The following is a 72,089-nucleotide window of genomic DNA, read 5'->3' on the forward strand; positions in this document are numbered from 1 at the left end:
ATATATATGAATTTTATGTTGGAATGGGTCAACATAAGGAAATTCTATATATGGGTCCATTATTTGCGTTCTAAAATTTGATTATGATTACGACATCCCTTTTCATAATCTGAATTATGAGAACTTGGCAAATAGAAATAGAAATATTATAGCAAAAGACTGGTCCAGTATCATGTCTTTATGTGAGACATCATGAATCGTGTCCCATATGCTTCAGATATAGGATCGATTGCATGTGCTATAATATTCATCTGTTCTAAATTTTTCCAAATGCCCAGAGCATTAAGAGGGAAAAAGTACTAGAACTAGATATGACTAATTTGATTAAGCAATTGTCGAGGACAATCCAAGGTTTACCAAAGATTGGTTGCTCAGGGACAGTTTGAAGTATAATGTTAATTTTGGAAGGACCATATTGACATATTCTGAAAATTGGCAACTCTTGTTCAGGAGTGATAGTCAAAATGGGAATATGGAAATGTTCCCATAGAGGAAGTTATTCATTAAATTTGTGTAAGATTAGGAAACTTAATGCAATGTTCAAAGCAATGTGCTTTGAAATGAGACTTCATTTCCATGGAGTTGATCACCATTGGAATACTCTGTAATGTCTATTGACAAGTCTTTGTGACTTTGTGCATAATCATTACAAGAGGATCAATGCATATAAGTTTAGAATCTAACAGATTTAGGTAAATGGCAGGATTTTGGAATTCTTGCATTCGCAGTAAGGATTTGGGATTGTGAAATAAGTATCATTGGAATTATGTTCAATCGATCTATTTCACAAAGTAAAAGATCATATATAAACTTAGTATGCATACTTGGTGTATGGCATCATTAATGTTTGGAAAAACATAGTGTGCATACTTGGTGTATGGCATGACTAGTGTTTAGAAAACATAAACATGCTTGGAGCATGGGACAACTATTGTTTTAAATTCAAGTATAAAGTTGATAGTTTGAAACAGTATGCAATGAATAATGTGTAATCAATATGGTGATAAATAAAAAGTGTTCTATTTATATTCATAAGTTCTGAGACCATATTGGATTCGGTTATTCTTGTGTTTCACTTTGCATGTTTTGACTTCCAGAACAACTAGGTCATTCTTTCCGAATGACTAAGTTATTCAAACCATCCATAGTCGGTCATATGTTGGAAGTAGATATGAATCAAGACTGTCATGAAGTTGGATTGTAGATGTCCAAGGTATGGGACATAGCAAGAGTTGCTGCAACATTCATGAGTGCTCATAAGTTCTGAGAATTGGATTCAACCCATGCTCACTGGTATCACTTCATTGAATTTATCTCGAGTGATCGTGAGACGGTAATATCATATAAGTCTTCAAACCTAAAGATATGACTTGTTGCCTATGAGTTGATTATGCATTGATTGTACGAAAACACATTGGTAACTCGATGTTATAAAATGTGCCTTTGTGTATGATTCAGCAAGTAGTAGAACAAGCATATGAGTCGAAGTTTATCTGTTCCTTCTTGGATTAGAAGCGATATTTGGGCCCCTCGATGATTTTGTGTTGACCCATGTACCGGGCCCGGTCAGAATTAAGTTGATGTGTTCAATTAAGTTCTATGTCAAACAAATCGGAAATCGGGAAACAAACTGTTGGACAATAAGTAAGACATTGTTCCATGTATTTGTCCGGCTGATATCTAGAACAGAGGATTATATGATCACTTATCTTAAATGGCGTATCATCATCATCTCAATTCCGCAAGACCTTGAAAGAGCTACGATTGCTGATCGGTTCCTGAAGTCATTCTTGCAGTTATAGTTATTAGACTTATCCAAGTGGGAGACTGTTGGATTAGGTGTCTAAGTTCATAACTATTTCTGGAATGTACTTGACCCGATTAGCATGGTCCATTTGGGTTGCATGGCATTGCAACATTTGGATAGACTAAATGAGAGAAAGGACACTTAAGGATTATTAATATATTATAAGTTCTAATATATTAATAATATTATTTAATTTGTTTTGATCAAAGAATTAATTTGGAATTAATTAAGTGATCAAAATGAGACTAATTAAATATATGGGGTTGATTGTGTAAATCATATATTCTTGTATAGTGGGCTAATGATCCATGGTTTGTATGGATTGGGTTAAAAATCATAAGGTGCTCCATGGATGCTCCATGGAGGTTACAAACCCATGGATCATGGAATATGGAAAGCCATGACAATTAGGGTTTACATGGTGTAACCCTACTTGTTCTACAATTATATAAAGAACCCTATGCAAGTAAAATCGGCACTATGACTACTACTACTTGTACAAGATAGAGGGCAATCCGATTTTGAGGTTTAGTGAACTTCTCTCAAGGTTATTCCAAGTGTTGTAGTGTTGTGTGAGACATTTGAGGCATCATACTTGAGGTTCTAGGCTCACAAGGTTCTCAAGGAATCCAAACTACAAAAGGTATGTTCTTCTTCTAGCATTTATGTTTAAAAGTTCCCCATGCTATGCTAGATAAGGTTAAGAACCTTGGAAAATCAATTTTGCATGTATCATAGTAAAACATAGATCCAAGGTTTCGAGGGTTGCATGTACACCTTAGGAGTGTTAGAATGCTCAAAACCCTACAGTTTCTACCCTTTATCTTGTTGGTTATATATGTTTTATGCTTATATGTTATACCTATGATTAGGTACGTTCTTAGTGAACTCCTTACCTGCTTTGGTATTATTTGACTCGAGTGCGAGTCGGTCGTTTGTCTATCAGTCATTTAGTAGGGAGTTCGGTTTGCCAGTAGGAGAGCTAGAGTGTCTGTTGCGAGTCTCTATCGCCAACGAACACGGGATTTCCGCTTCTTCGGTCTATCGGGATTGCGTGTTGGAAATATTTGGGGTATTTTCCCGATAGACTTGATTACGATTCCCATGGGGGAGGTATGTGTGATTGTGGGTATGGACTGGCTTAGTCGCTTCGGTGCCATGATCGACTGCGAGGGTCAGCGAGTGATAGTTCGAACCCCAAGTGGGGGAGAACTGGTTATCTTCGGCAAGGGCACCAAATTGGGATCAGGGTTTTGCTCAGCTTCCGGGGCTCGGCAGTACATTCAGCACGGGTGTGCGGGTTATTTAGTGTATGTGGTGGATACGCTGGTCGGGGATCAGACCACGGTTTCAGAGGTTCCAGTAGTCAGGGAGTTCGCTGAAGTATTTTCAGAGGAGTTACCCGGAGTGCCGCCGGAGAGGCAGGTCGAGTTCGGGATCGACCTTGTGCCAGGTGCGGCCTCTATCGCCAAGGCGTTGTACCGATTGACACCACCAGAGATGCAGGAGCTGTCATCACAGCTGCAGGAACTGCTGGGCAAGCAGTTCATTCGTCCGACCAGTTCTCCGTGGGGAGCGCCGATTCTCTTCGTCAGGAAGAAGGATGGTTCACACCGGATGTGCATTGACTACCGAGAGTTGAACAAGTTGATGGTGAAGAACCGTTATCCACTCCCGAGGATTGATGATCTTTTTTATCAGTTGCAGGGAGCATCTTGGTTCTCCAAGATAGACCTGAGGTCTGGGTACCATCAGGTCAGGATTAGGGAGGAGGACGTGGAGAAGACCGCGTTCAGGACTCGTTATGGACATTACGAGTTCGTGGTGATGTCGTTTGGGCTCACCAACGTGCCAACATTATTTATGGACCTGATGAATCGGTTCTGCAGACCGATGCTCGATCGCTTGGTCATCGTGTTTATAGATGATATCTTGGTGTACTTCAAGACCAGAGAGGAGCACGAGGAGCATCTTCGGGAGCTATTGGGAGTCTTGAGGCGAGAACGGCTTTATGCCAAGTTCTCGAAGTGCGAGTTTTGGTTACGAGAGGTTCAGTTCCTAGGACATCTCGTTAACCAGGAGGGGATTTTGGTCGATCTGGCTAAAATCAAGGCGGTTATAAAGTGGGAGGTTCTGAAATCTCCCTCAGATATCAGGAGCTTCTTGGGATTAGCTGGGTACTACCATAGATTCATAAATGATTTCTCCAAGATTGCAGTACCCCTCACTCACATGACGAGGAAAGGTGTGGATTTCCGATGGGGTCCCGAGCAGCAGATGACGTTTGAGACCCTCAGACAACGACTTTGCGAGGCTCCAGTCTTGACTCTCCCGGAGGGAGTTGAGGATTTTGTAGTATTCTGTGATGTATCCATCGCGGGACTGGAAGCAGTCCTCATACAGAGAGGATGGGTGATAGCCTACGCGTCGCGGCAGTTGAAGCCACACGAGACGAGATAACCTACTCATGATCTGGAGTTGGGAGCGGTGGTATTCACTCTCAAGATTTGGAGACATTACCTCTATGGGGTCCGTTGTACCATATACATGGACCATAAGAGTCTGAGGCACATCATGGATTAGTCGAACCTGAACATGAGACAGCGTAGGTGGCTTGATGTGGTCAAGGATTATGACTGCGAGATCCTTTACCATCCTGGTAAAGCGAATGTGGTTGCGGACGCTCTAAGCCACAAGTCAGCTGGATCTTCTACTCCAGCGACGTGTATGAGGATATCAGTGGATTCTCCACTTGTGATCTTGATCAGGGAAGCTCAGGCTGAGGGTATGCGACATGATAATTGGAAGCTTGAGAGGATTAGGGGTGAGAACACCCGGTTTGTGCAGGATAGCCGGGGATTGTTGACCCGTTGCGGTCGGTTCTGGATTCTGATGTCTGGTGGGGTCAAACAGATTGTTCTGGAGGAGGCTCACAAGTCTCGCTTCTCTATTCACCCGGGGCCACTAAGATATACCGAGATTTGCGATTGAGTTACTGGTGGCCGTGCATAAAGCGAGAAATCTCTTGGTACGTCGAGAGGTGCTTGACCTGCAGGATGGTCAAGACCGAGCACCAGAGGCCGCATAGCAAGCTGTAGCCTCTAGATATTCCAATGTGGAAATGGGAGCAGATCACGATGGACTTCATCACCAAATTGTCGAGAACGGCAAAGGGTTTCGACGCTATATGGGTCATCGTGGATCGATTGACCAAGAGTGCCCACTTTCTTCCCATTCGGGAGAGATCGTCGGCCGAGAAGCTGGCTGATGTATATATCCGCGAGATTGTCACTCGCCATGGGGTCCCGGTCTCTATCGTCTCAGACCATGATGTTCGGTTTACCTCCCGTTTCTGGCAGAAGTTCCACGAGGAGCTGGGCACACGGCTGCATTTCAGCATAACCTATCATCCGCCGACATACGGCCAGAGTGAGCGGACCATACATACTCCCAAGGATATGATGAGAGCCTGCATTATTGACTTCGGTGGGAGTTGGGACTCCTACCTACCCCTTACAGAGTTCTCCTATAACAACAACTTTCATTCCAGTATTGGTGCTCCACCTTATGAGTTGTTGTATGGATAGAGATGCCGCACCCCATTCTGTTGGGGCGAGGTTGGTCACAGGGTGATGGGTCAAACCGGGGTAGTCCTGCAGACTACCGAGATGATTCAGCAGATCAGACAGCAGTTGTAGACCGCACAGAGTCAGAAGAAGAGTTACGCCGACCGACGCCGATCTGAGTTGGAGTTTCAGGTCGGTGACATGGTACTCCTGAAGCTCTCGCCCTGGAAGGGTGTGATTCGCTTCAGGAAGAGGGGGAAATTGGGTCCCCGATACATCGGACCATTCAGGATCATTTCCAGGGTTGACAAGGTAGCGTATAGACTAGATCTCCCAGAGGAGCTTAGTCAGATTCATAGCACTTTCCATGTTTCACAGTTGCGGAAGTGCATTCTGGATGAGGAGGAAGTGGTGTCGTTAGATGATATTCAGGTTGATGAGCGCCGAAAGTACGTGGAGAGACCAGTGGCTATTCTGGAGAGGAAGGTGAAGGTTCTACGAAACAAGGAAGTACCTTTGCTAAAGGTACAATGGGAGCATCAGAGGGGATCCGAGTGGACTTGGGAGCCGGAGGCAGAGATGTGGGAGCATTATCCGGAGTTGTTCACCACAACAGACTTCGAGGACGAAGTCTAGTTCAAGTGGGGGAGAATTGTAACATCCCGATTCCTAGGTATAATTTTTGAAAGCTTTATATTCATTTACTAAGGGAACTCAACGAGTTGGAGGCCCCAACTCATCGTGTCGAACCTAGTTGGCCTGCATGGTTTATTACTCCTACTCGACGAGTCGGAGGACCCCGACTCGACGAGTAGAGGCTGTGCATGGAAACCCTAATTTTTAGGGTTTGCGCCCTATTTAAAGGACCTTAAGTCCTTTCCTCTAGCCCATTACCACCTTTTGACGACCATAAGAAACATTAATCAGCCTAAACCTTGTTCTTGAGTGGTTGTGAGATTTAAAGAGTGCTTTTGGTGCATTTTGTGAAGAAGGCTTGAAGTCTAAGGAGCTTGGAGCAAAGAGAAGCTTGTGGATCTGACTCTACTTCATCTTGGCATCATCTGGAAGGTAACAAGTTGTTACCTTGGCTTCTCTTTAGCTAGATCTATTCATGCATAGGTTTAGGGCCATTTTTAGCATATTTGTGAGTCATTTCGGGTATTGGGCATGATCTGAAGTTTTAACTTTAGATCTGGACTCCTCTTGGTCCCTATAGGCATAAAGTTATCAGATTTAGCAAGCATTGGCCCTTCTCTTTGGGTTAAACCTTTCCCTTAGCTTGGTTTTGGCATTTAGGACCATGCATGTACGTAAAGTTTGCAACTTTACGTGGAAACCATGCCCTAGGAGGTTAGATCTGCAATATGGAGCTTTGGGGTAGCTTAAAAACGTCTGGATGAGAAATGGACTGAAGGGACTCGACGAGTTGCATGGCCGAATAGACGAGTCAGATGAAGATTGCCTGTATTGGTTCTACATGAACTCGGCGAGTCAGTAAGAAGACTCGATGAGTTAGTTAGGGTTTCCCGACATTTGGACCCCGCATGGACTCGGTGAGTTGTCTGAAAACTCGGCGAGTCAATTAGGGTTTCATGATTTCCTGAGTTTTTAAGGAACTCAACGAGTTGCTAGATGCACTCGACGAGTTGGGTCAACATGGACTGTTGACTTTGACCGTTGACTCTAACTTTGACCAAGGGTTGACAAGTTGGACTATTGAGGGTATTTTGGTAATTTGGGATTCTGATGGACTTGGTCCTATGATGGTTATAGGTGGTTGAGTTCGTGGCTATGATTCGGGAGTTTGATCTTATCACTACAGTTCGAAATCGTGAGGTGAGTTCTTCTCACTATATCAACAAGGTCTACGGCACCAAGGCCGACCCTTTATGATTTGTAACCTGGTTGTAGGATGGTTGCTATATTAGTGATCTATTTGATCCATATCCTAGTTATAGGATGGTTGTTACGTTAGTGATCTGTTAGATCGGTATCCTGGTTATAGGATAATGCTATGTTAGTGACCGGTTAGGTCTGTGTCATGGTTATAGGATGTTGCTATGATTAGTGATCTGTTAGATCGGTTTGACTGTTATATATGCTAGCGTATGATATTTATGTGCACGTGATTGTTTGATTGGGGGTTGGGTTGAGGCAGGTCTTGCTTTGTGTTGAAGGCCAACATACCCAGGGCGGACCGGATAGACTGCACACACGGGAGGGTATACTAGTCAGGCCGAAGGCCCGACGAGCGGTCAGGATAGGCTGAAGGCCCTGAGAGGCGGTCCAGACGTGCCAAAGGCTTGGAGAGCGGTCCATACAGACTGATGGCTCTGTGAGGCGGTCCAGTCAGGCTGATGGCTCATTATGCATGCTGTTTGTTTATATGATATGGTTATATCTGTATGGCGTTGGTATTTTGGGGGAACTCACTAATCTTCGTGCTTACAGTTGTTGATTATGTTTCAGGTACTTCTGATGATCGCGGCAAGGCGAAGGCGTGATCGTGCACCTCCTTATATTTTCATGATTTGATTATGGGGATACTCTGATGTTTAAACTATTTTGAAAACAAAATGTAATAACTTAATGGTTTTAAATGTTTTAAAAAGTTTTAAATTGGCTTAAACTTTATGGGTGTTACATTATGGTCATTGTTAACGATTTTACTCGACGTCCAGAGTACTCTTTCCAGCTCAAGGCATCTGCCACTACGTTCGCCTTGCCCGGATGGTAATGAATATCGCATTCATAATTGCTTAACAACTAAAACCATCTTCGTTGCCTCATGTTAAGCTCTTTCTCGTTGAGGATATGTTGCATGCTCTTATGATCAGTAAATACTATACACTTGGTACCGTACAGATAAGGTCTCCAAATCTTCAGTGCAAATACTACGGCCCCATGTTCAAGATCATGGGTGGTGTAGTTGACTTAATGGGTTTTGAGTTGCCTAGAAGCATAGGCGATGACCTTTCCTCTTTTCATGAGCATGCATCCCAACCCTTGGTTCGAAACGTCACAATAGACAACGAAGTCCTCGGTGCCTTCTGGGAGGGACAGGCTCGGTGCACTACATAAGGCTTGCTTCAACGTCTGAAAGGCGTTCTCTTGTTTGTCTTCCCAGTCGAAACTCACCCCTTTTTGGGTTAGCGTCGAGAGAGGTTTAGCTATTTTACATAAATTCTTTATGAATCTCCGGTAGTAGCCAGCAAGACCCAAGAACTGGCGTATCTCTGTTGGCATCCTTGGTGTTTCCCAGTTTTTATATTGCCTTTATTTTGGATGGGTCCACATGTATCCCTTCCTTACTGACCACGTGCCCTAGGAAATCTACCTTCCGCAACCAGAACTCGCACTTAGAAAATTTTTCATACAATTTCTCCTTTCGTAATAATTCTAGTATCGCTCTCAAGTGCTAACCATCCTCCTCTTCATTTTGAGATTATATCAATATATCATCGATGAATACAATCACGAACTTGTCCAGATATGGTCTACATATGTGGTTCATAAGGTCCATGAACACCGCTGGAGCATTGGTTAGTCCGAATGGCATTACTACAAACTCGTAATGACCATATTGAGTTTTGAACTCCGTCTTTGGAATATCTTATTTCTAAACTCTAAGTTGGTGGCGCCCCGATCTCAAATCGATCTTTAAGAAGTAGCTGGATCCTTGTAATTGATTGAACATGTCGTCAATTCTGGGGAGTGGGTACCAGTTTTTCATGGTTAGCTTGTTTAGTTCCCGGTAGTCAATACACGTTCTAAAGGATCCATATTTCTTCTTTACAAATAGAACTGGTGCTCCTTAAAGCGAGAAGCTCGGTATGATAAACCCTTTATCTAATAACTAGTGTAGTTGACTAGACAACTCTTTCATCTCTGTCGGGGCTAGTCTGTATGGATAATTTGCTACGGGGGCTGCTCCTAGGATTATATCGATTCTGAACTCGACTTGCTGAACCGACGGTAATCCCAGGAGTTTTTTGGAAATACATCGGGAAAGTCACGAACTTCTGGTATATCCATCATTTCCTTCACCTCTTTCTTCTTGTCTACAACGTGGGCTAGAAATGCATAATACTTCATGTGTAAATACTTTTGCGCTTTCATACACGAGACGTATCGAAGGCCCTTACCTGGTTTGTCACCGTACACAACGAGGGTTTTGTTGTTTGGCAGGTTGAGTCGGGCGGCTTTCTCATGACACATGATGTCGGCGTGATGAAGGTCTAACCAATCGACACTGACTATTACATCGAACCTCCCAATAGTCATAAGCATGAGGTTGATTTGGAATATGTGGTCGTCTTGTGTTAGGGTCCAGTTTAGGTAAATTTATTTGGTATTTTCGGTTCCCCCATTATCCATTTCTACTATATAGATTTCTGTAAGTGGTTGGGGGTTCTGTTTTAGTATTTGTTTGAATTTTTGACTAACGAAGCTTCTTTCGGCACCACTATCAAAAAGTATGCAGGCATAAGAGTTATTGAAAAGGAATGTACCAGTTACGACGGTAGGCTCCTGTATTTCTTCCCTTGTTCCCATGGCCAAGACTCTGCCTTGTTCACCTCTACTTGAACTCTTTGCCTTTGGACAATCCCTATTGTAATGTCCAGTTTCTCCACATCCATAACAGGCGCGGGTCATCCCTGAGTTGGATGCCTCATTGTTACCTTGGGTTGGGGTCTTACAGAATTTGGCAGTGTGCCCCTTTTGTTTACAGTTGAAACAATACATTTCCCTACATGCACTAACGTGATGATAAGGGCACTTTTCGCATTTTGGAAGATGTCTGGCGTATTGCTTTGGTGGGTTGGTGGCTACAGGGGTGGTAGTGGTGAGGACTGCCACCGTTCCCTGCTTCTTCTGGGGGCCTTGTTGGGGTATTTCTTTCTTCTTATTCCAGAATTTCCTCTTATTGTCCCTCTCCTTTGGAGGGTCGGCTTTCGGAACCATGGTCCCTTTTCGGATGCCCTGTTCGGTAAGTTGATGATCAATGCGCTTCACACTGTCGAAGGTGGTTGTTCGAGAAGAAATAACCATCCCTTGAATATGTGGGACTAGGCCTCAGATGTACCTCTTTATCTTCTTGTACTCTGGAGTAACCATTCCTAGGCACAAGACCACCAGGTCATTGAAGCGATTAGTGTAAGCTGCTATCTCAGAACCTTTCATGGTGAGATTCCATAATTCTTGTTCTAGGCCTTGCATCTCGCTTCTCGGGCAGTATTCTTCCGTCATCATGACCTTTAACTCCACCCAGCTCATGGCATTTGCAGTAGTAAGGCCCATAGTCTTTACATGGCCCTTCCACCATAACAGGGCGGAATCCATGAAGGTGCTTGTAGAAAACTTCACCTTGCAGTCGTTTACGCAGGAGCTTATCTAGAATACGGATTCAGTCTTTTCAATCCAGCACGTTAGTTCGATTACCCCTTCATCGCCATAGAAACTTTTGGGTTTGCAGTTAGAAAAGTCTTTGTAGGAGCCAATTCGGGGATTTCCCCAGTTGTCGTTATGGGAACTATTATTAACATGTCCTGATCCCTCATGTCTATCGGCATGGCAGTTGGCTACTGCGGTTGCTACCCTTTGTGCAATCATTTCTTCGATTGCAGCTTCGTCCATGGATATCGGTGTTGGGGTTGGTGTTGGTCCCGTACAAATTCTTGAGATTTTTCTGAGTGGCATGACCTCAATAGGCTAACCTATCTATCAGATGCCAAAATAGCGTACAAGATGTCCAGCCATCTCGCTCATCTCATGAGTAGCTTCTTCTACCCTTTGCTCCATGTTCGCTACTCTAGTCTCAGCTTCTAGGGATTGTTCCTCCAAGGTGGCCACCCTCTCCTCTAAGGAGTGTATGTGGGTCGTAGTGTCCATCTCCTCACCCATGAGTGTAGCTAGGTCGCCCCATCATGGAGGCGCATCCTGAAAAGAGGGAGGTGGAAGGGGTTCATCTATGCCCCTGATGGGATAAGGCTTGTCAATGATCCCCCTGATGTCTATCTCCTCGTCTGAATCCTCCTCAGGGTTTTCTCGTGAATCTCCTCTGGTTCTTCCTCAATCCAGCCAATAGCTGCCATATCAGTGTAGTAGGGGTCTCCATGGTGGAATCCAGCCATGTCCAAGAACGAAAGGGCGTATAAGTGTGTGCACTATGTGATTCCTAATGTAGTAACCAACACTACTAATCTGTTAGTGCAGACTCTTAACGAGATTATTAAGTGTTGTTAGGTAGATTACTTGAGTTTTTATATTGTTGTCCACTATGCGCACACTTAGTTACGTGTCGGTCAACCCTTAGTCAGGCGTAGCTGATCAGGCTACGTCTGCCCATGATTCGACAACAGGTTATACTAAGTCTATTCATAGTGTCCAACCTAAACTTCGATGTTCTTGGTTTGTTTTATTGCGACACTGCCTTTGGTTGTATATATATACTTTTATATAATATTATTATTATATTCTAAAGTATAATTGTAAGTTAGAATTCATTTTTTTTGTCAGAGGTATTAGTCCCTGTATGTATAGTTGTGTTTCTCACACGGAAGAATATACCTAGTTTGCTATAGACAATTCTCTGATAGCAATCTGTCACACCCCCAAATCGGATGCCGGAAACGTTCGAGGGTGGAACGAGAATCACAGTATCACAATAATTGTATACATTGAAACACAAGTACATAAACAACCATCATATCATGTGATTATATCAGTTACATGACCCAAGTGTTACTTAGTATCAAAATACATTACAAGATTTGCATGTTATCAAATAAAGTAGTTCCCGTAATGATATTTGGCGTCTTGTCTTCAAAAGTAGTTCCACTGATTCGGGCTTAATTGTTTATTGAGATTACATGTCGTTTTAAAGTCAACATAAAGTTGGTGAGTTCATAAGAGTTTAGTTGTAGAAAAATTCGATATTTTTCCATAGATGAAAATCGTATCTCCGTCTTGTAAAAAATTTTGTATTTGTATGCCTTCAACGGAAAAGAAGAGTGTGAAGTATATATCCAAAAGCATTTATAAAATAAAAGTTCCCATAACTTCTAAACTTATAAAAAGTGTGACTTGTGATGTGATTTTTATTATTCAAAAATCAAGTGTATGAGTAAATAACCATACTTATAAATGTAGTGTATAAGTAAATAACCATACTTATAAATGTGTTTTGCACTAGAATTTCACTATTCGATGTTATATTGAGCCCTTATAATCGAGCTATCGACTGTAATGCTGCCCGCCACGACGCTTCTCGGACCTCGTGAAATGTTAAGACAATTGTCACCATTGACCCGTCGGTCGTGATTGTAGCTAGCAACCATAGGTGGGGGTTGTCAATCCCATAGAGATCTATAAACAATTCTCCGGCTCATTTAAGATTTAACGATTTTAAGGCCGAGACTTAGCGTAATGGTTGAAGAAATGTCGCACATAACCCGTCGAAAGTATGTTATTCTAGGTTGTAAATGAAATCGAAGCTTTCCCACGTTAAAAGTGTTGTTCTACATGTATGTTGGTTACCCAATGTGTAATAGTATTACCCAATGGATAATGGTATTATCCAAGGGGTAATGGTTTTATCCAATGTGTAAACACAAAGTTTTAATGTTTAAAAACTAGAATTTTGGTAAAAATGTTAGTTTGTATTTATCCAATGTGTAATAATATTATCCAATGGATAAAGGTATTATCTACCATACAATAGATCTAATATTAGAAACTTGTGCATATGAAAGAATGAGGCTTGTGTGCTTTCTCTGAAAATATGAATATATGTATATATTTTCATAAATGTAACATAAACATGCATGTAATAGTATTACTCAAAGGTTAAAAGTTTTATCCAACATATATTAGATCTAGGACCTTTCTGTAAAGTCATTGTCCAAAATATATTTTGTTTGCATGGCATGTAACCTCCCCCGAAAGTGTAAAATGAGTGAAAACTAGTAGAAAATGGGGGTATGAACACACCTTTTATGCTTTCCCTAGAAGATGGTATGAAGATGAGGTAAAAATCGAGTGACACCTTCTTGAAACGTCAAGATCTTGCCTAGGGTTTTTGTTTTAATAGTGAAAATGAGACAACCAAAAGATGATGGTAGATGGTAGTAGAATCTCGAAAATGTGAAGGGAACTTACCCAAAAATACTTGCAAAACACTTGCCAAAATGTCTTGAATCCACTAGAGTGTTCTTGGATGGATTAAAGAGAGTGTGAATGATTTTTGGAGGTGATGTAAGGGAGGGAGGAGGGCCTTTTGGACGGAATTTATAAGGGAGAGGGAGAGAGATGGATTGGTTGCATGGGGAAGTAGGAACATGCTTTCTTTTGATTATAAAAATGTAGGGTTAAGGCCTTTGGATTATAATATATAAAGTAAGATTTCTTTTGATTATAATATAAAGTAAGATTTCTTTTGATTATAATACAAAAAGATGATATGATTATTTTGGGATAAGATGGATATGTTGGAAGAAGAGAGACATAATTGTCTCATATAGTTTTTATATAAAAAAACTAGCCATTTTTATAAAAGTTTGATATTTTTATAAAAGTGTGGTGGGATTTGAGAAATTTGTAAGGTTTAATAACTAATAAAAATATTGTTATTTAATATTATTAACAATAATATTAAAACCTTATGATCAAATTGTTTTTCTCAAATTCGTTGTATAAAATGTGAGCGTTAAATGTGATAACTCCCGTTTTCTTGATGTATGATCTTTTCTGAGTATCAAGCTAAATACTAGATCATATGATGTTTGAAACATGTTTAGGGCTTTGTGAACACGTAAACCTCGTGTCATGAATATTACCCAATATCTGGCAATATTTGTGCGTTTTATCGAATTGTTACTTTACCGTAGTTTATTGTTCGCAATTAAAGCGTTTATTCGATAATTTATTCAAAATAGTGCATGTAGTATTATAATATTCAACAATACATTAGGAATGTTATGAAAATTACATTTCATCTTTTTGACCTAATTTACGTACAAATGACTTTTGTTGACCAAAATTGACGGATGTCACATCATCCATTTTCAACGAGATCCGGACCTTCAAAATCACAAGCATGTGTGTGTGCAGGTGTGTGTATGTGTTTCCAATCTGATAAACCCAAATTTGTTACTTGTTCATCATCTTCCTAATCCTGATACAACCTAAAACCGCCCTTTCCACCGTAAATACTTATAAAAATAGGATTTTTGATATAATTTATAGTTTTCTCTTAGTTAAAATTTTAAACTAAATACTTATAAAAATAAATTATACTCTACACCGTAAACATAAAATATTTATAATTGTTGATCTTTTCAACTAAATGACACACTTTATATGTTTGTCACAAAAATTATATCAGAAAGTTTAATTTCTATTAGTATGATTGTTCGTAGCGTGTTTATGATTTGTACTAAGCTTGTATTTGTATATGGTATATTCGATCCTAAATATCCTTGTAATCTCCCTATCTAATAAAAGAAGAGTTTTAATCTTCTTTTGACATGTGTCATCCTATTAGGCCTCCTAATTAATGCATATTTTATTCTTCTTTTGTCATGTGTCATCCTATTAGACCATCCGTTATTATACCCACCACATACCACATATGTGGTGGGTGCCACATCAGCACCACATTCTCCTACCACTAGCATGTGATACCTACCACTAACACACCACTCCACCTCGTTTTTTTTATTTAAATTTAATTCAAAAATACATTAAAATCATTTTTTTAGTACTAGTTTTCCATTAAATTAAAAGACCAAATTACATTAAATAAAAACTACATTAATTGAAAAAAAAACTAACAATAAAAATAAAAATTACATTACTTAAAATAATAAAAAAAACATTAAAAAAAACTAAAAAATTCCAACCATAAATAAAATAAACTACCCCAAACGCCTATGTCGGGCTCGAACCGACTCTTTCATCACTTGGAAAAGTTCCAAGTCTTCGCTCTCGAGGTCGTCCGCTTTCATTTTCAAGATTTCCATATCGGTTTTTGTTTGGATCCTTGCTTGTGCCTCTTGAAATGATGTTTGTGCTTTGATCAATTTTTGCTCCATCCGAGTCATCACCTCGGCCTTCGTTTCTTGAAGTTGCACAAAAACTTCCGAAAACTTTTGTAAGGCTGACTATCTCCTACAATTGGATCTTCGGAAGCCGCCGCCCATGCCTCTGCTAACTTTTCTTCTTCTTCTTTTGTCCATGGGACCCTTTCTTGGGCGGTAGTGGGTCGGGCCGGTTTTTTCCCTTTTTTCTTTTTTGGTTGAGGTGGTGGTGAAGGTTGCGTTTCCGCAACAAAATCTGGCGAAAGTGGTGGTTGTGTAATTGGAGGTTGTTGTTGTTGTGACGATTGTTGTCGGAGTTGTTGTAGTTGTTGCAATTGTTGAAATTGTTGGTATTGTTGTGAAATTTGTTGTTGTTGGAAAGACGGAAAATGTTGATATTGTTGTTGGAAAAGTGGTGTTTGTTGGATAGGGGAACCGGTTTGAAGTGGATTGATAAAACCGCCTTGAGGTCACTCCATAGTCGGGAATTGACGAGATGTTGTATCTAACGCAAAAGCGTTATCGGGTTTGCGATTTCTGTAGTTTGGATGGGTATTTTGGTTGGGATCCATGGTTTTTGGTTGTGAAGATGTAGTATGTAGATTGTGTATAGAGATAGAAAAGAATGGTGTAAAAAATAAGGAGTAAAAGTGTTGTATTTATATAGGTAAATAAATTGATTATTATTATTTTTTTTAACAAACTAGCCGTTCAACGGCTAGTGTAACGTTCAAATCGAGTGCTTCAATCTAATTGGTCGTGCGATTTCATTGTCCCGAACACGAGCGAGAACGAACACGAGCCACCATGAAACAACGGGGTAGTGTGCACGCCTGTTGTTCGTGGCCAGCTCGACCACGAACGTCCTCGTGCTCGGTATACCACTTGGCCTTAGGCCTCCTAATTAATGTATGTCACTTGTCAACCTATTAATTCTCAATTTTAAATTTCTCACTTTAATTACATTAAATTAATAACATTAGAATAAAAATTAAAATAAAATTAATACAAATTATAAGGTGATATAATTTCACATATTTATTTAAATTAACGATTATAATTTTATATAATTAAAAAATATCTCTTAATTAATAATTTATTTAAAATAATTGATTAATAATTTTGATTCTCACTATTAAAGTTTAATTAATTTTATAATCGTGGTTTCCACGGGTTATAAACTAGTATTATATATATACCTAATTGATAAGAAGAGGTTAATTATGTGAAATATTCTGATTAACATGCTATTATAGTAAAAGTAAGATCCTTAAAAATCTTCCTTCCTACTTAAGCCTCTGACTTCTCTCTCGTCGGTGTAACCTTCTTATTCTGTGATCCTTTTTCTTCTCCTACAATACGTCTACCGAAAATCCTACGGAATTACGAACATAAAATCACACATTCCAATCATACTTGATCTTAATCGTTTGATGTATGCTGAGAGCTTTTTGAAACTTATTTAAGTGGTTTTGGAGTCTCTAATCATTTTGCTAAACTGAATGACAAAGTTCCAAAAAACCTCTGACAAAGCATAATGGAATCACATTGATCCCATTATGAAGATGTGGATCTATGACACTATGTTGCAGTTTCTCCTCCTAATGATTTTAAAGAAAAATATTACTGCCCTACAAGTATGGAAAAACTTTGAAACCTTGCTTAGAGACAACATAATTTTGCAATATCGTCATTGGCGACTAAACAATTACCAAATATTGCACGAAAATAAGGACTATCACTAATTTACTCAATAATATAGATGCTATCGTACCCAAAAAAAAATTTAGCCTCTCTTCAAAGTTTGATTACACAACCGTCTTATCAGTCACCGATCAACCCTTCCCACGTTTCCAGAGACAAAATCCATGTTGCTCTTCGAAGAGCTAAGATTGAACCGGTCAAAATTGGAATCTCCATGTAGCGCATTCGGACAACCCATTTTCTCATATTATGCTAGTCGTTGAACATTCACATTAAATTTATTAACAATGTAGTAAAAAACAACATAAGATTATAAATTAAGTCACTTACAAACAATAATTGATATTTTAAATAATCATAATTGTCGAAATGGAAAAATATCAAATAAGTAATTTATAAATTGATAAATCATAACACTTAAAATAAATTGGTATGTATAGCAAAAAAATATTGTATACGAATCACTTCTTTTAAAGTAATCGTATTTAGTTTTATTCAGATGCAAGCGGCAAATAAGGACAATTGAATAACATGATTATAACAAATGTTTATATTATAATATTATTTAAAGTAAATTAACGTAATAACTATTATTTTGTAGTTAATATCAATAATTATTACTTTTTATATTTATAATTATTTTTAAGTAAATAATTTTATGTAGTACGCCGACTTAAGTTGTATCATAAAGATGATAATAATAGACATCCAAATTAAAAATTAAAAGACGTCGCTTATGAAGATCAAAAGGGGACGATGCTTCAAAGATGCATTAAGCATCTAGTGCTAAAGGGTTGCAAGTTACTCTCAAAGGTAGCAACCTCTCAGCTACTTTTATTATACAAATAACACGACATTCATTTATTCCCAAGCACACTTCACTTTTTGACTTTTTTTTTCCTATATTCTTTTTCATTTTGTCTTTAAAAAGTTTAGATCATATGTCATCTATTGCCCACATTCCAATTTTCAAAAGATATTTTCAAATTGTTGAAGTTTATTATATTAACTATGTTATAACCCGTGGAAACCACGGTTGATTTGTTTAAAATTATTATATAGATAAAAATATTGAATGTCAAAAAAAAAATCCAACGTATTGCCGATTGTAAGTCATCCTGAATTAATATGATAAATAAAATAAACATAATACTTTAATTTATATCCTTAGGAAGTATTCATATTATATTTTCTTTATGATGTAGAATTTTGTCGAGTGTGTTTTTCACATAAGTACAATACCCATAAAGAACATGTTTAAGGACGATTAGACTTATCCACATGTGTTCAACAAACTATTTATAAACAATAAGAAATATAACAAATTAATCTTTTTTTAAAAATCAAACATATCTTTCATCATAATGTAGTTGATTAATCAATGAGAAACCACACAAACAAATCAAAACAAATGAACATACGATTAATGTAACCCTAAAATTCCATCAAATTCAAGTGTGAGTGTGAGCTTATTTTCTTTAGCTTGACATCATGTCATGATTTAATGTCTAAATTGCTTAGTTTGCAAAATAACAAACATCAACATCCGGATCGTCATGCAAATCCACCAAACACGGCTGAATGGTACTCTCCAAAACCTATAAAACAAACATATCAAAAATTAGAAAAATGGTCCCTATCACTTTTTGTTGCAATCTAACAATTCAAAGTATTAGGTTTTTTTTTTTTAAGTATGACTATTTTTCCCTTGAAGTATAAGACCAAATCCGGGTAAAAAGAAACTTACACAGTGGTCAACAATGAGAACTAGGAATTGCAAACACCTAAGGTACATTGACTTTGATATTAGGCATTCTAAAAAAACACAATAAATGAAAAATAACTAAGAATGACAAAAAAAAGTATATTTAAAGAAATGAATTGACCTACCTGTCTTTAGAGGTCGTATAAACAATATGGAACAAATTAGAAGAAGTGATTTTTGAGCCCATAATAAGGGCAAATTTGGAAATTGTATGAATAACAGTCACATGGTACAAATAATGTGGGTTGTTAACCATATCCAACACGTGCCAAAACATGATACAAATAATGTGGGTTGTTAACCATATCCAACACGTGCCAAAACATTTTTAGCAGCAACATCTTAAATAGAGTAAAATTGTTTTAAAAAAATAAAAAGAAATAATGGTAAGGGAAATAATATATTCCATCAATTCATGATTCATGAATGAATATAAACAAATGCTTTTCAGATATCTCTATTCTTAATAAAATATATAAAATAGTTATTGTTCCTAAACATGGGCTATGTGAGGTAAGAGAGGATCTAACATTTTGAGAAAAATCCAATGATAATTCCTACATTATATCAAGGAAATGAACTAAGAGTCAATATTGAATGTTAAAAAAGGAAATAATGAAATTAGTATTCATGTCTAACAACTTACACCTTAGGAACTATCTTTAGTGAAGTTTTCGATTAGGTTGCATAAATTAAAATAAAGCTGGAACAAAAAAGGAAAATAAAGCAAACATTGATTAATTATAAAACCAAATTACTATTAAAAGTTCACCTGAGAAAAATTGAAATTGATAATGACAGGAAGATTATATGCAACACAGTCATGTTGCTCTAGCAACTTCCCAAGAGCAGCACAACCCTCAACAGCTAGCAAACATACAAAATCTTAAGATGCAAAACTTACCTGGTTCCCTTATTCAAAATTCAACTCAAATAACATCATTAGTAACTGGACCTATCAACCAGTATCAATATCAACAGTTGAAAGCTAACAACTAAACTATTAAAATCAGCCCATTCGTAAATAGCTTTGTAAAATAGAATCTTCCTTCCCAACATAATAGAATATTGAGTTTGAAAGATTCTGAAAAATAAGCCTGTAAAGTTTTTATTATTAGTTTAGACATGGGTAGTTGAAGAACTTGAAAGATTTGCCACTATTTTTTTTAAGAGTTTCTTGTTATTTAATATGGAGTATAGATGCAGATTTAGGCCTTTGTTTTGAAAAATCTACCTAGTGTTTTGGGATGAAAATTAGGAACCTCATACAACCTAGGTCTAAGAACATACTTATTAAGTAAATATAATGAAACATCACTCAAGAGCAACGTTAAAAGGCAAAAAAAATCAGCCACAAATGAGAAAGGAGAAGAACAGATACAAAAACTTCACACAGACATTTACACAAACATTTTGTATGCATTTGAAATAGTTTACCTTTTTACGTCAAAGAACATCCAAATATAAAATCCACGCAACAATTCGTTGATCATAAAGCCACAACGACTCATCAACATCCAATACTTCAAATTTTAAGATGAAATAGTAGATATTCAGTTAAGAACCATAAGAAAGATTTGATCATTAAATACGATCAAACTTATAATGAAGAAACCAATTCTAGTAAACAAAAAGAAATAGAAAAAGAAAGTGTGACACAAGACCAATCCAAAAACGATGCGTATAGTAACCATTCGCTTGTTTTTAAGAAAAATTCAAATGATGAGACAGGAACATAACACATTACTTTCTTGACTATAAATTATTCATACAGAAAGACAGAGAAATATAGATATGTAAATTAATGATAACTAAATAAACGATATAAATGAGTTGCAATCGAAATGAAGTACAAACCTTTTATTATTATCATCGATTGTTTTTAGTTTTTCCTGTTCCATGGAAGTCATCAGAGCTCAGAGAGAATGTCGTCAAAGATTGTTTGAAATATAATACTCTGTGGAAGTAAAACCGATTATAGGAACTGATATATGCATATGCATTTATTTTGAACCTGATTTTCAGGGATTTAAGGTATATTTGAATCGGATACAGGATCAACTTCGGCTCCTGATTTTAAGGGATACAGGATCTTCAATCTCCAATATCTTCAATCTTCAATCTCCAATATCTTCAATCTTCAATATGGAATATGGAAATTTTCAATTTTAAAATTGTTTTGGATATGGATTGACGAATTGAAGGAATGTGTATATGGGCGGTAAAGTTTTTTGTTTATTGCTTCTTGTATTGCCACGTGGGAGATTTGTAGTCTAAGAGTTGGACAAGTGGATTCTAGGAGATGTTTTTATTAGGATTAGAGATATAACGTATAGACATGATAATAAGTAGTTTGATTATGCCTCAAAAAGATAGAATGATTAGCCGTAGAAAAAGTTCCTAACTAAAACTATTAGTTGATATGGGATTTGAGAAATTTGGTTATCGGGATTGGTAGGAACAACACAACATGAACCATATTTTAATCAACGAATGACACTTCTTTTGATATCATGCATTTCACAAACTCCGATTGTCCTATTTCACGGTCTATGCTTGGTATCTTAGTCTTCTCGTTGAAAGAGAATATGAGTATTGGCTATTGAATTTAAATAGGATGCTTTAGGAAATGAAAATCACGAATTCAGAATCAATAATTTACGAAGTCGGTGGTCATTTTATTATAGTTTTTAAATATGAGGTTAATGAGAATAACAAGTAATAGAAATAATGAACTCATAATAAAAACTAGTAAGTTTCTAGCTATCATTGTTAAAAAATACATGAAATGATTGTATGTTTTATATATGGCCTTAATTTAAAATAAAAAACAATATTATAATATTTGGAAGGGGGAATTTTGTTTGATATTTGGAAGTGGGAATTTTGTTTGATTAGGGGATGAGACGCTGCACTTGACACCCATTAACATCCACCAAATAAAAGCAAACAGATATATTTATTTAATAGATATTTATTTTAACTTTTAAGACATATTAAAGTGGTGAGTAAACTATAAATTAGACCCCGTGGTTAACAATTTTATATGGAGCGAGTCATTGAACTTTAAAAATTGCATAGAACGTCATCATTAGCAGATTTCATTGTGGATTTAGTCATTTTAAAACTTGAAATGTTTATTTTACATTTTTAATTTACTTTTCCTATTATTTTTAATTCTTAAATAAAAATAAACACCCACCCCACCGCATCCTACCCTACACCATCCCTCATTTCTTTTTATCCATCATAAAACCTAAATCAACAACACATCACTGGTGAATTCATTACCCACCTGATTGACGACCACCGCCAACACATCTATTGGAGTAGGCGAAGCTCTTCTCCCTTTCTCACACATCCTTAGCGAAGGTCTTCTCCCTTCAATTGTATTCCACGAAAATCCCTCCTGTGATTCCCTTCCCTTTCAGCTCTAATGATAAACACCTCCGATGACAAACACTTTCAGTGACAAACACCATTCACCATTCTACTTCCTTTAACCAAAACCTAGAAATTAGAGCTATATCGACCAGATCAGATAATTCAAATTGCTTCAGACCACATCTAAAGTCATTCACGCTCTTTTCATCGTAGATGCATGATAAAGTTAGTCATATGAGTATCTTCCTAAAGACGTCAAAATCAATCCTTCTCCATAGTTTCTCGGTTTGCTTTTAGGTTACATGTCTGATTATATATGTTTAGAGGGTGTTTGGATAAATTAGCTTAAAGCTTATTAGCTTATAGCGGTGAGAGAAAGCGACTTTTGTAAAAGTGTTTGGATTAGAAATAAACAATAAGCTATAAGCAAGGAGGGATGTTTATTAAAATTAGCTTATTTTAGATTATCCCCACCACGATAAGCTGATTTTTAGTGTTTCCTATCCAAACACTTAAACTTAGCTTATAGCGGTAGGGATAAGCAATAAGCTATAAGCACCCTCTTTTTTCCCTATTCAAACACCCTCTTAGTTTGGTTGCTGGTCTGTTTTTTAATTTATTTTGATTACAAGCCCGTATTTTGGTTTTGATTGCGAACATGCCTAATTTTTGTAACGAATTTTGATTTTTGATAAGTACATGTCTAATTAGTATAGGTATGACTTTTTTTTTAGTACAATTCTAATTTCAATTGAGTATATGTCTGATTTTTGGTGTTGATTGTGCACAGGTCTGATTTTGGTCATCTGGGTTTTGTTTTATGATTATCAAAACATGATTTCGATTATTAAAGATGAATTCGCACATCGTTTATAGAAGGATTGAGGCAGAAATAAGAAATTTCGTCGATGGGTGGTGGTTGTTGAGAATAACAAAGGAAGCGAGGATACCGAAAGACTAGGAGAGATGGGAGATGCATGGTTCGGTTAAGGTGGTAATGTGGGTGACCGGTGGTTTGGTGCTGGTGTTGTTTTTCTGTAATGGCTAAAGGAGGAAAATGAAGACGGTGAAGTTTGGGGGTGAGGGGATTTATTTTTATTTTTTAATAATAAAAAAGGTAAACGAATAACAAATAATAGGAAAGAAAATTAAAAGAGTAAAATAGATATTTCAAGTTTTACAGGGACTAAATCCATAATATAATGAAACCTGTTGATTAGGACGTTCTATGCAAATTTGAAAGTTCAGAGACCCAATCCATATAAAATCGTAAACCATGGGACCAAATTTGCAGTTTACTCTAAAATATTTAATGATATGGTATTAAATAAGTTTATAATTTAATCAAACACTTATACCTAAAAGTACCCTGACAATACCCCCAAGGTCTTTGTTCTTTTTAAGTTAAAAGCGATTTCGGTTCGCTCGATTAAGACGGGTCACGAACCCATCGCCCATGAGCTTGGTTGGTTTCCATTGATGGCGTCTGGTGGTGGTCTTCAATAAGGTCCACTAGCGTCTCCAATATTCCATCTCAACGACTCGCTGACGCTCAACTCACGAGCTTCTTGCTAGATTTCGCGATCTTCATTTCTGCCGCCATTGGTGCATTTTTCCACGGATTTCAACTTGCCCAATTGGAGAGCTTGTAGTCCTAGATCTTGATCTTGTTGGAATTTCGGAATCTCGAGAAAAAGTTCATTACTTGGAGACTGAAAGTGAGTGTGTAGATATTTTTGGTGGCTTGAAGTTTGAAATGGTGGGAGAAGGACGTTGATTGACTGCGTTGAGTTGTTGAAGTTATTGCTGTTGTTCAATGAAGCGGAAGCCAATTTCGCCTAAGTTATTGATACGGCATAAATGGAAGACGAAGATCTTTGCACTGCTTTTAGTGGGATTTTGTTTCTCCACGTTTTTGTTAATGGAGGCACAGTACAGTCGAATTGGTGCTTCTTCGATCTTTCCTCTGTTTGTTCAAAAACCTAAAATTGCGTTCTTGTTCCTAGCACGAAATCGGCTTCCGCTAGACCTAGTCTGGGATGAATTCTTTCAGGTACGTTAATTATTAACATCTCGATTAAATACATTTCTTCATTCATGTAAGAATGTAGCTCTATCTTCAGTTTGAAAATTACATGCTCTGTAATTCACCCACTTACTCCTTTTGTTCGAGATTAAAATTTCTGACTTTTGCAGATGATTATTACCTGAAAAAATCCCGAACTATATTTATGGTTGTATGTACTAAAATTGACTGAATGTTTATCTCTTTGAATTATAAAATTTCACAAATTTACTTCCATGAACAAAAGACACCTGTTCTTTACGAACAGAGGTATTGCACCATTTTGCTCTTAGATTTTGACATTTTTGTCATATTGTTGTTTATGAGTCTGTTTGTATCTGCAACTGTGGCATTTATGAGTCTGTATCTGCAATAGGTTGAAAAACTTCAGTGAATTGCATATAAGCTTTCTATTTTTAGAATATCGATAGTAGACTTTGTCTCAATTGGATTAAATTCGGATTTATTTTTGTCAATTTTCAAGCTAAATTACCTATTTGTACAAATAGTCGATTCATAACAACCATCGATGTTAATCTCTCATAGTCGATGATATTCACTCAATCATTCTCGAAGGGTATTATAGGGAACTCAAGAAAATTTCTCTATTTTTCAGGGAGAGAATGAAAATCGGTTTTCAATTTATGTCCATTCAAGGCCTGGTTTCCTACTTAACAGATTAACAGCAAGATCCAACTACTTTTTAAATCGCCAAATCAATAATAGCATACAGGTTCTTCTTCTTCTTCTTCTTCTTCTTCTTCTTTTTCCTCAATTTCTTGTTAATGTAACAATTAATTTAAGGGTTTGAAAGGCTTCAAAGTATGCATGTGTTTGTAGATATATTGGGGAGAAGCAAGTATGATACAAGCAGAGATTATTCTACTTCAACATGCACTCATGGATCCTTCTAATGAACGATTTGCTTTCCTTTCTGATAGGTAAAAAAAATATATATAATCTTTTTAAACAACTTAAAGAACCCCATTATATATCAAAGGCTTCATGTTTTCTATACTTTTCTTAATCTTGTTTCAGTTGCATTCCTTTATACAACTTCAGCTACACATATGATTACATCATGTCAACATCAACTAGCTTTGTTGACAGGTAATCATTAAAAACATTACATATCAAGAAATATTTGATTATAAGTTATAACATTGTAAATTTTACTCATAAATTTTGTTGAAAAGTTTTGCTGATACAAAGGAGGGAAGATATAATCCTAAGATGGATCCTGTGATTCCTGTTAATCATTGGAGGAAAGGATCTCAGGTAATAAATAGTTAAATACTATTGTTAACAAAACCATTCCACTTGATGTTTATTTGTTTAAATAATTTCCTTTTTAAGTAACCTTTTTTTATGCTTTCAGTGGGTGATTCTAACAAGAAAGCATGCAGAGATGATTGTAAAGGATGATGTGGTCTTTCCTATGTTTCAACAACATTGTCAAGTAAGTGGTGTTAAATGCTAAAAATAGCAACATACTTTTATTGATTTGTTTATTTATATCTATATCATCCTACTTTTATTTCTTCCTATTGCAAACATTATACAATGTTATAATTGGAAAGATTTTTCAAAGTACAATAACTTAATAAGAAAAAAAAATTACAATGCTATAGCTTATAATCGAAATAAATGAAAGTAGTTTCTTCGATTAAATTAATCATGTTAATTTTTAAAATTTTCTTTCTTGTATACAGAGGAAATCACTCCCAGAGTTTTGGCGTGATCGTCCTGTTGTGAGTATATATTTTATTTCAATTATTTATTTAATTATTTGTTTGGTTGATTTATTTAATTATTTTTATTTCTTTTGAAGCCGGTTGACAATTCAAAGGAGCATAATTGCATACCCGATGAACATTATGTGGCAACATTCCTTGCTGTAAGTTTAAGTTATGCAATAAAAAAGTAAAAAACAAAACCATTATCTTAATATAGGACGGAGTATGATTTGAGTTTTTTTTATGTTATTTTATTATATATTTATATATATTTATATATATTTTTCTATAAATCAATTTAGCATAAAGGACTTGAAGGAGAAATTACGAGGAGGAGTTTGACTCACACTTCATGGGATATTTCATCCAAACAAGGTCGTGAGCGGCAAGGATGGCATCCTGTGACGTATAAATTGGCCGATGCCACTCCCATGCTCGTTCAATCTATTAAGGTACATTATGACTTTTACTGTCAGTCTGTCACCATCACTGTCTGTCACATCCATAAATTGCCACTGCTACTGCCACTGTCATTGTCATTGTCAGTTGCACTATTTGTCACATCCAAAACGATCGTCATTGTCAATGTCATTGTTTGTCACACACAAAAAGACCGTCATCGACACTGTCACGGTTTGTGACACCCAAAAAGGAGCTTGTAGTAAATGAATATGATCTTTAGATTTTGTATGCTATATTTTTACTGATGATTTTTTTTTTTTTTTTTTGATTTGTAGGATATCGATAATATTTACTATGAGACAGAATACCGAAGAGAATGGTGCACAAGCAAGGGTAAACCATCCCCTTGCTTCCTTTTTGCTAGAAAATTCACACGGCCGGCTGCTATGCGTCTTCTTAATATGGTAATCATAACCATGGGCCCCTATTGTTACGCAAAACCAAACAACTTGTACTGTGTTTGACCTGCATTAGACTGTGATTTGGACCAATGTCAATGGGACAAAAACTTCAACTTTTTGTCCCATCAAAAAAGTTGGGTAAAAAGTACAACTTTTTGTCCCATCCAAAAAGATGGGACAAAAGCTGTATTCTTTTGCCCCCTTCATGATACTGGTCATAGCCCTATGCACACCAAACATAATACTAGATTGTATGTACTTGTTCGCATATTAAAATTAAATGGCTATCTAATACACAATTTTTTTTGTGTCTAGTCTGCATTAGGTGTTTCTAAAGATACAAGGAGTTATACCTTCATAAGGTAAATTGTACAAAAATATTACGTTTGATAACACCAAGGTAGGTTTTAGTAGAATGTGTGTAACTCGTAAGAAAATAAGCGTGTGTTGTAGAAAAGAAATAGGAACCCCGAACCTCGAGTTGGTTTGATGTGTAATTTGTATATGTACCATTTTCGTATAGTGTTTTGTGAAATCTCATCCACAGCCGATTCGAGCTGACAATGTCTTGGTTACCTATGATTTTTTTTTTTACTGCTTGTTATGTATTATATGATAGCACAAAACAAGATGTATTGCATTTATCATTCATTGGACTGTAAATGCAGCATTGAACTATTGACAATGTGACGAATATTCTTTGTCGATCAATGTATATGTGAAAGACATGAATACCTTTTCTCATTCTTATTATTGAAAATAGCCTAGGCAACATGCCCAATCTCAAATACAAGACTAATAGTCTAGCCTTCGTAGGCGTTAGCTACCACACAATATATTTGTATAAGATTAAAATATCATGAATTGCTACGACACAATATATTTGTATAAAATTAAAATATCATGAATTACTCCGATCAGCAAACAATCTGATTGTGTAAAATTTGGCAATTGTGATTGGTGCATAAGAACATAAGATCCCATGAAACTGAAATTTATAAACAATTATTGGGGATATTGTGTGTTGCGTCGGGTGTATTAATATCATATTTTAGACACCATTTATTTATATGATGCGCTCTTACACAAGGGATGTTTCTATAGTTTTACTGTTACGTCGGGAACATTATGTTAATTTTGTGTTATACAGGGTACTGTTTATGTAATTTTGGTATTTTATAAGGCTATTTCTGTAATTTTACTATTACAAGGAGCATTTCTGTAAGATCTCTATTACACATGGATTATTTTTATAACTTTCTCTTGAACAAGGACCATTATTGTAAATTTATCCTATGTATGGACCATTTTTGTAATTTTATTATTATTTATTACCATTTTTAAAATTTCCTCAAATCTATGGAGTATGGAACATTAGATAATTTTGCAGGGACTATTTCCAGAATTTTTTCGAATACCATTAAATTAAACATAATTAATTTATACATGGACCATTCTTGTAAATTTGTCAAACGTAGAGACTATCTGATAATTTTACAAGAACTATTATGTAACTTTATCAAACCTAGGCACAATAGATAATTTTGAAGGGTCTATTTTTCTAATTTTAATAAATATAAAGACCGTTTATATAGTTTTCTTAAACATTAGGACTATTAGATAATTTTATAGGGACTATTTTTTATATCTCTCAAACATATGGTCTAAGTAACAATTATAGAAAGATATAATAAGACAAAATTTCACTACTTTCTATATCCCTGGTAAATGTATATACTTTGATAATTTGTGTCAAAATCTAACAGGTCCGTTCATGTGGCTAGAGGTTCAGGTAGAAAGAAGCAAAAGAAAAGTCTTTTGATTTGCTTTGAATTTGTAAAACTGGCGAAAACTCATGACATAAGGATATTTTCATAAATTTGAAATTTAAGGTTAAGGTACAAGTCAACAAGAAGTAAAAGAAAATTTTGGAAATTAAGAAGTGATGGTGTACCGATTGATCATAAGTTAGACACGTGAATTGATAAGTTAGACACGTGACGTTTTATGGAAGGAAAACATGGCCAACTCTCATTTTAAACACTCTAAACTCGTCACAAATGAAAGAGAAGGACTATATAAATAAATTATACTATAATAGATGTATAATAGATGGACAACTTTTATAATTTAATAATTTAGTCAAAAGTAAATATCATAGAACTACTTTTTATAACCTCAAAAAGGCATATTATATAAATTAACATTTATCTTGTTTACTATGTTAGATATTGTTCTTAAAATCATTATCAATGTTTTAAAAATTGAGCTTTTTAGTTGAATCGGTTTTTGGTTCAATCCCCGGATCAATCCGGTTTTCGAGAACTTTATATATATATATATATATATATATATAGAGAGAGAGAGAGAGAGATTTTATTTTATTTTATAGAGAGAGAGAGAGCGAGAGTGACAGAGAGCTTCTCAAAGATCCAATGCATACAAGTTTTTTTCGTCATTTTGATAGTCTACAAAGTTGGTCAATATGAGTATTATAGATGAAATCAAATGTTATTTGATTATCTCATAATTAAACTTATGTTTACTTTCTAAAATTGTAAAAGAATGGATGTACAACTGCTTATCAAATAAAAGATTATACAATAATAAGACAAGTTTAAATAAATGTGAAAAGATCACCAAATTTTGTTATGCAAAATGCCTCAACTCCATGCGTTTTTATTTAATTTATCTCATATTGATAGTCTACAAAGTTGGTCAATATGAGTATTATAGATGAAATCAAATGTTATATGAAATCAAATGTTATATGATTATCTCATATTTAAAGGGTTCTTCTGTTCACTTTCTGAAATTGTAAAAGATTGGATGTACAACTACTTATCAAACAAAAAATGTATACAATGATAATACAAGTTTAAATAAATATGAAAAGTTCACCAAGTTTTGTTATGGAAAATGCCTCAACTCTATGTGTTTTTATTTAATTTAACCGGTTCAACCAAGTTTTAACAGTTCAAATTAAAAACACCGACCGTTTTTTTTTTCTTTTTTTTAAATTGTTTAACTCGTTGCGATTCAAATAGACATGGAACCGATATTAGTTAAACCCCTCTCTTCCCCAGTTCCCGGTTCGAGCAACTGGTTCGAACCGGTTTAAAACTTTGCATTTTATGACATAATGATTTTTTTTTTTTAATTTGCAGAATTATATACCAGTCCCTTTGTAATAGTAATATTACAGAAAATGTCTTTGTATAATATCAGGGAAATAAATTATAAAATAGTCCATATTTAATAGTAAATTTATATAAATGGCACTGGTGTATTATAAAATTACAGAAATAGTCACTGTATCGGTAAAATGCAAATATTATATAAATGACTATTATGTTTGAATTTTGTAGAATTATAAAAATGGTCCATGTGTAATTTTAAAGTTACATAATTGTTATTATGTGATAGTAGAAAATATAAAAAAAGAAATTAAATATTTTTATATATTTTGTTCCTGTTCATATAAAATAATGACATGTAAAATCAACTAATTTTTCTCTTAATTCCCTTTCTTGATTTTCATACTTGCATTGATCTAGTGAGTAGGAAAATGATAATGCACAAAAGTTAGGATATTTGGGTTCTCATTTAAAAATTATAGAAATCGTTCATGTATAATAATAAAATTATACAAATATACATGTATAATAATTTAAGCAAAATTACATAAATAATCTCCATGTAATATTAAAATATAGAAATGATCTATATAAAATAGTAAAATTATAGATATGCCCCATGTATAATAATTTAAAACAAATTTACAAAAACAATTAATGATCCTTAGTACTTATATTTTACTGGAAATTTTAGTCGAAGATAACCTTTTAATATTTTGTATAAGGCTAGGAGGTGTGGTGCGGGAAACCATTGCGGGAGTTGGAACCGCACCCAACTACACTACACTGGGGGTGCGGGAAAAGGATGAGGGGAGGCTACCCCGCCCACTCTCTCCTTGTATGATTGGCTCTGATTATTTTCGATATATATATATATATATATATATATATATATATATATATATATATATATTGTTGTGCTATGTTCCCTGGACTTAATGCTGTCTTTGGTGACTTTGGTGGAGTTAAGCCTGAGAGTCACAATATAGAGAAAAAGGCTGTTAGTCAACATTCGAGAGGAGATCCCGGAACGAAGCTCTGACGGTTTAGTTAGTAACTAGTTGAGAGGATATGGGTTTAGCTGAAAAGTGTGGGAGAGGCGATCCCTTATCTTGGAGGAGAATGGCTCTATTTATACCTACCGTGGCGGGGACAAGATCCCGACAATACATTTTTGTCCATTCTGAACCGACAGGACGCGAAGGTGTCCTAGTGGCGGATTGTGCTCCACTAGTTGTTAACTGTTATTGGTGTAGAATTCTCAGAGACCAGCGCCCTAAGCATTACACATGTCACCCTGGGAGGTGACTGGTACTGTTTTGTCTTGGAGTTGGCTTTGGCGCTTGGGCGCCAAGGAATAAAAGCGAGGCGCCGAGGGCGAAGACCCGTCCTCGGCGCTAGGTATGCGTAGACCTTTGACTAAGTCATCTAAGAGATTACGACTCCGTTATATTTGGCGTATTCCTAGTGGGATACGTTAATAAGTCCCCTAGGCTAGTAGACGTCAACATTTGCTTAAGATAGTTGTGTTGTTCTAGCTTAAATCTGGACATGTGTTTGGTGGAGATGTCTCTTGGTGACTACTGTGACGGAGGCGTCTGCGCAGACGGTTTCATCATTATAACCGCTTGGACTTCCCGCCTGTATTTAAAACTTCCTTCATTTGTGTTGGTTTCCTTTTCTTCACTTCCTCTTGCTTCTGATACTCCTTCCTTCTTTCTACTATTTTCATTTTCTTCTCCGTTCTCATTTTTTCTTGTCGACGAACAATGACTGCCCAAAATATCGGAATCGTTCCTTCTCCGAGTGAGTTTGCCGATCTTCAAGAACGGTTCAGTTTTCTTCCCGAGCACGGGGTGTAATACCCTCATAAGGGGCTATTATTTCCCGTCCGCCGGAGGGGAAGGTCGGAGTCCCCATACCAATCTTTGAGGCGGGGCTCCGGCTTCCCACGTCCGGTTTTTTCGATGATATTATGCGTCAATACGGTTTTTCTGTCGACGATCTGACTCCTAAAGCTGTCAACAAGATCGTTGGCTTAGAAATGGCGTGTAGGGCTTTGGGTGTGCTTCCTCAGTTCTGGGCTTTCAAGTACTTCTTCAACTCGTTGACTTAGTCTGGGGTGCATAGGTTCTCTCAGCGGCGGGGAATCCACACGTTCATCATTAATCAGAAGGCCCCTAAGAAAAATTGACAGGACAAGTGGTTGTGGGTGAACCGTGATTTGGTCGGCTATAGTTATCCTCGCCGGACCAACTTCACTGATCGTATTCTTGCTCTCTGGGGGGCCAGCGAAACCGTGGCCGGGGCGTTGAGAACCATCTCTTTCAACGGGGAGAATTGGGAGGACTGCATGTTGGTCGCCATCGGTATGAGTGTCGCTTGGAGGGCACGGTGGATGATGCCTCAGTTCTATGTTGAGAAGGACGGTAAGTACCTCTCCTCCCCCTTTTTTGATTATCGTCTTCCCGTGCTTGTATTTGCGTTATGCGACTAGTAATTTTGCCCATGTCCCTAACTACGTTGGCTTGGTTTTTATTTGTAGGTCGTGAGAGGGTTATCCCCTTCGAGATGGTGCCGAGGGGCCGTTTTCAGGGCACCTGTCAATACCGGGAGGTGCCCTTGGTAGAGACGCTTCCTCCACCGGTCAGTGCCGACTGTGCCCTGGCTCTTACTGGTTCTCGCGTTTCTTCTCCGCTCGAGTGTTGGTTGATGCGCCTGTTGGGGGAGCCTCCCGCGACGATCCTTTTCGCTCCGATCATGAAGATGAGCCGCCGACTGAGTTGGTGATGAGGGAGAGGTGCTCGGCTTCTAAGCGGCGGTTGGCTTGGTTGGACTCTCCACTTACAGAGGGTGCCAATTTTAGTTCTTCTAACTTGCGCCTTCGTAAAAGGCGAAATATGGACTTCCTTTTGGGGGAGTCCGACGTTGTTGTGAACATTCCCGATGATGACCCATCGAAACTGTTGGGTTTTAGTTCAAAAATAGTTTCAAAAACTACAAAAATATGGCAAACGGAAGACTTTAATTTTTGAAGTAACATAAACATTTTATACCCACCAAGGATCTTCTTGCAAGTTATAGAAAGATTTAAACACCAACCAAAGAAAGGATGAAGAAATAACAACCTTTGTAGTTCTTTGGGTCCTCTTGGGAGGCTTGGAAGTTGATGAAGAATGTGGAACATTTGAGACACCAACAATGACTCAACTTGATGTAGATGCTAGTCCAAAACTCTTAAACCTTTAAGCTTTAAGTTCATAACCAATATAAACTTAAAGAAGGCATGAAGATGCAAGTATTCTTCAAGTTTTCTAACCAAAACTAGAGAGAAAGGGAGAGAAAAACTAGTTTCGGCCACTAGTAGGGAAGAAGGAATGAGCAACATTTCAAGAATGCAAGCCTCTTATTTATATGCATAAAGTGAAAGTATTAACCATTAGGTCTTAACACTTTAAGCACATATGCACCATGTCATAAACATGTCTCCCATGCTTCATTTCTTTTTGAATAAACTAATGGAAAAGCCATACCTTTCTTCCTTTTATGAAAATTCTGAAAATTGTATAAAATGGAGGAAAGTTAGTTTAAATTTTATAAACTCAAGGTTTATAAAATATAAACTTTGTCTTTTGAGTAAAATTCAAAAGGTTTTCAACTCGTCCAAAAAGTTGTGCATGACTTTTTTAATTCATACCATATGAAATAATATAATGTTACTTGCTAATGAAAATTATTATTTCCATGAAATAAATAATTTCCAATTTAATTATAAAAGTTTTATTGAATATTTATTAAATTCAATTTCTAATAAATAATCAATTGTATCAAGTTGTTGTTAGTGTGACCCATTAGTATCATATGTTATTTAGCAATATCACTTTAATATGACTCTTGAGCATACTAGACCTTTCGATCTCCCACTTGCACAAGACTCATATTATACTGACATAGACAGTGGTGACCGTCTAGCAACATTTCACTACCCCCGAGACCATACAACTTTTTGTGCCATTCTATCAACGCCCAATTCCCAAAAAGCTCAAAGCTACAATTGGTGTATAAGGTAAGCTTATTAGTTATCCCTTTGCTAAAGACATCATGTACAACATGAGATTCGGATCGCGATCAATCTCATTAGGTGTTCAACTTTTGGTAAGGCGCCTTAGATGTCTAACTCTCAACACATAAGAGGAACAAATCCCATCTTGACTACATAAGCCTCTTGCATAGTTCACACCATACCTGAAATGGATTTTATAACTGCCCGACTAAGGAATAGCATTTGACCATATCAAAGCATAGTACTCCCTACTCTTAAGTCCCACTATGTATCTTATGTGTTAAGGATACAAAGATTGTACCTTTTAATCAAGTATCATTCATGATAGCGATCCATGAGATGATATTGATGCGGGTCAGTTCAATACTAGTTGTCTGACAAGTACCTATGAAACTTGGTTACAACCACTTTCCTACTTTCATCTAGTGAGAGCCAACCAATCCAATTCATATTAGTCTTACTTCATAATTGCTCCCATAATTAAAACTGACTATGAACTTTTAGAATAATAACATTATTCATGGATTAAACATGTTAATATAGAACACAACAAGTATTAATGTGATGACTATATCCCAATATATCATAACATTATCTAATAGTTCTTGTTATAATGTTCCAATATCCAAATACTAAATCCAAATCAAAAACCAATGTCTAGAATAATAAAGTCTTATAGCTGAAGTGTGACCATTCATACTTAGATCAAGGAATAACTTTATCAATGAATCTGACATAATTTAATTTGTATGAATTATGTGAATACTATCATCTCCATACTTAACTTTACTCTAAGTATAGTTAACTATCTTGGAAAATATGATTGGTGTTCTTTCATGACATATAGTCTCTTAGCTTGATTAAGTGTACTCTCGAAGTCACAAAGATTTCTATGTGATCCTTGAATGGCAGAAATCAACATAGTTTTCTAATGATCCCATTCATCCAATCATATTTTAATTCAACTTCTAAAGTAGTGTATTCTTATTTTGTAGTAGATTGTGTCATTATGTTTTGCTTGGACCTCATTCCAACAAGACTTACTCTTCATTCCAAAATGAAGTCAAAATCCAACTATAATTCATAATTATTTATATCTATTTAGAAATTAACATATTATGTAGCTCTTTCCATAAAGATACTTTCTAAACTGATTGTCTCATATACACTCTCTTAGTTCTTCTAAAGTACTCTTAGAATTCTCTCTTAGTCATCCAGTGACTTAACAGTGTATTCAATTAGTATCCCATGACATGCTTACAGTATGACCACATACAATGTCCTATGAATAATATGGTGTAAATGATGAATTCATTTGCCAAGCAAATTGAATATAAATCACTTCATCTAGTTCAAGCGTATGAGCTATGTACTTTTGAGGCTAGCTCAAAATGGTTCCATATGACAATGCCAAGAATTCTCCAAAAGAATCTTGTGTCTTGATCCCTTTCAAGATATTGCCAATATATGTATAAGTACATGAAACCTTTTAACATTCATTTTACATATCCCTTATAGATTTTACATTCCAAGAATGTATCATCTCCTTCCTAAGTCTTTCATTTTATAAATACTTTCCGAGTCAAGGTGAAAAACGACCTTGCTTAGTCAGAATGTGATTTCAAATGATTAAGTATGTCTCATTCATACAAGATTAGGAATTTCACTATGCTCCCACTAATTCTTAGTAAGCACACATGGTCTATTCATTTTGATATAAAAACACACCTTGTGGTTTTACATAAAATGATGATTATAACATTTAGATGTTTCCTTTATCTCTACAAGTGAATCTCAAGCTCCACACATTTTGTTAGGATAAGTTGGATTAAGAAAACCTCCAGGCTAATCTATATAGATATCTTCTAGTAGATGTCTATTAAGGAAATCAATATTTCTTGAAATCTATTTGCTATATCTCATATTAAGAATATGAATTTATATAAATAATATCCTTGTTGATCTAATCATAGCTACTTGTGAAAAAGGTTTGATCACAGTCAATGTCATGAGTATGATGAGGACCATAGTCAATGACATGAGTATAATAAAAATCCTTTACTACAAGTCTTGCTTTAAATGTGTATGGTTATCCATGTAATTTATTCTTTCAAGAAGAATCATTTACTCCTTCTAGACTTGCTATATGGATAAATTTTAATCAAGCCCATACTTGATTCTCATACATGGATTACATCTCATGTTCATGACTCTAAGTCATTTATCAGATTCAATATCTGACATATCATCTTGGTATTTGATGGATTTTCCAGAAACCATCAATAAAATCTCATCAATGAGAGATTCCACATTTCTCAAGTCATAGATGATTTATACCACTAGTGCGAACAATTTGTGTTTGCGAATAGCTATTATTCAATTTTAACAATCCTTGTTAAAACTAGTGCCAACTATTACTACATAAGGTTATGGTTCTTGAGCTGCTTCAGGTTCCATATACCTCCCACTCGCTTTGTCATTAGAAGCTTGCTTTCTACTAACTTAGCTTTCACAAGTATAAGAGAACCTATTCTTGGTGGGTTTGCATATAATAATCTAAGCCACATTTAGAGTATTATACAAATATGTATTTAGTAGATTTTGGGTTTAGAAGCTTTAGTCTAACATCGTCTTCAAATCCATAAAATATTAAGTAAAATGAGGATGGAGCCTTTCCATACTAAGTCTTATAAAGTTTTTAATCTACTTATTAGTTGGTGTTTGTACTCTAGGTACAATTAATAGTGATTGAAGTATTATCCCAAAAAGATTAAAGGAGGATATTTCTACTGATTAGAAAGTTAATCATACTAAATAAGATTTAAATCACCCTTTATATCATTAAGACCTTAAATAATTCTTACCGGTTTGCATCTCAACTTTTGAAACCTTCAATAAAGATTTCACAATTATGCTTTACCATGTAAAATATAATTAAAACTACTATAGTTGTTAATAAAGTTGATTTGGTATCTTGTGCTTAATCTCAAACATTCATTAGAAATGAAGTCATACACCAAAGTGTATAGTTCCTTAATTATTTTATCTACACTTTAGTGAAAATATCATTAGGAATCCTTTACATATAAATAAGGTTCACATATGTCAAATAAACTACATTATTTGCCTTCAAAGATCCCTTTCTTGAAGTTGGAATATGTGAAAGCCATTTATATAATAAAGATAACAATGTCAAAGATGAGTTTGATTTAAAACAAGTTTAAGTCAAAATTGCTTGCATATAGAACTTAACTTTATTTATAAAATGTTGATATTTACTTTGCAATTCTATTGAGAGATCTAGTCTCATAAATAGAAGTTAATCATTTCAGAATATGAATATTATCGTTATGAAAAACGATTATGTAAATTATCAAACATTTGAATAAAATTAATGAGACATAAATTTAGACATGCTAAGTTAAATCATACATTGTTCCAAAACAAATATTGTTTTACATTACAAGTAATTTATGTTCTAAGCATAAATAATAAACTAAACTCCGAGAGTGTAGTTCCAACTTGGTTGTGCTCAGCTTGGTTACTCTTCAATAATTATTTGCAAGCCATTTACATATATTAGATTAACATTTAAGTACCAAGTACCTAAGTGTTATATAAAAAGTATGAGTTATATCTAGTAGATACAAGAAGTACTAGTCTCTTCCAGACTTTCTTTCCAAATAAGAGGAGTAAATCCTCTTCCAATGTCCAGTTTCTTCACAAAAGAAACAAGATCCATATATGTGGGCTTTAGTAGATTTCTTGGGCTTAAAGGTGTTCAGTCCATAAAACACGGGCTTCCTGGATCACACTAGGTGACTCTTTTAGCCTTGCATTATTCCAAAGTTTAAACTAGCTATAAATAAAATATCACTGTATTTATTGGAATATTGTTTAACCTATTATATCATTAGATATATGTTTAAATTATCCAAGACTTCCTAGAAGTCATGAATAACTATTCCTAGCTTGACGTTAGAAGCATCTTTAGCATCACATTGATGCCCTTACTAGGTATCATGTTCAGGTTTATTGCTCAAAAAAAATAGTTTAGGACTAGGACCTTTAAGTGTATACAATTTCATATCTCTCACGAGATTCTCTCTTAAGACATGAACCCATTCTGTGACAACCCGTTATTTTCAAGTCTGTAAAAGTCAACAAAAGTCAATGAAGGTCAAGCAAGTTCAAACTATTAGAAACCATTTGAGTTAATCATAATTATAATTAAGTAATTATGTGTAATGGTTAAGGAAATCAAAAATGCCTTTTTGTTGAAATCTGAGAAGTCTCGCAAACCACTAGTCTCGGACCGAAAACGAGATTTCGGTCAAGGCAGCAAACCCTCGCATCTGGCCATTCTCCTCGCACCGAAAACCCTTTTCGGCCGCAAACTGCCTTCGGACCGCAAACCTTAATTCCCCATTCTCGGCCGGAAAATATTTTCTCGGATAGAGTTCCTGACTGAAAACAACTCAAATTCTATCCGTTGACACGGGATTCTAGGTGTTTTGCAAGTCCCAACGAATGTGTCCCATCATGATTTCGGTCATATATATATGTGGACCGAAATCAACACTTCATTCTTACACTTGTTGGCCGAAAACACACTTTTTCCCTCTCAAGAACATAACCGAAAGCCCATCCTTTTCTCTCAACTATCATCCGAAAACACCACTATCTCCTTGTTTTCACCAAGAACACCAAGAACACCAAGAACACTTCACATCTTCATGTGACCGAAAATGCCCAGACCAACCGAAAATGCCTAGAGGCCCTCACGGTTCACTTCTAAGGCTCTTTATTTGTAAGTAATTCTTACATAAATCATCGTTCTTTAGCATAATTACTATTATTTCCACTAATTATACCTGTATTATGCGTTAAAAACTATTAGGATACATATTTGTTACGAGTTCTATCTTGTGCAAATAACACTGCTACTCCGTATCCCTCGCGAACACTCACATAAGGTGAGTTCATACCCCTATGTTTTACCATTTTTAAATGCTTTTAGGGGAGAATACAAGCAAAACACAAAGTAGTTGTGTTAACACTTACATACGATTACAAATCATTTTAAGATATTTAGTGCTTTTATAAACTTATCAAACCATTTTAAACTGTTTTTCTACCTCTTAAATTACTGTTTTATCAAACTATATTCATATATATATATATATATATATATATATATATGTATAATTATGATTTAAAAGGCTTAGTACCGGTATTTCTGCCTTAAATCCTGTTCCTTGTTTGGTTGTGGGCTTAGGATAGGAATGCTTTGTCCGACTGTCTTTTAGATTATAATTATACATGCAACATATATATATATATATATATATATATATATATATATATATATATATATATATATATATATAACTTATTTCAATAACAATTACTAAACCTTTTGTACATGCCGAGCAAAAGGGGTATTTCCTTAATCATTTTCAGTACAAACATAACGACTTATAAACTATAATAGGCATAGTTTAGGTATCAATTCACACTATTTTCTAGTTCAAGGATAATTTACATGAACAAATACATAAGTACAATTACTTTTCATTACAAATATACTATTCAGTTACAAGAACAAGAAAACATATATACACTATACGTAAACGAGTTAATACTAGAATGTGAGCCACTACTTCATGGTACCTGCTAAGGTACATGCTAAAGTCTTATTTTATAACCAGAGTCTCCTGGAGGGAGAGCGTGAATTTGTATATAGAACTATACGAGACTGAAAATCCCGCATCTCGACTGTTAGCTACAGTTGGACCAGCAGGTCTAGGGGTGACAAATGTCATAACATTCCGACGCCTGAAGAACGTCGTGTAGGCCACTAGTCAGTTCAGTATGGTTATAATCTCGTTCACATTAAGCATTAACTAAACATTTTGGTTTACAAAACAAACATTACTTTAGTGGTTTTATTTTAAGTAATACGACTACCTATCATTATTTTCCAGCACCAATACACAATAGAGTTCATACAAGTGTAGTACACTATCTTTCTACCAAAGAAAACATACATTTATGGAAAACATACACTTACACTATTTCGGAGTACAATAACATACAAACATTTTGGTCTTAAGGCCTAAGACTACTTTTCATTTATTATAGAAAATATGGGATTTTCTGGGGAACATACTACCATTTTCAGGGAACAAATACAAACTTCAAATACTAAATGCTTATGAACTCACCAACTTAAATGTTGGTACTCTCTTTTCAAAATAACTTGTATTCTCAGGAAACCAATAGTCAGGTACACGCACTCAGGTTTTAAGAACACGAAGCTTATTCAAGACTCTGCTTTTATTTTGCTATACATTTTTGGTGTCTTACAAATCAATACACAGAACAAACATGTATTAAATATTTTAAATACTATGGATGTTGTTGCTTGTTTTACTATTATGCAATTGTTATGATACTGTACATGACGTCCTCCGCCTCCGAACGTTTCCGCCATTCTGGTTTGGGGGTGTGACAGATTGGTATCAGAGCATTGTTTATAGTGAACTAAGTATATCAACCTATAAAAGATATACAACTATAAACACAATGGGATAAAAACACTCTGACCAAGAGTTATACTTTTAATATATATATTAATATCTTTATAAAAGTATACATGCATACATACTAGATCAATATTATAATAGGAACCAAACAAAAGTATTATGATTCTTGAACAACACGAGTAAGCCTTGGGATATATGATCAGGTCTGAGATGAATATAGCCTGATCAACTATATCTATTCGAGAGGTGATTAGCATATGCCTAAGAATGGTCGTGGTGTTGTAACAAGTCTAAAAACTTACCAACTCTTACTACAAAGGAACACTAGAACATAACATAGATTTAAATACTATAGGAGTATTTATAACACGATAACACACCATTGTAGATTAAACGTCTCTTATACCCCTATTCTCGCGTAGATATCATGGTTGGATTTCATCTACTGGGAGACCCGTACTTTCCCAATCAGGAAAACGGAGGATGGCTCGAAGAGAACCGAAAGACGACCTTGTGGCTCCAATAGAAGAAGACTCCGAGGAAGAGGATGAAGAGGAAATTCAGGAAGTCTCTGACTCAGAGTCGGATGTCTATGATCCACCTCAAGTTGCCCAAAATCCCAATCCCCGACAGAACTTCCAAGGCCCGACACCTCAGTGGGCAGTAAACTTAGAGAGGTGGAGCCATGAGCAGGGCCAACACCTTCCCTATAATGGGGACCGAAGCTTCTACAACCTTGATGAGGGAGGCTCAGCAGATAGATCCCTCCCTGTGTTAGTACGTCGAGTTGCTCGTAACGATGAACAAATAAGAGCAGCCATCAATCGAGTCGTGGAGGTTGGTGCTACCACGGTAGTCAACACGGTTCGCCTCCGCCACCTGAGAGAAGACCAAGAGTTAACCAGGAATCACACTGATGAACTGCAGAGGGAACTAGCTACCAACTGAGCCGTGGTTAGAGAACTTCGGGAGCGCCAAGTAACATTAGAAAGGCGTGTGTTTGAAACAGAACGCCAGTTCGCAAATTCCAGGGCTGGAACTAGTATGAAGCAGAACCACACTCCTCGCGAGTAGGGCATACTCTACTCACTCATTTGGATATAGATTAAGTCTACGTATATGCACTTGTGCTATTTTTCATGTTTATAGTTAGACCTTGAATGTTCATTTTCGATAGGTCGGTATGCTGTCAAGGTTTTCTCGTTAAGTTGGTATGTTGTAGACCTACTTCAAGGTCACATTTTCTGAACTCTATACATCTAATATACCAATGAAATTGACATGCATTCTCTTTTCTTTGGAAAGATCACTATTAAATTCTTGATGTTACTTTACAAGTAATTATACGTAGTAGAATCTATTGCAAACTATTTTGCAAAATACGTATTGAACTAGGGTAAATTAGTTCAAAGGGCATCTGATTTATAATCACTATCGAACTCTTACCATCTTGTCACAACTAGCATTTTAGCTAGGAAATTCTATTCCTGTGTAACCATTCAACTATTGTAAATCATATACTCTAAGTGAATCTCACTCAATGCTCATTTTGATTCATCAATTATGTTCATCAAAGAGTCTGAAGCCCTAAGAACCATGGGTTAAGTCCATATTGGACTAGGATTTCCTTACTGGGCCTAATGGACCAATAAGCATCCAATTCAACCATTTTGGGCTTAGAAACCCTATTTGGGGTCTAATTGGACCCACTTCCATAAAGCTTAGCATTTTGGGTCCAAAATAAATTAGTTTACCCTTAATGGGCCTCATTGCGCCATTAATGAATTAATTTGCCCTAATGGGCCATAAACTCCCTTTTTCTTTCAAAATGAGCCGTGAGCTATCTAATGAGCCCAATGGGCCGAAAATTTCATGTTTAGGTTCCAAAAATCCTAACTAAATGTTAATGGGCTCAAACTATTCCATTCCCACTCCTTGACCCAAAGATCTCGGCCCAACATCAATTAAACAAAAAAAAAGAAATGTAATAAGAGTTGACTTAGGAGGTGCCACCTCCATATTCTCCAACATATATCAATGCAAGGACTCTCATACTCCCATGCAAGTCACTTCACCAACTCTCTCCCCTCTCTTCTTCTACTTTCGGCCGAGAGCCAAAAACACACACATACACACACACACACACACTCTTTCAAACACTTCCTCAATCACTCTTAAGCATCCTTCTTCTTCTTCCTCCAAAATCTCGAAATTTTACTTGTGTTCAAGAGGATTCTCACAAGAATATCATCATTTCTTGGTAAGTTTTTACATATCCAAGCTATATAACTCCTTTCTCATGTTAGATCACTTCTCCTAAACATTTTTTGGTGATCATACTCTTAGAAAACCTCCATAAGCTCGAGATCTAAAACAAAGGTGTGTTAGGCCCAAAAATCTCTTCCATTTATTCTTCAAAACCGAGAACAACAAGCAAAGGTGAGTTCATACCCCCTTGTTTTCGGTTTTACATGATTTTTGGGGGAGAATACAAGTAAAATGTGTAGATCTATGTCTTATATGCATGTCTTGTGTGATTTCTTAGTTTATTTTGTAAAAATGTGTTAGATCTTAGTAAATCTCGACATCTTAAATAACATTGAGTTAAGATCCATGAACTAAGACACCTTATACATCATATTATCAAGTTAAAAGTGTTATATGTTTAAGATATAAAAATCTAAGGCAAAAACTTTGTTAAGGGTCAAAATTGTCAAGAAAACAAAAGATAAGGGTAAAAAGTGACATTTATGTTTTTATAAGGATCAAACAGGTCCTACTTGTATAAAAATGGATTTTTATGATAAAAATGCTTTCCAAAGGGCCAAAAATGCAAATTTTAGCTTAATGGCCCAAATACTTTGGCCTCACGGTTTTGGGCCCAAACTTGCGAAAAAAATGGAGGTTTTGGGATTAAAAATGCTATTTGACCAAAGTTTGAGTCATAAATGTAAATAAACCAAATTTAGGGGTGAAAATAACATTTATTTCTAAATTGGACCAAAAATGTAACTTTTATCAAAATTGGGCCGAAAGTGTAAATTTTACAAACAAATGGCTGAAAATGTAACTTTCTGCAAAACTGGGCTATAAATGTAAAAATATAAATTTTTGGATTAAATCCGTGAATTTCTAAACATTTGGGACGAAATTACAAATTTTTATAAATTATGGACTAAAGTGTTATTTTTACAAAACTTTGGGCCTTAATTGAAAATTTGAGACTTATTGGTCAAGAACGTCGTTTTTACAAAAGAGGACTTTTTATATTTCAATTCGGTAAACCTCGAACTAAAACAATCAACGAAATAATAACAAATGAACGAAGTACATCGATAACAATTTTATTGGGCCTAATATTCACGTTACGTGGCCAATGGGCCTTAAGGGCCCATTCAAGTGTATATTGAACCCAATATTTTCCATGACATGTTTATTGGGCCTTACGACACATTCACATGTTAATTTGGGCCTGAGTTAGGGGCCACATGTTTATTAGGCCTTTGTGGTCCATTTACATGCCTATTGGGCCCAAATTACCCACTTACATGTTATTGGGCCTTTGTGACCCATTTACATGTTAATTGGGCTTGGACTGAAACTTACATGTTATTGGGCCTTTGTGATCCATTTACATGCTAACTGGGCTTGGACTGAAATTCACATGCTTAGTAGATCGTAACTATACCTTTACATAACTATTGAATTTCGTATACTTATATATGTACCTTTGGATTTGATAACATACAACATACACGTAAACATTAAACATAGTACGAAAGGTTGAGAATCTAGTGAGACGTGTCGGTTGGCACCTTTGAGTGTACAATCGTAGCTTGTAGTTATAATCAGAGTCTCCTGGAGGGAGAGCGAGAGTTTGTGGATAGATCTATACGGGGTGACCCCCCACGCCTTAGCTGTTCGCTACAGCTAGACTAGGCCAGTCTAGGGCGATAAAACCTTGAGCAATACCGGCATTTGGAAAAATGCCAAGACAGGCAACCTAGTCATTATCGTGTATGGTTATAACGGCTCATAAACAGATTCCAATACCAATTTAACATTTCAGAGATTAACCCTTCGATTGTGTCAATACAAAACAACTTATTTAACGATACAAGAACCTCGACATTATAACAAATCAGAAAATATCGGATTTTCTGGGGAAATACTACTATTCAATTTATCACTTAATTACCATACAAAGATGTCAAAACTACATTCATATCTTGTTACAACTAATAAATTCACACATGTATTTATACTTGATTTTCACATCATTTTCAGACACTTTACAGAAAATATCGGATTTTCTGGGTTTTACAAAGGATACAAAGACTTTTATTCAAACATACTTATGAACTCACCAACATTATATATGTTGACCGTTTTCAAAATAACTTGTATTCTTAGGTAATCGTTAAGCAGGAAGATTTTCAAGTATGCATGGTTTTATTTTATGTAATATCGCTCCTCGTACTATTAATACTTTGAACTTATGTAATTTATAACAATGTACTTGATGTGAACAATGCTGGTTGTTATATGTAATGTTGGTGATGAATGTGTTATGTTTCATGTATATCTATTGTGATGATAATTCAATTGTTAGTCACACGAGCCCCCGGACGTTTCCGCCGTCTGGTTCGGGGGTGTGACACATCTTTTCATCTTTATAAACTCTATAGCTAAAAGATGCCGCCACGTAGATCAAGTAGACGTTCCAACGACAATCCTCCAATAAATTCAACTCCACCACCGCCGCCACCGCAATTCGATCCTGTAGTTTTCCAAGCTGCAGTGACCGCGACTGTGGCAACAGCCCTGACCCAAATCAACACTAGTGGCGCCAGTGGGGCTGGAACCGGTACCAACTCGAACCACGGAGATAGTCACAGACACCCTAGGGAGTGTTCCTACAAGGATTTCACCAACTGCAAACCCAAGACCTTTAATGGGAGTGGAGGAATCATTGCTCTATCGTAATGGTTCGAGAAAACAGAGTCATTTTTCGAGATCTGCTCTTGCCCCGAAGGGAGCAAAGTTAAATTTGCTGCCTGCACTTTCTCTGATAGGGCCCTTGATGGGTTTTAGGCATAAGAACAATCCTATGTGCTTATACAAACCCTAATGCTTGGATCTAGGTTTCTCTATTGTACATGCAATGAATCCAAGACTTACAAACCCTAGATCTATCAAATAAGAACTGAAATAAGGGTTTAGTAATTACCTTTGATTGTTATATAGCAATAACAATCAATCCTTGCTTTGATTGGCTTCAGAAAGCTTAGTGCCTCAAATGCTGCACCTCTAATGGAGTCACAAACACCACTAAGCAACTTGGATGAAGAGGGAGGAGAGAGGATGCACCAAAAACGGCTGGAAACCCTAGAGGAACTCTTAGCCACGTTTTTGGGGCATATGGGTCCTATATATACATGTAGGCTATTAGGGTTTGCAACTAGGAAACCCTAATCTGACTGCTTAAGCCCTAAGCAGTCCAATAGACCATTCCAGAAGGCCCTTGGACGATTTCTTTATGGTCCTCCATATAGAATTCGTCCATTGCCATCTAATGGATCCTAAGCCCAACTTTGTAACTATCTTATAATTACAATATCAGTCTCCTTAATTTAATTAATCTCTTTTAGCCACAAAATTAATTCTTAATTAATTCTTGACTAATATTAATTAAACTATATGATTTCTCCTTTAATATATCATTCTTATAATATATTAATAAATCATAATTAAACCTTTCTCTCCTTAATTCATCCTACATATTGCTATGGTGAAGGCAACCCAAAAGGACCATTCTCATAATCGGGTCAAGTACATACCAAAATAGTTATGGACTTAGACACTAATCCAACAGTCTCCCACTTGGATAAGTCTAATAACTATTCTGCGTATGACTTCAGAACCTGATCAGCAATCGTAGCTTCCAAAAGTCGCTGTGAACTCTGATCTTATCAGATACGCGTGTCCTTTAAATAAGGGATTATATATTCCTCCATTCTACAAGATATCGTATAGACATGAGACATGGATTGAAATCATTCTCTCAGTCTATGTGTCGTTTCCCGATTTCCGATTTATGACGACTGACTAATTGAACAAATCAAATCAGTCCTGGCCCGACCGAGCACTTTCCTTTGTCATCACTAAATCATCGAGGGGCCCACAGATATCGCTTTTATCCCACATTGGGTAAAAGGAATGGATAAACTTTGACTCAAATGCTTGCTTGCACCTACTAATCGAATCACACACAACAATAAGTTTTATAACACCAAGTTACTGGTGCGTTTACTTATCATCAATGTGCAACCGACCAGCAAATAAGAACTCACACGTCTCGGTTTCAAGAATATACAATGTTATCGTCTCACCAATCACTCGTGATAAAACCATGAAGTGATTCAAGTAAGCGTGGGTTTAATCCAATACTTTAATCTTATCAAAGCACTCATGAACTCTGCAGCAAACTTGTGCTATGTCTAAACACTTTAGACAATCTACAGACAGATTCATGACAGTCTTCCTTCATACCTACTTCCAACGTATGACCGACTGTGGAGGTTCGAATAACCTAGTTATTCTGGAAGTCAAAACATGCAAAATGAAACACAATAATAATATTAATCCTATATGGTCCCAAAACTTTTGAGCGTAAATAAAAACACTTTTATTTAAACACCATATTGATTACTCATTATTCATTGCTTACTGTTTCAGAAAATCAACTTATTACTCGAATTATAACCACAATTGTCCCATGCTCCAAGCATACACACTTTGGTTTCCTATGGTCCATACTTTGTGAAATAGATCAATTGAAAACTTTTCCAATGAAACTCATTTCACAATCCCCAATCCTTATTATTAGTATAAGAATACCAAATTCTTGCCACTTTTAGAATATGTCATATTCTAACATTTTATGCAATGATTCTTTCGTAATGTCATAGCACAAAAGTCACCAAGACCCGGCTAATGAAATTACAAGGTATTCTATCGGAAATTGTTACAAGACAATTCCATAGACGTGAAGTCTCACATTCAAAGTACATTCCTTTAAACATCCTTCTTGCATAAAAGTTTCTAATCTAGACATATTTCTTAATATCCAACTCCCATTAATGGAAACATTTCCATATTTGCCATATGACAACTCATTCTTAATAGAATCTTATCTATTCATAATAATGTCAATATAGTCCATCCAGTACTATACTTCCAACTACTCACAAGCGACAAATCCTCAGTGAACCTCAAATCGTCCTTTGATAGTTGTTTAATTATTTTAGTCAAAACCAGTTCTAGTCCCTTTTCCCTCTTAATGCCCTAGGCACTGAAAAATTTTAAATGGTCAAATATTATAGCATATGCAATCGATCCTATACCCGAAGCGTATTGGACACGATGCATAATGTCTCACATAAAGACATGATACTTCATCATCCTTCTGCCATAATATTTTATGTGCCCTGTTCCCACAATTCGAACTATGAAGAGGGATGCTGTAATCATAATCGAATTTTGAGAATGCACTATGTATCCTTGACTAAATTTATTAACATTTCTCGATCTAAGCTTTAGAATTTTGAAACGAAGTATAATATTCTCTCCCTTAATTATAGCAAAACAACTTTTCAACCCTTGCAACTTTGCAAAATGAATCTTTATTTTCTATAATTAATATTGCTAACTTGCAATACTTACCATAATAATCATGCTCCCACTAACATGATGATTATTTTCTTACCAGCATAACACTTATGCTCCCACTAGCTTTGACATGTATTCAGAAAACAATTGAACTTCTAGAAAACAATGCTTATTGAATTCCTTAAGTTCATATTTCTAATACCTAATGCTTTGATAAGCCTTTATCTAAGTTTTTTTAAGCTCATACACCTTTGCCTTAGATAGCTCACATGTGTGTCTAAACAATTCAGAATTTATGTTACTAAGTCCCAAATGTTCAGATCAATTGCCAAATCTCACAATTCGAACTATGAAAAGGGATGTCGTAATCATAATCGAATTTGAGAATACAATTTTCACAACTATCTTCTTAAAATCTCTCTTAGTGAAAGCATTTCCTCACAATCATTTTCATGAAGGAGGAAAACCTTATGACACTTAGATTTTATGATGTATGTGTTCCTATCCATGTGAATTTGTCAAAACGAAAGTTTGCGACAAATCCAAAACCATATGGACTGAACTTGTTCAATCTTGATTTCTTGCCTCATGGTAACACGAGTGCCCACCATGTCTTCCAAGTGGTTTAGCAACTCACCCTTACATATCAATGTACTTTCCATTGATCAAGGTGCTTTGTCTTTATGCATTCAAATGAGAACTCATAGAACTCACATACATATTTAGCTTAATTGGAATGGCACAGAAACAAATAATGTCAACACGATAGGTTATAAATCTCAAGTCGTGCCCTAATGATGATTAACTACGTTTACTTTTGATCTGTTCTTGAAACTTTTCAAGACCATTAAGACACCCACTGACTCCTTGACATATAGGGTTCTCTTGTCAAGAAACATTCCTTAACAAAACAAATATTTAAGAGTTAGTGTAGTTTTTATCAAGACTATCACTTCACATAATTGGTTCTAGTTGGTCTTTGTCTTATCCAAGACATCACAACTTACCAATCTCAAATGTGTAGGAATAAGAAGACTTTTTCCAATTCCACATTTGTTGAGTGTTATAAACCTACTAAAGACTTGTCACTCAAGTCACAATCTTGGAGTATGACTCTTAAGACTTGATATTGGAACGAAGTATGATTGACTTCTTGATTTAACCATTTCTACAATTCTCGATTCCTCCTCTTAGACATGCAATTGCACTAAGACTCACTTGGAGGATCAATTGAGATACGGTTCTTAATTATTAAGACTTATCATAAAACACAATAAAAGGTACTCTCCCTTCTTCTTAGAATAGAGAAACTTTTATCTTTCTGCCTACTTGATTCTTCTTATTCGTTCTGCTATTGATTGAAACTCTTTCAATCAACTCAGAATTATACTTAATATTATAAGTATAACCATATTTACTAAACTTTAGTAAATCATGACGAATATCTTTATCACTCTTGTGGTGGACTTGATCAATGCACAACCTAGTGTACTCGATCTCCTAGTCCTTCTCTTGACACTTTGTCAAGGAATTAGTCTAATTTCCAAATATGAAGTTTCTCATTCATCACGCAACCAAGTTGCATGACTCCAAGTTTCTGTCCAATTGAAACTTGGGCGATGAGAATCTTCCTTTATTTGGCAAATTCTCGACATTTCCACAAATAACATAATTAAGAATCAAATCCATTATTGCTAATAATAGAAACAGTTAAACATCAATTTTTCATACACACCATTGCAAGGATAAATAAATAAGATAAAATCAAAATTTATTTTATTGCGGAAAAATTTGTCCTTACAATGCAATTCAACTGAAAAACTATGCTATTTCATATTTCTTATCATTCTATCCTAACTCTAGAGTAGCAGCTCAAAAATCTGATCCTCGAGTCCATGCGATCGAAATCCATTTCTTCATGATCAGATTCAACACGCTTCTTCCTTAAGCTTCCTCTCTTTTCTTCGATCCTGCAAAAACATCAAAATGTAATCTTATCACATCATGTATTAAGAATCAACGAATAGGAACTTATAGAGTTAGTTAATAGATTTTACCTGAAGTAGAGCCATACGTCTTGACTCTCCCATCTCTCAGATCTCTCAGGTAAACATGGCAGCTTCGTCTCCAATGCCCCTTCTCTTGGCAGTAGAAGCAGATGGACTCTTTTGGAATGGCACAAGGAACTTTCTCAGAATTTACCTTTTCCGGATTTCCAATGTCACCATTTTCAATGTCCATTGAAGTTTGGGAGTTTGATTTGCCAGACAAATTTGCTTGATCAGCACGCCAAATCATTTCTGATTCAGCAGCTATAAGCAAATAGGTCAAATCAATGAGGGTCACGTCATGGTCCATCATATAGTACTCTCTAACGAACTCACTATATAATTCAGGAAGTGACTGAAGAACCCAGTCAACAGCCAATATTTCTGAGATATCGACACCCATCATCCTTAACCTATCAATGTGTGACTTCATCTCTAAGACGTGTGCACACACAGGTTTCCCATCTTCGTGTTTACTTGCCAAAAGGGCTTGAGTGAGCTTGAACTTTTCAAGCCTTTGAACTTGTGGGTTAGGGAGAATAATTGGAGGAGGTGGAGGAAGTGAAGCATGACTCTCATTTCCTTGATCGTATCGTGGAACGTCATCTTCATTTGGAAAGCTTGTTCCAAGGGACTTGGGAAGACCATTGTAATATTTAGACATCTACAAAACGGGAGAAAATTCAAGTTAGTTGATAAGAATCCTTGATGTAACACCCAAATGAAACATCAAGGCTAGGATCCAACACAACATTCTACAACCTAGAAGAGGGATGCCGTAATCTAGTTGCAGAATATTTGAAGGTAGGTAAATGACGATTTACCAATTCCCACCATGAAAAATGAAAAAGAAATTTAAGTTTTAAATGAATTGAAACTCCTAGATCTTTTGAGATTCATTGAACTTTTCAATGGCATGTTTAATCTCGATTATGCCCTTCTATTTGTGACTGGAATGCCGAGGATCACAAACAAGGTGTGAATAACCATACGAATCACGTGGTGCACCCAATTGCTACTATCACCTAATCAATGTGCCGGTTAGCCACACACGCTCCATTGATCTATGATAAACATCGAGCCACCCTTCGCCACCAATGTCAATCCCAAATTAGTGTGCCGGTTAGCCACACACGCTCCACTAACGTTTGACAAGGGTACGAAGTGTAATTCCATGGATTAGCATACAAATTCACATTTTGCCCTAAAGTAACTACGATTTGGAATTTGTAAAAGCGTTTAGTTACTTTGTACTTCATTATACTTATAATGGAAGGTTTCGTCCTATCCTACCCGTTCGGCTAATGACCCTCCACTAGTCAAGAGTGCGGTGGGTAAGAGTGGATACCCATTCAATCGCCATTTTATAGGCAGTTTCCTTAAACACCCCTTATAGACCAGCTTTGTGAATGAGGCCTACTAACGGTAAGACTGAATCTTTACTCATATATATAATATTAGACTTTTAATGTTACATATATATAGTATAGGGTGTATTTTACACTTTTAAAATACTAGGTGGTTTTATTAACTTTCTCTTTTAATTAAACTTTTAATTAACTTAACAAAACTATGAGGGTGTAATTTGAACTTTTCAAAATACTAGAGTTTTAGAATTTAAATATTACATAATTAAACTATTAATCAAAATTTTAAATTCGAAAACTTGAGGGCAAGTTTTGAAACTTTTCAAAACATTAGGGTTTAACTATTTAAATTTCAAAAACAAAACTTTTAAGTTCAAATTTAAACTATAAAACCTAAAGGGAGTAATTTGAAACTATTCAAACTTACTAGGGATCAAATAACAAATAATATAAATCAAACAATTAATTTAGTGATTATCTATATTTGACCTAATCTAATTTTAGTCACAAGATAATTACCAAATAATTTGAATAATCTATATTTATCATACAAAGAAACTATTATTCAAAAGATTTGAAATTATCTTTTTGTTTTGGTAAGGATAATCATTTACATACAATAAAATTCGGATTTTATTATCAAAAAACGATTTTGGCATCAATCCTACAGCAAAACAGCAAGTAAATCCCGAAATATACTCTGTCAGACTCCCAGACTCGCCGAGTCAGTCCGGAACTCGCCAAGTAGGGCCAACTCGCCGAGTTGAGTCGGGCAGAGGCAAAAAATTGATTTTCAGCAGAAAAACGACAATTGCATCACATACAACAGAAACCAATCAAGGCTCTGATACCACTGATGGGTTTTATGCATAAGAACAATCCTATGTGCTCATACAAACCCTAATGCTTGGATCTAGGTTTCTCTATTGTACATGCAATGAATCCAAGACTTACAAACCCTAGATCTATCAAATAAGAACTGAAATAAGGGTTTAGTAATTACCTTTGATTGTTATATAGCAATAACAATCAATCCTTGCTTTGATTGGCTTCAGAAAGCTTAGTGCCTCAAATGCTGCACCTCTAATGGAGTCACAAACACCACTAAGCAACTTGGATGAAGAGGGAGGAGAGAGGATGCACCAAAAACGGCTGGAAACCCTATAGGAACTCTTAGCCACGTTTTTGGGGCATAGGGGTCCTATATATACATGTAGGCTATTAGGGTTTGCAACTAGGAAACCCTAATCTGACTGCTTAAGCCCTAAGCAGTCCAATGGACCATTCCAGAAGGCCCTTGGACGATTTCTTTATGGTCCTCCATATAGAATTCGTCCATTGCCATCTAATGGATCCTAAGCCCAACTTTGTAACTATCTTATAATTACAATATCAGTCCCCTTAATTTAATTAATCTCTTTTAGCCACAAAATTAATTCTTAATTAATTCTTGACTAATATTAATTAAACTATATGATTTCTCCTTTAATATATTATTCTTATAATATATTAATAAATCATAATTAAACCTTTCTCTCCTTAATTCATCTTACATATTGCTATGGTGAAGGCAACCCAAAAGGACCATGCTCATAATCGGGTCAAGTACCCAGAACCCAGCCAAGAAACAACAGATTGTGGCTGTTCATGCTGCAACAACCCCTGCTACCCCTGCACCAGCAAAGCAATATGCTGGAAACCTGCCGAAGTGCAGCAAGTGCAATTTCCATCATCACGAACCCTTCCGGGAGATGCACTGTGTTAACTGCAACAGGAAGGGGCACACTGCCCGTTTCTGTAAGGCACCGACAAAACCAATCACCCAGGTCCCTGGTATAGGAGAAAGCCAGGCCTGCTACGGGTGCGACGAAATTAGGCACTTCAAAAGGAACTGCTCGAAAGCAGGGAACACTGGTGGAGTGGGGAGAGTTTTGGCTATAGGTCATGAAGAAGCTGTGGCAAATCCCATGGTGGTCACGGGTACGTTTCTCCTCAATAACTCTTATGCATGCATACTATTTGATAGTGGAGCAGAGAGGAGTTTCGTTAGCTATAAATTTAAACACTTACTCATACAACAACCACAAACACTAAAAGAACATTTATCATAGAAATGGCTAAAGGCAAGACCGAGAGCACTAGCGATATATTTATAGGATGCACCCTCAGTCTAGATAGTTATTCTTTCCAAATCGACCTTATGCCGGTCTCAATAAAAAGTTTCGACGTTATCATCAGCATGGATTGGTTGAGTCCCCATCGTGCTGACATTCTATGTTATGAGAAAGCCGTTCGCCTTAGTCTACCGAGTAGTGAAACCCTAGTCGTCTATGGTGACAAACCAGGCACGAACCTTCGGATCATCTCGTGCATCCAAGCCCAGAAGTACTTACGAAAGGAATACCATGCGTTCTTAAGTCACGTGGTAGACGGGAATCAGGAAGTGAAAGACATAAAGCGCATTCCTGAAGTCCATGATTTTCCCGACATCTTTCTCGAAGATCTCCCTGGAGTACCACCAGAACGCCAAGTCGAGTTCAGAATCGACTTAATTCCTGGAGCTACCCCGGTAGCCAAATCGCCTTACCGTCTAGCAGCAGCAGAGATGCAAGAACTATCCAGTCAACTAAACGAACTACTCAACAAAGGATTCATCAGACCGAGCTTATCACCCTGGGGAGCACTGGTATTTTTTGTGAAGAAAAGGATGGATCGTTCCGTATGTGCATCGACTACTGCGAGCTAAACAAACTAACCATTAAGAACCGATACCCTCTACCAAGGATAGACGACTTGTTCGACCAACTTCAAGGAGCAAGCTACTTTTCAAAGATTGATTTAAGATCCGGGTATCACCAATTACGAAGAGGAAGATGTTCCCAAAACAGCCTTCCGAACTCGTTATGGTTACTACGAGTTTGTAGTGATGCCCTTTGGATTAACTAATGCACCCACAATGTTTATGGATCTAATGAACAGGGTGTGCCGTCCTTACTTAGATAAGTTCGTGATAGTATTCATTGATGACATACTTATATACTCATGCAGTAAGGAGGAACATAGTCAGCACTTACGACAGATCTTGGAAACACTACGAGCAGAAAAGCTTTATGCGAAGCATTGTTTTAAAAACTGGTTTTTTAGTTGAACCGGTATGGCGACCAGTTCCCGGTGTAACTGGTTCGACCGCCGGGTCAACTGGTTTCTATAATTTTCATCTTTTTTTTCTTATTTTTTAACACATACATACATACATAAATCATGAATTTGATGTCTACAAGTTCAAACATTAAAAATACACATAAAAATAAGTTGTAGATCAATCTACATACATTAAAACAACACATAACTATAAGTTTTACATCGATTCATATATGTCAAAAAGAAAATAAAATATAATACCTAAACAAAATATAATTTTAGATGAATACAAGTGTATCAAAAAACATCGTAACATTTACCATATGTTTTTATTTAGAGAAATCTAAATAGATGTGAAAAAGTCCACCAAATGTTATTATTGAAAATGGTTTTTTTCCATGTATTTTTATTTAGTTTAACCGGTTCAACCGGTTTATTTTGACCGGTTCAACCGGTTTTTTTCTAAAAACCGGCCGGTTCAATCCGGTTCAGGAATTGGTGTAAAACCGGTGATAGTTGAACCGTTCTCTTCCCCGGTTCCCGGTCCAACAGGTTCGACCGACCGGTTCAAACCGGTTTTTAAAATACTGATGCGGAGTTCTCAAAGTGTGAATTTTGGATTCGGAGAGTCGAATTCCTGGGTCGCATGGTCAGCAAAGAGGGAATTCACGTGGACCCTTCCAAAATCAAGGCGATTGAGAACTGGTCAGCACCTAGAAGGCCTACGGAGATCCGTCAATTCTTAGGCCTTGCTGGCTACTATCGCAGGTTCATACAGAACTTCTCAAGGATCGCTAAACCACTTACCACCCAGACTCAAAAGGGTGTGACTTACAACTAGGAAGAGAAACAAGAAAATGCGTTCCAAACATTAAAGCGAGCCCTATGCAGCGCACCGATATTGTCCCTTCCAGAAGGAATAGAAGACTTCGTAGTTTACTGCGATGCATCCAACCAAGGACTTGGTTGTGTTCTTATGCAACGGGGAAAGGTCATCGCCTATGCCTCAAGACAGCTTAAGACACACGAAGTCAACTAAACTACTCATGATCTTGAGCTAGAAGCAGTAGTATTTGCTTTGAAGATCTGGAGACACTACCTGTATGGTACGAAGAGCACTATCTTTACATACCACAAGAGCCTTCAACACATATTCGACCAGAAGGAGCTCAACATGAGACAACGACGATGGGTAGAACTACTAAATGACTATGAATGTGAAATTCGTTATCATCCCGGCAAAACCAACGTAGTAGCTGATGCCCTTAGTCGAAAGGAGTACTCAAGTCGTAGAGTCAAAGCACTGACCATGACCATCCATTCACATCTGTCTACAAAAATTAAAGAGGCTCAGCAGGAAGCCTTGAAACCCGAGAATGTGGCAGGTGAAGCCTTAAGAGGAATGGACAAGAACTTAGAAGTCAAGGGTGATGGAGTTCGATATCTCATGAACCAGATCTGGACACCGAAGTTTGGTGGATTCAGAGACGTTGTCATGAACGAAGCTCACAAGACACGATACTCCGTTCATCCAGGATTAGACAAGATGTATCTGGACCTTAAGAAGTTATATTGGTGGCCAAACATGAAAGCAGAGATTGCTACCTTCGTGGGCAAGTGTCTGACTTGTGCCAAGGTAAAGGTAGAATACCAAAAGCCCTCAGGTTTGCTTCAACAACCGGAGATACCTGAGTGGAAGTGAGAGCGGATTACAATGGATTTCATAACAAAATTACCCAAGACAACGGGTGGCCTCGATACCATTTGGGTGATCGTTGACAGGTTAACCAAGTCCGCACACTTCCTACTAATTAGAGAAACTGACAAAATGGAGAAACTGACCAGAACATACATTAGAGAGATTGTAAGACTACATGGGGTAACCATATCTATTATCTCTAATAGAGATAGTAGATTCACCTTAAGGTTCTGGTAGTCGCTAGAAAAATCCCTGGGAACTTGGCTGAACATGAGTACAGCCACCACCCACAAACTGATGGGCAAAGTGAGAGAACGATTCAAACAGTAGAAGTCATGCTGAGAGCTTGTGTGATTGACTTTGGTAAAGCATGGGATACCCATTTACCACTGGTCGAATTCTCATACAACAACAACTACCATACCAGCATCAAGGTTGTCCCATTCGAAGCCTTTTATGGACGGAAGTGCAGATCACCTTTGTGCTGGAATGAAATGCGTGATACGCATCTACCTAAAGGGCAAGTCCCTGACAACACTCTCACTGGTCCGGAGATCATCAGGGAAACGACTGAGAAAATTGTTCAAATTCGTGAACGATTGAAAGCCTCTAGAGACAGACAGAAGAGCTACGCGGACAAAAGACGAAAACCCTTGGAATTCCAGGTTGGTAACCGCGTGCTATTGAAGGTCTCACCCTGGAAGGGCATGATACGCTTAGGAAAGCTTGGAAAACTGAATCCAAGGTACATTGGGCCTTTCGAGATTATCGCTAGAATCGGCCCAGTAGCTTACAAACTCATACTACCCCAAGAACTTAGCAACGTACACCCTACCTTCCACGTGTCTAATCTAAAGAAGTGTCTATCCGACGAGACTCTTGTGATCCCACTTGATGAAATCGAGATAAATGAGAGCCTCAACTTCGTGGAAGAACCAGTAGAAATCATGGATAGGGAAGTCAAATAAACCAAACAAAGTCGTATACCAATAGTGAAGGTCCACTGGAATGCTAAACGAGGACCTGAATTCACTTGGGAGCGGGAAAAGATCAAATGAAACAAAAGTACCCACATCTTTTCCCTAGTCCATGTGTATCACTTTAGACTTAATTTCGGGACGAAATTCCCTTTAACAGGGGGATGATGTGACAACCCGTTATTTTCAAGTCTGAAAAAGTCAACAAACGTCATTGAAGGTTAAGCAAGGTCAAAATATTAGAAACCATTTGAGTTAATCATAATTATAATTAAGTAATTATGTGTAATTGTTAAGGAAATCAAAAATGCATTTTCGTTGAAATCCGAGAAGTCTCGCAAACCACTAGTCTCGGACCGAAAACGAGATTTCGGTCAAGGCAGCAAACCCTCGCATCTGGCGATTCTCCTCGCACCAGAAACCCTTTTCGGCCGGAAACTGCCTTCGGACCGCAAACCTTAATGCCCCATTCTCGGCCGAAAACTATTTTCTCGGATAGAGTTCCTGACTGAAAACATCGTCGTTCTTTAGCATAATTACTATTATTTCCACTAATTAATCCTGTATTATGTGTTAAAAACAATTAGGATACAGATTTGTTACGAGTACTATCTTATGGAAATAACACTACTACTCCGTATACCTCGCGAACACTTACATAAGGTGAGTTCGTACCCCTATGATTTACCATTTTTAAATGCTTTTAGGGGAGAATACAAGCAAAACACCAAGTAGTTGTGTTAACACTTACATACGATTACAAATCGTTTTAAGATATTTAGTTCTTTATAAACTTATCAAACCATTTTAAACTGTTTGTCTACCTCTTAAATTACTGTTTTATCAAACTATATTCCTATATATATTTATGTATAATTATGATTTAACAGGCTTAGTACCAGTATTTCTGCCTTAAATCGTGTTTCTTGTTTGGTTGTGGGCTTAGGATAGGAATGCTTGTCCGACTGTCTTTTAGATTATAATTATACATGCAACATATATATATATATATATATATATATATATATATATATATATATATATATATATATATATATATATATATATATATAAGTATAAAACTTATTTCAATAACAATTACTAAACCTTTTGTACATGCCGAGCAAAATGGATATTTCCTTAATCATTTTCAGTACAAACATAACGACTTATACACTATAATAGTTATAGTTTAGGTATCAATTCACACTATTTTCTAGTTAAAGGATACTTTACATGAACAAATACATAAGTACAATTACTTTTCATTACAAATATACTATTCAGTTACAAGAACAAGAAAACATATATACACTATACGTAAACGAGTTAATACTAGAATGTGAGCCACTACTGCATGGTACCTGCTAAGGTACATGCTAAAGTCTTATTTTATAACCAGAGTCTCCTGGGGGGAGAGCGTGAATTTGTGTATAGAACTATACGAGACTGAAAATCCTGCATCTTGACTATTAGCTAAAGTTGGACCAGCAGGTCTAGGGGTGACAAATGTCATAACATTCCGACGCCTGAAGAACGTCGTGTAGGACACTAGTCAGTTCAGTATGGTTATAATCTCATTCACATTAAGCATTAACTTAACATTTTGGTTTACAAAACAAACATTACTTCAATGGTCTTATTTTAAGTAATAGGACTACCTATCATTATTTTCCAGCACCAATACACAATAGAGTTCATATAAGTGCAGTACACTATCTTTCTACCAAAGAAAACATACATTTATGGAAAACGCACACTTACACTATTTCAGAGTACAATAGCATACAATCATTTTGGTCTTAAGGCCTAAGACTACTTTTCATTTATTGTAGAAAATATGGGATTTTCTGGGGAACATACTAACATTTTCAGGGAACAAATACAAACTTCAAATACTAAATGCTTATGAACTCACCAAATTAAATGTTGATACTCTCTTTTCAAAATAACTTGTATTCTTAGGAAACCAGTAGTCAGATACACGCACTCAGGTTTTTAAGAAGACGGAGCTTATTCAAGACTCTGCTTTTATTTTGCTATACATTTTTGGTGTCTTACAAATCAATACACAGAACACACATGTATTAACTATTTTAAATACCATGGATGTTGTTGCTTGTTTTACTATTATGCAATTGTTATGATACTGTACATGACGTCCTCCGCCCCCGAACGTTTCCGCCGTTCTGGTTTGGGGGTGTGACACATTCATTGAAGTTGTATCTAGTGAATGTTATTGTACCATTAAGTCATTAAAGAAAATGATAATTCTTGATAATGAGAATGGATTATATATAAATACAAAATTTTAACAAAATTCATTTAGTATTTTTAATATTTAATCTTCAATAATTAATATCCTTTTAGTTTCCAAAAACATTAATTATCAAAGTCTAGGATCCAAGTTGCAAGACAAATAAATGGTTAGGTATCCTTTATCCCATCCATTAGAATTTAACCCGACAGATATCGATTATCAGTTATATCTTGCTATATAATTCCTAGATTTATGGGATCTCTAACAACAAATTTAATTAGACATGTTTGATCCCATCTATGCCTCAGAACTCTCTTGCTTAGGTATCATTTATCACAATCATCGAACTTGAAAAACATGTGTAATCGACCTATAACTTGGTTATAGATATCGTGAAGACACCCCGGCCATCAAAAGACAACACTAAGCGGTTAGGTATCCTTTATCCCACTAGTGCATACAAGAGATGTGCGAGTGTTCTTCAAAAGGATTGCATAGATTTGAGGTTTGTAAAGAAAGGGTCTTTATATGTTTTATAATTCTAGTTTAAAAACATATGATATCATGGTTATTACATGCATATAATAAACCATGGTATCAATTTTCAAAAGAAAATCACTTTTAAAGGTTCTATATAAAAAGCTAGTTTTTTTTATATAATTTGACGCAATTCAGTTTTAATAACTGGTATTAATTTTGCGTGCATTTGAACCTTTTATATCTTTAATAAAACTTCATTTTATTACTTATACATATGGAGTTTGTATAAGTTACAAAAATCACCATTTTAAAACTTATAATGGTGTATTTCAAAATTTGTCGTTATTAACGATTTTATAAAACCGGGTTTTATTTTAAAATAATAACTTGTTACATCTTATGTCCAATTTTGAAAACCCAAACTCCAAGTGATGTTTATTTTGTCCAAAATTATTTTAGCATGTGAAAAACTAATTTATCAACCACACATAATAATTGCATAAAATAAACAACACAAACATGCATAAAAAGATAGGGAAAATGACATATATGACCTATGAACTTTCTAGGGTTTACCCTTTTAGTCACTTAACGATTTTAGTGGCTTTATGAGGGAATGAAGTAATTTTTGTCGGGTCAATTACGTCCTTTTGACGAAAATGAAGGGGTCATCCGGTTACCCCTTTGCCACATGGACATTTGTTGACCAATTTTTCTATATTGACTTTGAGTTTCCCTTACCCTTGAACCCACATCTCTCTCTATTTCTCTCTCAAATTCTTCCCGTCACCATCTATCTGTTTCGTTGCTTTTGTAAATATCATCTATCAGTTAACAATTCGAGTTTGTTGTTTTAGTTCGTAGTAAGTATCGCATTCTAGGGGAAATTTCTCTACAAATCTATTTATTGGTTCCCTCCCATCTTCTGGTCTCATCAATGCGACGACCATAACTTGGCTAAGATCCACAAAAATGTCTAATTTAATACTCTTTGACGATAACATCAACTTCCACAAACTATGTTCTTTTATTTCCAACCCTAAACTTTACCCACCCACCCTGTTCTTACCTTCAAGCATGTTAATGGCAAGAAATTTCTTAGGAAGTGGTGTTGGAATCTTTTTTAGATTAATCTTTTATGGATCACTATCGATTAAGATATATTCAGCTCTATCTTTAGAATCCATATCTCCATGGATTCAATAATAGTTCATTACATCTTCCTAGATTTCCGATGTGGGTTTCAAACGGTAATATCTGGATGTACTCCAAAGCTTGATCAAGGTGTCCAGCTTTCCCAGAAATTGCTTAAACCCCCAAATAATGTTCGATTTTTGGGAAAATTTTGTATTCTTTTACATTGATTCAAAGTGTATGAATCCTTCTGCAATGGCTTCAACACCTGCAGAAGATTCAAAAACAACAAGGAAGGTTTCTTCGCTTGGTTGTAATCCATGGTTTCTCATATGTTCAAACATTTCCAATCCATCATCTCTTAATATGTTTGATGCATACCTGTTTTTTATCAGATGCAAAGTGTCCATTGTTTTGTCATCCATATAATCAAACATTCAGCGTACGTCTACCATGCTTCCACACTTGCTGCACATGTATATTACTTTGTAAGTCAACTCGATTTCACCTCTGTAACTCAATATCAAGAAGTAGTCATGGACTTTTTTTAGCATCCTCAAGTTTTATGATAACTTGTTACTCATTAGCCAAATAGTGATGTTAACCCAATTTGGTTTCATTCTATCTTTTGGGTGATTTTTGGTGATGTGGACCGTTTTATCCTCAAGGAAGAACATGATACATAAAAGGATGAAAAAAGCTTTGGAGCTATTTGGAAATTTCTCTACAAATCAATTTACTGGATGCCATTGTTAATGAGGTCTTGAAGGTTTTTGCAAATGACGTGGTGAAGGTTTTTCCATATTTAAGACAAATAAACGATTGTGTTTTTCCGGATTTTGTACTCAAATTCCGATTGAATTACTCCCGGAATAATGTTACCGGAATTGATTGTGTGAAATGATGAAGGAGAGAAGATGGGGAAGTTTGGCTTACTTGAATTTTAAGTTTGACTATTTGGCTGACTTGGCTTTTAAAATTAGTAAAATCAGTTTTATATGTGCCATGTGGCATATCTACCTGCTAGTTTAGGTAATAGGACTAAAAAGACAGGTTGCTCAAAACATTGTTCCCTTATAAAGCCACAAAAATAGTTTAGGGACTAAAATGATCAACCCTAGATATTCGTAGGACATTTGTGTCATTTTCCCTAAAAAAATATGTGCATAAACATAGCCAACTAATGACATTTTTTTGTGAGCCAACACAAAAGATATCAAGTCCATTCCTAAAGGGACATTTAAGGGGACCAAAAAACTTATTGTAATGTTGTTGTAGAAGCTCTCACTTGAGTAAACACCCATTGCTTGCAAAAGATTAGAAAAACATCTTGCAGGCTAAAATTCAGCAACCGTCGCTAAAAGTCCAACAACCCTTTGTTAACAGTAGTAGTGACACTTTTCAAAAAATGTCACTGAAAATCCTGCACACCTTTTAGACTCAAAAATTGCTCTTTTATCTTCAAAAAAAGGTTCCAATTTCATTTATTGTTACATTTTTGTACAAATAAATTAATTCTAAAAACTAATCTATTACTTTACAAAAATAACCAACAAAAGCTTATCTATTTAATTATTACATACCATATGAATAAATAAATTATTACAACCATTTTATAACAAAAATAACCAACACAACAACATAACAACACATTGGTTCGTGGCTAGTTTATTCACATCATATACGTCAATTTACACATAAAACAACCTTTGTTTTTCTAAGACAACTTTAAATGACAAAAGATGCATGAAGCTTTTGTCACATAACATAACAAAAAAAAGTTGTCAAAGAAAATATGTATGAACTTATTTTTATACAAAAACAGGTTATCCATATTCTCCAAAAAGTAAGATTTCCAAAAATCAAAAAATCTAACCAAACTTGCAAGGTGGCTTTGATACCAATTGTTGGGTTTTAGTTCAAAAATAGTTTCAAAAACTACAAAAATATGGCAAACAGAAGACTTTAATTTTTGAAGTAACATAAACATTTTATACCCTCCAAGGATCTTCTTGCAAGTTATAGAAAGATTTAAACACCAACCAAAGAAAGGATGAAGAAATAACAACCTTTGTAGTTCTTTGGGTCCTCTTGGGAGGCTTGGAAGTTGATGAAGAATGTGGAACCTTTGAGACACCAACAATAACTCAACTTGATGTAGATGCTAGTCCAAAACTCTTAAACCCATAAGCTTTAAGTTCATAACCAATATAAACTTAAAGAAGGCATGAAGATGCAAGTATTCTTCAAGTTTTCTAACCAAAAATAGAGAGAAAGGGAGAGAAGAAACTAGTTCCGGCCACTAGTAGGGAAAAAGGAATGAGCAACATTTCAAGAATGCAAGCCTCTTATTTATATGCATAAAGTGAAAGTATTAACCATTAGGTCTTAACACTTTAAGCACATATGTCCCCACGTCATAAACATGTCTCCCATGCTTCATTTCTTTTTGAATAAACTAATGGAAAATTCATACCTTTCTTCCTTTTATGCAAATTTTGAAAATTGTATAAAAAAGAGGAAAGTTAGTTTAAATTTTATAAACTCAAGGTTTATCAAATATAAATTTGTCTTTTGAGTAAAAGTCAAAAGGTTTTCAACTAGTCCAAAAAGTTATGCATGACTTATTAATTCATACCATATGAAATAATATAATGTTACTTGCTAATGAAAATTATTATTTCCATGAAATAAATAAGTTCCAATTTAATTATAAGAGTTTTAATGAATATTTATTAAAATCAATTTCTAATAAATAATCAATTGTATCAAGTTGTTGTTAGTGTGACCAATTAGTATCATATGTTATTTAGCAATATCACTTTAATATGACTCTTGAGAATACTAGACCTTTCAGAAACTGTCGGAGGGAATGAGTGAAGAGGTGACATAACAGCCTCATGAACCCAAGAAGGAGCCCAAGGATGTTGCGACCCCTGAGGGGGATATTTGGGTTGGATGCAGATGACTTGTCCCAAGTTCCTCCTGTCCCAGCTTCAGTCCCGGCGAAAGACAGATTTGTTGCATGTTCTTCCTCTTCTCCTCTGATGATTTCTGCCATCTATGCACCGGAGTGGGGGCTTAAACAAGATTCTCTCTTGACGAAGCATTCTGTTGCGTACGAATGGAGTCGTCATGCATTTCCTCCCATTACGATCGAAACTCTGGAACTCCTCTCCAACTCCCATATATCTTACAACCTGCAGTACGTAGCCGCTTAGGTTGCCCCTTATATGGTTGCTGCTGCACAATGCCTTCGCTAGGTTAGTTCGGACTCTGGAGAGCTTGCCTCTGTAAGGTCCGAGTGGGATGAGATAAAGGTGAAGTTGTCGTGTTTGCAGGAGGAGAAGCACAGGTTTGAGGAGCATTACGATCTCTTGGCTGGGGAAAAATCATATTTGGAGGAGAGGGTGGCAACTTTGGACGGGTTGGTGGAATGTTTCTCTCAATGAATCGAGGTCATGGTGGAGGAAAATAGGGTGTTGGAGGGTCAATTAGAGGATGTTAGTAGGCTACTGGAGGGGGAAGGCATGCAGAGGAAGGTGGTAGAGGATGATTTGAAGTGGCTGCTCCAGAAGGGTGTGGTCTGGGTGGTGGACAAGGTGGTTGAGAGTGCCGACTTCTCGCTGGGTGTAAGGCGTATGAAGGAAGCTTGCATGGCTGTCGGGGTTGAGGGTGGTAAGCAGGTGATTAGGAGCACATTTTCCACCGGAAAATTCGTGCCTGGCGAGCCGAGTACCCTTTTGGAGCATACTCAGGCAATGCAAGCGGAGGTGAATTCTTTCCGAGAGACTGATTTTGCCTCCTACCTCCACCTTGGTGAGCTGGACTTGGAGGGTCTCCGTGAGATGTGAAACGATTCAGACACAAAAGAGAAACATCTTGAGGCCGGCACTTCTGGTGCTCGACCTTCTTCCACTCCTCCCGGTATGTGATTTTTATCTTCCCCTCAGTTGTTTGTTGTTTGAGACATTGTTTGGATCTTTCCGGTGTTTGTGAGACAATGTTGTTAGGTAATATTTGAACTCGTATTGGGCCCTACGTGGCGTTTCTAAGTGCGGGAGCTATCCGGTAGACAATTTTAACTTCTCTACTTTTCAATGTTATAAATTTCCTTAGTTTATCACATTTTCTTGTCGTCCCTGGTGGTTCGTGTTGGCCACCCTTGGTTTAGGTTTGTCTCAAAGGTTGATGTTGGCCTTTGAGGTACCCTTGCTTTTTGGTTTCACATTGAGGGAAATTGGTTATGATGCCCATTGTTTTGGTAGATTCGCTGGGCCCAAAGGATGTTTCTTAGCTTTAGCCCCGGAGCTCGCTCTGGTGGGTTTGGCATTCGTCCCTTTTTAGTGTTCTGGGTTTACCCTTGTAGGATCAAGGCCTTGGTTGGCCTTTGTTTATGAACAATGGATGGTTCATTTTGTTAGGGCGCCTTTTTTAACTAAGGGTTTTTTGTGTGTGTTGCCTTTTTGGGACTTTGCTCTAAGTCCAGAGTTAAGGAGGATTGCCCTCCAACCCCAGTCATCTAAGCCAGTCCGAGATCACCACCTCGAGGCCTAAGGACTTAGGTATTGTATATTTCGAGGGAAAAGTTATGATCCTTTAAGGCCTCTACTTGTCATGGTCAGGAGTTGTGGCTCTTTCGATTTTACTGACGCATTTTTAAGGAAATGTTATGAGTCTTTGAAGCCTATGGTTGCATTCTTACAACGATTTCGCTCAAACCACATGGATGATCAGTCCTTGTTGTCGTTTGGTAAACGTGTACAACCTCTTATGGGTTGTGTTGAGCTCGAGAACAAATATTTTAGCACTCTCTCTCTCTCTATATATATATATATATATATATATATATATATATATTACGAAATGACAACTTTCATAGTCTCATTAATGATGTTTTTCTTTATGGGAAGATCTACGTTTTTTTATATAAGGGAAGAGGAGTGACTGCTATGTGATCCATCTTTTGGCCCTTGTGTTTTTTTTCTGGGGTGTGATTATCCATTCAGAGTTTGATCACATTTCCCCTGCTTCGGATCCGCTTCATTTAGGTCTCTCCTATTTCTCTAGTGATGGTGGTATGATCCGTGTGCATGTCAAATTTTGGGGAATACACCCCCATTTTAGGCTCTTGGGGTCCGTACTCCCCTTTGATTTGTTCTTACAATTCTTCTTGCACATTCCTTGGTGGACCTGCTCACACTCGCTTATTGCTTTTCTTCGTTGGTGTTTGTATCGGAGTTCGGTGTTCGTGGCAGTCTAATCGTTACCTTGAGCGGTGAAACCGTTTTCCCGGTCTTCGACTGGCTATGTGGTACTTTTCTGCCAGACGGTGGAACTGCGGCGTCTATTCTCTTGTAGCCCTGGTATAGCCCGAGCTGTTTTCCTAGGGTATGGTTGTTTCCTTGCACATGTCGGATCTTGATATTTCTGGGTGGGCCACCTTCCTAGGAGTGACCTTTGGATCCTCTTGTCTCCTGGCGCCTCCTGTCTGGTTCTTTTGTTTCTGCTTTGTCACAACCTCAATGTCTCCTCGTGTATTGTTGTTTAGGGCTTTGTTTGGATGGAGGGTTATGTGGCTTTGTCAATTTGTCCTATGCTGACTTCTTTTCTAGGAGCTCTCTTGGCTTTCCTGTCTATCCATATGTTTGGAAATCTTTGCTCTGCATCCTGGTGCGTTTGTGTTTTTTGTTTTTTAGTTTCACAGGAGAGGTGGGCTTCTGGGCCTCTACAGGGCAATACTTCTTCACCCGGGGTAGGTCGACTTTTGGTCTTTCTCTGTCGTCCATCATGGCTTCTTGCCGTGTGGTGGTGTGCAAGGAAGTTTGAGAAGACCGAACCCGTGTGGGTGTTCATGTCGGATGCCTTTGTGGCACCCGACTTAGCTTTGTTATTGCAGCTACGACCTTCCCCGGATTATCTCCCATTAGGATGTTTGCTCCTCACCTTCTTGATATTGCCTAATGAATATCGGAGCTGAATTCTTCCGTTCACAATGGCTTGTCCTTCGCTTTTTCGTGACACATATGGCCTCCCGTGTGGCGATAGCTTTGCGACGTTGTGTTTCGAGGTTGAAGGCGATGATCGTGGCTGATCCCGTGCTGGTGTTGAATTTCATTATGTCCTGGATTTTCGAAGATATGGTCTGGAACTGGAAAAGTGTTGGCCGTCCGAGGAGCATATCCATATCGGATGGGTGGTTTACCATTGAGAATTTTATCACCCTTGTGATTCTTTCCCTCCTGTCATGATTGACCATGGTGAGGGGGAGATTTATGGTGCCCACCAGCCGCAACTGGTGACCTATAAATCCCACCAACAGGCCTTTGGTTGGCTATTTCAATCCTTCTTTCCATGGGGTCGGGAACATCTGTGCTGCTTCCGTTGTCAATTAGTACTTCGTAAATTTTCCTTTGGCGCACGTAGGCGGTTATCACAAGCGGGTCTCTAGGATTCCATCTGGACATTCAGGGATCTTCTAAAGAAAATTGGATGTTAAAGGTGTTCTTCTGTACTATTTTGATGTTACTGTCTACTTCCTGGGGGTGGCATCCTTCTCGGAGCCTCGTGATGCTCAAAATTTCTTCCTTCTTTACCGGACACTTGCCGGTGTCTTTCTTAGCTTGTGTCTCCTTGGGATCAACGTCGAATTTGGATCTCAATCTTTTGCTATATCCACAAGGTTACCAGTCAGTTGTTTTTCTTCCACTTCTTTTTTTAGCATTGTGCATTCACCAGTGTTGTGGGTCTTACTCTTGTGATACTCACAATATTTCCCTTTCTCTTTCTCTGTTTTTACTGAAGTTTTTTCAACAGCATGTACTTTGGATCTGTTTCCTCGTGACTCGTCTCTGCCGAATGGGTAGAACCTTCGAGATGAGTGTCTCGAGTGTCGACTGTGTTTATTGTGATGCCCCCGTGGCGCTCCCGATGGTGGGAGCTGGAACGAGCGTCTGCTTCCTCTTGTTCGATATATGTTTTTTTCCACCGCTTTAATGTTTTCTTCTTTTCGCTCCTCGCCCTCGACATGCCTTTGGTACTTCTCCACCCTGTATTTGAGGTCGTATCTTGTTTTCGACACCGTTCCCTGCATCTTTTTTGATAGAGGGCCGGGGAGAAGTCCTTGGATGAAGGCGCCTGTAACAAGGAATTCTCGTGTCCTGGTACGCTGAGTGTGGCGAGGGTGAACCTGTCATTGTACTCCCGTATCGACTCCCCTTCCTTTTTGCTTTCATGCCATGATGGAGTTCGCGTCTCCTCTCCCTTTTCGAAGATGCATAAAGTTGTTGAGAAAGAGGTATCATAATTGCTCGAAGCTTGATATACTTCCCGGACGCTGCACGTTGAACCATTTGCCTGCATTCCCTATTAACGTGACGGGGAAATACATGCAGATGAACCTCTTGTCCATTCGGAGCGACGTCATCGTCCATTCATAGGTGTCTATGTGATCGTTCGGGTCCGTCGTGCCATTGTATTTGGGTATTTTTGGGATCATTACTAAGTTGGGTATCTCGTATCGTAGGAGCTCCGACAGAATGCAGAGCTGGCTCTTTGAACTGGTTCGTCCATGAAGGGATAGCCTCTGTATTACACGGTTTGCTGGGCATAGTATAGATTGTTGTATCCCTAGCCATATCCATAGTTTTACCCTTTATTGTACCACGCCATGTGTAGAAGATATGGTTGTTGCATCGTGGTTGTGTATGTGGGCTGTTGGGATGGTGAGTTAGAGTCCGGCTGCTCCAGTGTGTGTGAGTTTACTTCATGCTCTGGTGCTGTTTGGACATTTTAGCCTTGCGACTGCAGAGCTTGAGGGAGAACTCATTGGAAGTGATGGTAGTAAGGGTTGAACATCGACTGTTGTGCGAAGAATGGGATGTGTGACATGCTTGTCATAGGGGAAAGTTGGTGAGTTGTCGTTTGTTGTTGGGAATAAGGTATGATTATGCTTGGATACCAGGTGTGTGTCTCTGTTCTCCACGGTTATGGTTGCGTTCTATTATCGGCTATTTGTGGCCGGCGAGTGGGTGTCGTTTGTGGTGTGTGTTGGTTGTTGTAACGAGGTGTTCTGCTGTGACGGGCGGTGGACGTCATAGAATGGCTATGGATTCTACCGCTGAGCTGGCTGCCTGTGCTGCTGGTTTTTGTGTGGGTGTTTACCCCTTGGTGCAGATGAACTACTGCCGTCGAGGGACAACATTGGTGTGATCGGAATGGCTTCTCCACCCTCCATTGATGCGGGTCTTTTATCTGCCATTCCTAATATCTAAGGTCGTTTTATTGGTTGTGTAGCTCTGAGTACAGGTCCGGATGGCGCCAGATGTTGTGATATGTTCCTCGGAATTAACGCCATCTTCGATGACCTTGGTGGAGTTAAGCCTGAGAGTCACAATACAGAGAAAAAGGCTGTCAGTCAATGTCTGGGAGGGGATCCCGGAACGAAGCTCCGACGGTTTAGTTAGTAACTGTTTGAGAGGATATGTGTTTAGCTGAAAAGTGTGAGAGAGACGATCCCTTCTCTTGGAGGAGAAGGGCTCTTTTTATACCTGCCATGGCGGGGCAAGATCCCGACAATACCTTTTTGTCTATTCTGAAGTGACAAGACGCGGAGGCTTCCTATTCGCGGATTGTGCTCCACTAGTGGTTAACAGTTATTGGTGCAGAATTCTCAGAGGTCAGTGCCCTGAACATTACACCTGTCGCTTTGGGAGGCGACTGGTACTGTTTTGTTTTGAAGTTGGCTTTGGAACTAAGGAATAAACGCGAGACGCCGAGGGCAAAGACCCGTCCTCGGCGCTAGGTATGTGTTGACCTTTGACTAAGCCGTCTAAGAGATGATGACTCCGTCATATTTGGCGTATTACTAGTGGGATACGTTAATATATATATATATATATATATATATATATATATATATATGTATATATATATATATATATATATATATATATATATATATATATATATATATATATATATATATATATATATATATATATATTGTTAGGTGCATTTTATGCACCCATTTTGCACTTCTATTTCAAATCATCGCATTGCGTTTAGGCTTAAACTCATACATTTTACATGTTTTTTCGGAATATTCCATGATATTATTTCACTCGCACACTTATGTGATATTTCAGGGACTTTTGGAGGTGGGATCTCGCTTAGGGAGGTGACTAGAAGATGCGGGCAATATTTCACGAGTTTCGGAGCATCAAAGAGGAAGCTATGGAAAATTTGAAGAATGCAGCCGTCCACGGACTTCCACGGCCATGGAAAATTAAAGCATGAGTTTGAAGCCTCGTCCAATTTGAGTAGTCTACTTTTTGTGTTTCCACGGGCCGTGTAAACGACAGTGTAAATTTACGCGGGGTGTGTAAATGTGGACGTGGGTTTAGTGACATTTTCTTATCTTTCCTAAAAAAGGCAACTAACTTCATTTTTCAATCTCTTAACTTTTGGAACAGAGAATGCGATTTTCGGGAGTAATCTGAGTTTGATTAACACTTAGGTGATGTTTGTTTTTTCAGAAAACCACTTTTGACGCTTCTAGCTGCGCAGCGCAGCACAGACGCAACACTTGACATTTCACAACTATTTGTTTTTTGGAAGACTTCTAACTTAAAAACTGTTGCGCGTGTGCTGCGTGGCGCAACACTGGACCATCCACTTCAAACCACTTCTCAGTTACTTTAAGTTATATTATTCAACTTACATTTGAAGAATATGTAAACAATTCGAGTATATTTTACATATTTTCAAATAATTTCAAAACCGTTTGGTAAATTTCATATAAATATTTTTTGTGTTATATTGTTTATAACCAAATATTAATAAATTATAAAATTAATCATTGAAATTACCAAATTTATTGAAGTTTACTGAAAAAATAATCATCGTCTTCAAAATTTTAACAAAAATGAACATGTTTTTAGCTAAATTAACAGTTTTATTTATTGTTATTTAACAATATTATGTTTAATTCTTTTATATAAACCTCTTTAAAAATCATATCATCACAATGATCTTTATATTTGATTTGCATATGATCAAACTAAATAAAATTTTTATTTAGATTTATTTTTAACCATTGTATAGTTATTTTCAGTTTATTGTAGCAGTCTGCAGAGGTTAAAAAAACAAACAAACTTCTTATTACAGGCTACAGCCGTTTGGTCCACCTCTTCTACTGTAGAGGGTTGCAGATGTGGTTCGCAGACTTCAGCCGTTTTCCCTTCAAAAAAACAAACAACACCTTAGTAACATTTGATTTCATTTTGTAAGCACTTTAATTTCATTTTCTAGACTTGTGATCTTGTTCTAGTCATGTGTGGCTAGAACCCTAGTTTTTTCAATTCTATGTCTTGACTTGTCGTTTGTGGTATAATCATATGTGTAACATCCCAAAATTTAAGACCGAAAATTTGGTTTTTAGTTTAACAATTCATAAAACCAACAGTATAAAAACATCCACAAAAACATCCCATGTCAAACCAAAGTGTCAATAATCAAAACATGTTATCATAAAACAATATCATAGTGTAATCCCAAAGATCTCATGTGCGGAAAACATAGTGTGACGCACTGCA

The 72,089-nt window shown here is 36.7% G+C and overlaps 1 protein-coding gene across 1 annotated transcript; it reads left to right on the forward strand.

Annotated features, from left to right (window-relative positions):
- The first annotated feature begins 23,700 nt into the window (after positions 1 to 23,700).
- Positions 23,701 to 27,544, forward strand: LOC145167181 (Core-2/I-branching beta-1,6-N-acetylglucosaminyltransferase family protein). Its single transcript, XM_079086283.1, has 11 exons — positions 23,701 to 24,358; positions 24,987 to 25,103; positions 25,211 to 25,311; positions 25,409 to 25,480; positions 25,567 to 25,648; positions 25,749 to 25,829; positions 26,083 to 26,121; positions 26,202 to 26,267; positions 26,409 to 26,558; positions 26,844 to 26,972; positions 27,285 to 27,544. Exons 1-11 carry the CDS (start codon positions 24,122 to 24,124, stop codon positions 27,333 to 27,335), a joined length of 1,125 nt encoding a protein of 374 aa, XP_078942409.1. The 5' UTR covers positions 23,701 to 24,121; the 3' UTR covers positions 27,336 to 27,544.
- The last annotated feature ends 44,545 nt before the right edge of the window (positions 27,545 to 72,089 follow it).

Source organism: Lactuca virosa, chromosome 3 (assembly GCF_052849685.1).
Source record: "Lactuca virosa cultivar CGN04683 chromosome 3, Lactuca_virosa_CGN04683_v6, whole genome shotgun sequence".
Taxonomy (NCBI): domain Eukaryota; kingdom Viridiplantae; phylum Streptophyta; class Magnoliopsida; order Asterales; family Asteraceae; genus Lactuca; species Lactuca virosa.

What these genes read in the sequence shown, in the direction of transcription:
- LOC145167181 (XM_079086283.1), top strand. Translation starts at nt 24,122, where the DNA reads ATGAAGCGGAAGCCAATTTCGCCTAAGTTATTGATACGGCATAAATGG. An exon ending in AAATCAATAATAGCATACAG is followed by an intron (nt 25,104 to 25,210) that starts GTTCTTCTTCTT and finishes ATGTGTTTGTAG; the next exon opens with ATATATTGGGGAGAAGCAAG. An exon ending in ATGTGGCAACATTCCTTGCT is followed by an intron (nt 26,268 to 26,408) that starts GTAAGTTTAAGT and finishes AAATCAATTTAG; the next exon opens with CATAAAGGACTTGAAGGAGA.